Source organism: Macadamia integrifolia, chromosome 3 (genome assembly GCF_013358625.1).
Source record: "Macadamia integrifolia cultivar HAES 741 chromosome 3, SCU_Mint_v3, whole genome shotgun sequence".
Taxonomy (NCBI): domain Eukaryota; kingdom Viridiplantae; phylum Streptophyta; class Magnoliopsida; order Proteales; family Proteaceae; genus Macadamia; species Macadamia integrifolia.
In genome coordinates, this window is record NC_056559.1 from 25,742,951 (window position 1) to 25,813,117 (window position 70,167).

The following is a 70,167-nucleotide window of genomic DNA, read 5'->3' on the forward strand; positions in this document are numbered from 1 at the left end:
GTGAAGTACTAACCCCGCTCAATTTTGTTAGGTTCACCAAATCCTACCCGATTCGCTCCGGATCTCACCCGTACCGAGCGGGAATCCTTGTACGCTACAGGTAAGTGGAGAGAGGACGTTTGGCCTTGGTTCAAGGCATTTGTTTGGCATTCATATAACTATATCTAATCTAGTCATGTCATCATGAATATGCTATATAGATTAGTCATTCCATTCATTGATGTGCATATATGCTATATTTATTTTCAAATGCTAAATTGAATGAGATGTTATATGTTGAACGTGGACATCATGCTGCATAATGCATTGATAGACTAGATGCCGTGGTCGGCTTGGAAACGAATGCATTGGTGGCCCGTGGTATGGGACACGGTGGCACTATGCAGTCGTACTACATGTAGGAGCATGCGGTATTAGGATTTTCACCATCCCGTGCTACGACCCTTCCCAACAGGGGTTAAGGTGTTGGGTTGCCATTTGGGGGGAAGCAGGGGTCGCGGTTGTCGGACACTGTGGCGGTTAGGCATTACGCCCGGTGAGTCATATAGGACAGTCGGCAACCCCGGTGGTATTTCAAGAGGGCCAATCGTACTGCTTTTAAATTGCTGGAGTCAGCACTGTCATTTAATTTATTTACATTTCTGTTGAGAGCCGGTGGACGGCATTGTCTTTATTTTTCGAGTACTCACGGTGGGCCTTCTCCAACAGCCCTATGGGCGTATCGCGGGAGGGAGTTCGCGGCTCGTACCCGGAGTATACGCGCACTGTGGTTGTAGTAGCATAAAACCAAAGACTTAGTAATGTTGATTAGGTGTATGTGATTTAAAATGAATTGCATGGCATGTAGTGCATATGATGTGTTGTGATGTGTGGACTGTTGTGTGTGGTCCACCTCTCTACTTACTGAGCTAGTGAGCTCATTCCACGTGTGCACCCCTTTTTAGATGATTTTGCAGGTCATTCATCTGAGGAGCATGGGGTGGGTCCCACAGTCGAGTTTCCTGGAGAGGACTGGTGGACCCCTGAGGAGTTTGAGCACGGCGTAGACTGCGCGTGTGAGAGCTGTGCTGCGGGACAGCAGTTTTGAGGTCGTGTTGAGCTCCACTACCGAGCCGAGCTGTGTACTCTGATGATTTTGATGATTTCCTGTATATACTTGATATTTGAACTTTATTCTTTTTGTGTATATATCATGCCTTCGGGCCCAAATGTATATAATTATGGTATTATCATTTGGGTATCAAGTATATGGGAATTATTTACAGGTAAAACTTAGTCTTCCGCTGATCTTATGAATTGATGTTAGTGTGTGTATGCTGTGGTGGAATACAGTATCTGATGATCCTGGCAGGTTTGGGTTAACCGGTGTTAACTCGGTCACTGGCCCGGTTCTATGTGAACAGGGTGTGACACAAACTCTGTCAAAATCCCACTTGTTGGCCAAGTTTTGGCCCTCAGGTGGGCGGTCACAGGTGGGTGCATCCACCCACCTGAGTGACCCACCTATGTGATTACTTAGTATTTTAGGAAGTATAAATATCATTTATGAGTTTCTTTATTTCCCATTTATGACACTCGGACGTTTGGTGAGAAGAGTAAAGAGGAGAGAGAAAAGAAGGGAAAGAAGAGGAAAGGAGAAGGAAGAGGAAGGAGAGATGGATTTCAGCGGTGCCGAGGCTTGATCTTCACATTCCGACGCCGGAAGAGTGATCTCCAACACAAGATCTACGTTTAGAGGTGAGCAAAGGCTGGGTTCCTTAAACTTTCACCATACCCAAATAAAACCCTTGATTTGGGTAGGGTTTCTTGAGACCTTATAAATCCCCCTTGAGATGATGAATCTAAGGTTTAATAGATGGTTTATGTGTTGATTTTGAAGGATTTGAAGAAGGGTTTCCACGGTTGCAAGAGCATTGGTGATTGAAAGTGATTTTGGGGTTTTGAAGGAGTTCTCGAGCAAAGAAGGTAAGATGGCTTTCCATTCCTTAAATCTAACCTAAATCTAGGTTAGAACATCTTATGAGACCTTGAATGTGTGAAGAATGGGTTTGGAAAAGCTCCATTTGAATCCCCAAAGGTTGGAAGAAGTTTGGGAAGAAATAGCATTTTCCCGCCAAGACCGGTGGGCCAAACCGGTGGGCCATTTGGCCCGCCTGGGGGCACCCACCTGAGAGGGCAGAACCCTCGGGGCCAACCAGTGGGCCCAACCGGCAGGCCGACCAGTGGGCCACCCTGCCTGTCGATCTTAGCAAGACCCTCGGGCCCAACCGGTGGGCCAGACCGGTGGGCCGACTTACCCGCCGGTCAAGACCGGTGGGTCTAATTGGTGGGTTAGACAGGTGGGCTGTCCGACCCACCCGAGAGGCTCCCAACGTGATTTTTACTTCCAATTGGACCCAAAACGGACGTGTGACCTTCTTTTAGGATTCTAAACATGATTTTGTCATTGGATCGTGTTAATTTTGATCCCAAAATGGTGAAATGCTAACCCCATTCACTTATGTTAGGTTCACCAAAGCATACGCTTCTCGCACCGGATCTCACCCGTACCGAGCGTGAGTCCTTGTACACTACAAGTAAGTGGGGAAAGGACGTTTGGCCTTGTTTCAAGGCATTGTTTGGCATTCATTTAATTGTATCTAGACTAGCCATGTCATCATGAAAATGCTATGTAGATTAGTCATCCTCACATTGTTATGCCATGGGTGTTGTGTTTATTTCCTAATTTCCAAGTGATGATATGCTTATGTGGTGAATCTTGACATCATTGTGCATGATGCATTAATAGACTAGATGCCATAGTTGGCTTGGAAACGAGTGCATTGGTGGCCCATGGTATAGGACGCGGTGGCACTATGCGGACGTACTATTATCATATAGGAGCATGCGGCTTAGGATTATCATCTTCCTGTGCTACAATCCTTCCCAACAGGGGTTAAGGTGTTGGGTTACCATTTGGGAGGAAGCAGTGGTCGCGGTTGTCGGGTCACTGTGACGGTTAGACATTACGCCCGACTGGTCATTAGGACAGTCGGCAACCCCGGTGGTATATTCAAGAGGGCCAATCGTACTGCTTTTAAATTACTAGAGTCAGCACCTTTAATTTCTGTCATTTATTTTATGTTGAGATTCGGTGGTCGGCATGTTTTACTTTTTCGAGTACTCACGGTGGGCCTTCTCCGACAGCCCTATGGGCGTATCGCGGGATGAAATTCGCGGCTCGTACCCGGAGTGTACGCGCACTGTGGTTGTCGTAGCACTAAACCAAAGACTTAGTAATGTTACTTAAGTGGATGTGATTAAAAATGTATTGTATAGCACATAGTGCATATGGCTGTGATTTGTTGTGTGGATTGCTATGTGGTCCATCTTTCCACTTACTGAGCTAATGAGCTCATCCCACGTGTGTACCTCTTTTAGATGATTTTGTAGGTCATCCATCTGAAGAGCACGGGTCGGGTCCCACAGTTGAGTTCCCTGAAGAGGATTGGTGGGCCCCAGAGGAGTTAGAGCACGGTACTGATTGCTCGTGCTAGAGTTGTGCTGCGGGACCGCAGTTTTGATGCCGAGCTGAGCTCTACCTCCTGATACCGAGCTTAGCCTGGTTTTAATACCGAGCTGAGCTCTACCTTCTGATACCGGGCTGTGCTCTACCTTTTGATACCGAGCTAAGCTGACTCTCTGATTTTTTTATGATTCCTTTTGTGTACTTGATATGTGAATTGTACTCTTATTGTGTAAATATCATGTCTTCGGGCCCACATGTACTTAACTATTGTATTACAATTCGGGTATCAAGCATTATGGGAATATTCACAGGTAAATCAAGTCTTCTGCTGAACTGATGAGTACTTTCTTAGTTGTGTGTATGCTGTGGTGGAATACTGTATCAGATGATCCTGACAGGTTTGGGTTAACCGGTGTTAACCCAAACCTGTCAGGATCATCTGATACAGTATTCCACCACAGCGGTCACTGGCCCAGTTCTGTGTGAACGGGGTGTGACATATACCTCCATAGTTTTGTCGATCATCCCCTTGAAGATTTTATTCACCAACCTTTGATAGGTGGCCCCTGTGTTTTTTAGCCCGAAGGGCATGACTTCATAGCAGTATAATCCCCCCTCGGTCACGAAGGATGTCTTTGGGACATCACCCTCAGACATCTTGATCTGATTGTACCCGAGTACGCATCCATAAAGCTCAGCGCCTCGTATCCTACTGTGGCATCAATGAAGAGGTCTATTTTCAACAGGGGGTATCCGTCCTTTGGACAGGCCTTGTTCAGATCGGTGAAGTCAATGCAGATCCTCCACTTTCCATTTGCCTTCGAGACCATCACCACATTGGATATCCACTCCAGGTATTGGATCTCGCGGATGAACTGGGCCTTCAGCAACTTCTCTACTTCTTCATCTATTTTCTACTGCCTTTTGGGGGTGAAGGTCCTCTTCTTCTGTTGCACTGGCTTCTTTGTCGGGTTGACACTCAGATGATGCTCTATTACACCTCGGTCTATTCTAGGCATGTCTTAGGCCGACCAGCCTAAGACGTCAGAGTTGTTTCAGAGGAATGAGATGAGTTTTTCTCGTTGTTGCCTTGGCATTGTAGCCCCGACCTGAAATTGGCAAGTGTTATCCCCCTCTTCGGCCTCAACTTGTATCAGATCCTCAGTCGATTCCCCCCTTTGATAACTGGTGTCATCGCACAGATCTTCTATCAGGAGCGCCTCGCCCACCTTTTCTCTTCCCCATAAGGTAGTGGCGTAGCACCTCGGGGATGCCTCCTGATCGCCTCGATATTCACCGACGCCGTTTTTGGTTAGGAATTTCATCTTGAGATGTGGTGTGGAGACAAAAGCCTTTAGCAGGTTCAAATCAACTCTCCCTAGTATGGTGTTGTATGTCAAAGTAATGCCTACTACCAGGAAGTTGATCATGACTATTACTTGGCGATCTCCAATGTCGGCTCTTACCGACAAGTCAATCGATCCCTCCACTTTTACTGGGACATCGGAGAATCCCTGCAATGGGTGTTTGACTTTCTTCAGCTTTCCCTCGTCCAGGCCCATCTTCTAGAAAACTTCAAGGAACAAGATATCAGCTGAACTGGCGTTATCCACCAAGATCCTCTTCACTCTGTAATCAACTATGGTCATGGTGATTACCAGGGCATCGTTGTGCGGAGTGTGCACCCCTTCCAGATCGTCGTCTAAGAAGGAAATAACTGTCCCCGTCCTCACCTTCTTATTCGACCATTCAGCCATATGTACGCTTCTTGCATAGGCTTTTGCTATCTTGGCCGAGACTGAACTTTCTCCAGCAGCTAGGCCTCCACAGATTATCCTTATAACCCTAGTTAGGCTTTTATTCTCGTCCCGAAGGCAATGGTCAGCTTCCTCAGGTGTTCGGTCCCTTTACCATTCCTGATTGCCTCTGCGGGCTGGCCCCCTTCTTTCATAGCGGCCTCTGGCATCTCTACGACTGTTGTCCCTACGGTCATTACGATCTTGGGCATCCTCCTTTTCGCTGTCCACGAATCGGCCTAGATATCCTCTTCGGATCATTCCTTCTATTTCCCCCTTGAGGTGCCAATAATCTTCGATGTCGTGGCCGTGGTCCCTATGGAAGTGGCAATATTTGTCCATATTGCGTCTCTCGGGGTGTCGTTCCATCTTCCCTGGCCACTTCATGGCTCTGGCATCCTGGGAGTCCTTTATCTACATCAGCACATCCGTTTGTTTTCGGTTCAAGGGTGCGTATTTCTCAAACTTCCTTGGTGGACTGGGTGCCCGACCATGCTCGGACTTTCATCTTTTGCTTTCTGCGAAAGGTTTGTCGTCGCCTCTTGAGATCCTTTTCCTTCCCATCTTCCCTTTAGCTTCTTCATCGGCTTGAAGGGTTTCTTCCATCTGGATGTACTTATCGCACCGAGCTCTCAACTTAGCCAGGTTCCTCGGTGTATGCTTCGCCAAAGACCTTTTCAGCTCCTTATCCTTGATGCCTCCCAGCAGGGCTGTGAACTCTTCTTTCGGGTCCAGACCTCTGATCGTGATCTTCTCTTGTTAGAAGCGCTTCATATAGTTTCGCAATGATTCTCCTTCATGTTGCTTGACGTTGGTCAAGTTCAACACGGTCTTCTGAAGGGGTTGGCTACTGGAGAACCCCTTCACAAAGAAGTAACTTAAATCACTGAAGCTATGGATCGACTTCGTCGGCAAACGGTTGTATCATAGCCTTGCCGCTCCTCTGAACGTCAATGGCAGGGCGCGACACATGATGTTTTTCGAGACTCGATGGAACTGCATAGCAACCTTGAAGCCTTCCAGATGAATCGACGGGGTCTCCAGACCCGTCGTAGGTGTCATACTTTGGCAAGCGAAAGCTGACCCGGAGCGGGTCCCTCATGACCTCATCAGCTAGAGCCATGTCATTAGTGAGGTCTGGCTCGCGAGCTCCCATCTAGTTTTTTGTCACCTTCTTGATCTCATCTTTCAGGTCCAGGATCATTTGCTTCAACCCCGAGTCCTCGTGTCTCTGTTCGTCTCCTTGGCTTGGTTCCCCATGTCTAGCCCCGGTGGCACGCTGCTTCCTTCCCCTGGGTGCGGGACTTTCCCTCATTGCTCAATTTCGAGGATTATGACTAGGGGTGTCAACGGTCCGGGTTGGTGCGGTTTCGGTCCGGTTCCACCGGTTTCGGTGTGACTTTGGAACTAACCGAAACCGCCCCATTAAGGAATTATCGGTTTCGGTCCGGTGTCGGCTTCGGTGCGGTTTGGGTTCGGGTTGTACCGGTTTGGATTTATCAGGTTCATTTCGGTTTGGATCGGTTTTTTAAACCGGTATGGACCATTAGCTTGGGCACTTGGGCTTGGGCGCTTGGGCACTTGGGCTTGGGCTTGGGCTTGGGCTTGGGCACTTGGGTTTTGACAGGTTGAACTTGAATAGTTGATAAATGTTGGGCTTGGGCACTTGGGCTACTGTTGGTCCAGTTGGACACTTGGGGCCTTGGGCTTCTCCCACTTGAGAGTTGGCCCAGTTAGATTAATGAGTTTTAACTTTTAAGTCCGGTTTTATATCGGGCCGGTTTGGATCGGTTCTGGTTTCGGTGCACATTTCCGGTGTTTCCGGTGGCCCAATGGTCTAACCCGAACCGAACCGAGACCGGATTCAATTTTAAATACAAACCAAAACCGGCCCGATAAGCCACCGGTTCGGTTTGGATCGGGCTTAATCGGTTCGGTTCGGTCCGGTTTAACCGGTCCGATTTAGATATTGACACCCCTAATTATGACCGGACCTTATCGATCCTGTATTGCTCCGGTCCTCATCTCGAGCTCGCTCGGGCCAGATATGGGGACCTCGTGGTGCTCCGCCAGTCTTCTGAGAGACAGCTTTAGAGACCTCCTTCATTTCCTCGGCCATTCGGTCATATTTCTCCTGGAGGGCTTCGAACTACTCCCTTGTCACATATTCTTGCGCTCCAGGAGGGGGTGGAGGATTACTATCTCCACGCACTAAATATCCGACATTACGTTGGTCCCTCGCGGAACCTTCCCGATCATCATTTCTCCTTTCTTCTCCGATTTCCGTCGAGGGAGGGAGCCCTCCTGAAGGTTCCTCCTCCCCCATGTTTATATTCGACCCTGCTCTAGTCTTCTTACGATTGTAGGTTCTCCCCACCATTACTGTCATTCCCACAGACGGCGCCAATATGTTGCTGCCAAAAATCCGTATGGGCTGATCCTGCACAAACACAGAAGGCAGAGGCCTGGAGATTTATCCGGGGTTGGTCCTCCGAAGCCCAAATTAGAGATCGACCACATAGATTTTCACAAGGGTAATGGTGTGGGTCTTTTTTTGCTTACCTTTTTTCCTCCGCTCGGGCTCTCTCTTATAGTCCTTAGGATTTAGGGTTTCTCTTTTCATTGGAAGAGGCCTCCACGGGTCCGTCTCCTTTCCTTTTCGAGTCCTGCCCGGATACGTCTTATCCCCTTCGTGGGGAATATTCTCTTCACACGGTTGACGCGGTCAAAATCCTTGCAACCTCTATCAAGTAAGCAGCACATGTCCTTTCCTTAGATACCACGTGTTCTTACCCTACTGGGCAATTAATTTGGCCGTATCACCACCACTGCTGAAATTTCGATTGTTTAGTCCCATTCATAATCAAATTAACAACTGCACATGAGTCGCTCTAAATCCATAGTCTCTTGGAATCTTTTTATTTAGCATACTCTAATCCTAAAAAGAAGGACGAGAACTCAGCAAAGTAGTTTATTTAGATTCTGAGGAATTTTGAAAAAGAACAAATCAAATTACCAATTGACTTTATGAAAGTACCTGCTGCACTTGTAAAACCCAGATTGCCGAAAGAGCACCAATCAATATGAGATGCCAAAAAAAAAAAAAAAAAAATTAAAATCAAAACGAATAAGAATTCCCTATCATATTTGATCTTCTAATAAGAATTTATACGGTATGAACCATTAAGGCTATGTTTTGTAGCCAAGAGAAAAAAAGAAAAGAAATGAACTTAAAAAGAATTTAGAAAAGAGAAGAAAAGAAATGAAATGAAATGATAAGAAAAAAAAAATGTATATTTGGCTACATAAAAGAAAAAAAAAAGCTTTGTATATTCTTATAAAAATTTTGCATATTCTTATATTTCTTGTATTTTTGGTAAGATTTTTTTATTTTTGACAGTAAATGAAAACTTCACCAATCTTAAGGTGAATTTTGAAATTCAAAAAATAATCCCAAGAGCAAAGAGAATTTTTAAACAATAAATAAAGAAATAAAATCTTTACTGACAAAGCTATAATGTCATTGACTTAATGGAAAGAAACCAAGACTTCCTAACAACCCTTTATATAGGAATACAAATAGTTACAATACCCCTCACCCACATACTACATATGGAAAATAACAACAAACCCTAAGCCATCAGTGTCACTCATCCTCCAAACTCCAAAAACGAAAGTTTCAAAGCTTGAAATGTGGCAAAGGAGAGGTGCCATCAAGTCCCTTGGATGAGAAGTGTGTGATATAATCTTTAACAGTGGTTTCCCTGTAGATGGGTGGTTTATCAATTGACAACAACTCCTTGATTGGCCCAAAAACCCTTGTGGATGGTTGGACACCTGTGGTAAAGAAACACCCAGCTGAAACCCTTGTGACTCCTTTGTGAGCTATTACTCGATGTTCAATACTCTTAAACCTGTCATTAGATACAAGCTGCCCAAAAAACCAAAATTAAGAATCAATTAATCTTACAATCAGATCAAAAATGAGGGAAGAAGCAGACAATTCTTACTTGCAGAAGATCACCAATGTTAATGATTAAAGCTCCAGGAATTGGGGAAACGTCAACCCATTGGTTCTGAAGAAGAACTTGAAGGCCACCAACATTGTCTTGCAGAAGGATCGTGAAGAAGTCAATGTCTGCATGCTTGCTAGTGCCAATGGTCAGTTCTGGTTCAGGGCAGGCTGGATAGTAATTACAGACAAGAGAAGAACCCTCAGCACAACCCATGTCTACCAAGTGTTTGGGATTTAGCCCCAAAGCCTCTGATAACAACTCAAACAAAGTAATCCCCAAGCTCCGTGCTTGCTTCGAGTATTCAAACATTATATCTCTACAAACCAATCAATCAATCAATCACCATAAGTTACTGATTAACATGCTTGAAATTATAGACTTTGATGATTTATGGTTACCTGCAAACCAGAGGAAGTTCTTGCGGATCGAGAGGCTGAGGGGCCATTGGGAAAAAGAAGGTGTCTCTCCAATCAGCAGCGGGAGACTTGAACAGATGCAAATTGGAGATATAGACGACCTTCTTGCCGATGATCTCGCGAGTATAGAACTGTTTCTTGACCTCCGTGTCTTGCTCGTTAAATCTTCGAACACCTTCTAGCATCTCTTCCAATAGTTTTACAGGGATACCATGATTCACTACCTGGAAGAAACCATATGTTTCCGATGCTCGCCGGATCTGGTCAACGATTTCCTTGCTTCGAGTCAGAGACTCAGTTGGGTTTCCATTAAATTTGAAATCGAAGGTGCCCTCCTCCAGGTTTAAGTCTATGACTGGAATTGTCATTTGGGTCTGATGGTGGCTCTGAATGGAACCCAGATGATAGGGTAGATCATGGAGAATTTCGGGTGGGTGGATAAAGATACGAGGGACCTTATCCAGGCCGGCATCGATGAGACCCTTCACACCTGCTTTAGTTTCATCGAATTCCCTTTGCTGTTTTACTCGGTCATAAATAGGAGTAAGAAAGGTACCACCTGAAACTTCGTCGGCGACGGAGACGGCAGCCATTTAGATTCAGAAAGGCAGGTAGAACAGAGAATTTCTTCGACTCTGTGACCTGAGGTTAGTGGCTAACATGCATATTTATCAGTGGCTTACCATTGTTGGAACCTGGAGGGAAGCTACCACCACAAAGTCAGATCTTTTTCCCAAGAAATTAAAAACGTGCTCGAATTCCCCTTTTTTGTTAGACTCGGAAATGACTAGGCTGCTTCCCTTTTTATTTTTTGTTGAACAGGGGTTAGGCAGTTAGGTTGAATAAAAAAAAATATAATTTTTTTAAGGAAAAATTACTTCACTCCTCTACCCTTAGTTTATATTTATTAAAATTTTATTATGTTCCATTCGCTTCATCATCACTCTCACTTTCTTATCTTTATTATTTTTTATAATATTTTCTCTTTCCTTTTCCTTTGAACAAAATAAAAGGCATTGGATCATAGTTAATAAATATGTGTATTTCTATCGTATCCAAATATTTAATTGTCAAATCTGTATTTTTACGTATAAAACGTCAACTATAATAAAATACATATTTTTTAAGGGATGCTGAATTAAACATATATTTTTTTCATATTTTCCCGTATCATTTGTTTTAATAGTCTTTCTTATTTACAAAAAATAAAAAACCCCACACCCTTCCCAATTGAAATTTCAAACCTAGAGAAAAATGTAGGAATACTCCTTGTATGCTTCCTTAACCTAATATTCATTTCAACCAATCATGAAGAGGGTCTTTTAAATTTTTTTTTTGGTTTAAAATCCTAATTACATATATGTTTCATGGTATTTATATATATATATATATATATTCATATTTTTACTTATAGAACGGCGATATTAAACACGTATCGTATTATTGTTGCATGTGTTTTACTACGTTAGATTTTTTTAAAGTATTATTGTCAATATAACCTGTTCAACTGCCGTATATATCTGTTCTCATATCATTGTCATTCCCAAACTTAATAACTATGCATTAGAGTGACGTTCGAGTTGGGAGAAAGAAAAAAAAAATCCAAAATCATGTTTCGTTCAGTCAAAAACCGAACTAGACCCATTTCTATTTCAATCTCCAATCTAATTCAGTCTAATTCTAACTTCTAAGAATTAGCTAAGAGCAAAATATCGAAGGGATGCTCTATCCACCGGATGCTTTCAGCCTTTACTGAATAGACTTCAAAGATAGATCAATAACCACCCTCGTCCCTTGGTGATCATTCCCTTTGCTTGAAAATTTTAAGAAGATAGAGAACACAGGGAGAGCAATGATAAGGGGAATAAAATAGCAGAGCAAGGGAAGGTGAAGGAATTGGAAGGATAGGAGTTATCTTTTTTCCTTTCCCTTCTCTTATTTCATTCATCACCGATGCTCACCCTTTTAAATCTAATTTAACACTGATCTGAATGCCACAAACTCAGTGTTGCCATTAACAGAAAGGAAAGAAGTAGAAGATGAAAGGCGGAGGAAGAGTGAGAAAATGTTAAGAAAATTAATTAAAAAATAACAATAATACGAAAGATAAGTAAGGAGATATAACGAATGGGATGAAAAAGGGATAATCCATGCATGTGAAAAAGATGTAAAAATTAAAAAACAGAGGAATATCCCCAAAAAAAATTAAAAATGGGAGAATATTAGCAATTATAGGCTAGGTGTAGAGGAGCGATAATAATTATCCATTTTTTCAATATTATATGAGGATCTATTTTAATCACAAGGACCAATATTTTTTTTTTCCTAGTGCAAAGTCAAATAATATCCCTATTTAACAATTGGCAGAGATGACAGGATCTAAATTAATCACGTGCCAAATCAATCTTTGTTTTTTGTATTTGGACATATCTCATGTGTCTTGTTGCAATTGTGACCCTCTCACGTCATTGAGAGGGCCCACACCCACAAGCACAAAGCTTAGGCGGTGAAATGAGAAGAAAATCTTCCACCGCCTCATAGAAAAGTCAAACTTCGATCTCTTCCCAAAAAATAAAAAACGTGCTCAAATTTTGTATTGGCAAGGAATGACAAAATAAGATTAAAAACGTGCTCAAATTTTGCATTGGCAAGGAATGACAAAATAAGATTAGGGTGTAAGGATCAACCAAAAAATTATGATTTCTTAAATGTCATATGACAATCTATTCTACCATATGGTCAAATGATATGTCTATTTTAATTGTTGGTAGAGATGACAGGGTCTAGATTAGTCACATATCAAATTTATCTCATTTTTTATATCTTATTAGGATCATGATCCTTTGAAGTAATTGAGGGGTTCCACATCTACATGCCCCATAGCCTTGGCATGAAAGCATTTGGTGGTGTGAAGGAAATCTTCCATTACCTCAAAATAAAGTCAAACTTTGATTACCCCTTCCCCCAAAAAAAAAATTAAATAGAAGGAAAAAAAAGGTACTTAAATTTTCCATTGTTGGATAAATGAGCAAAAAATTTCTTCCTGTAAGTGTTGAGCTAGTAATAAGCATCCAACGGCTGAGGCCATTGGGGTCAATCAAAATATTATGATTTTTTAAATGTCACAACATGAAATGATATATGTCTATTCTAACTATTGAAAGAGATGACAAGGTCTAGATTAAGCATGTGTCAAATTCAATCAAATATCTTTTTCTATATTTGCACACATCCATGTATATCTATATATTTGTACTAATACTTTAGACATTGTTGTATATTCTCCCAACTCTGAGCTAAAAAAGACAATTTAAACTGGAAAAAAAAAAAAAAAAAAAAGTGAAAATAGATGACTTAGATTGTTATTTTCATAAACATCATACCAATAAGGGCACGAGAATGGTTTCATCATAGGCCCCAGATGGTTAGAAAACGGGGATAATTGTGTGAAAAAGCATGGGAAATCAATAGTGTAGGGATCTTCTCTTTTTTTTTTAAATGCGAGATCAATATCAATTTTGTTTTGGGCTACAAATCAATATCTATTAGGTCTGCTTTTTGTGCATGATCATCATGCATGTACACAACACTTTGACCCTTCGTGCAGTAGAGGGAATAAACAGTATTGCACACACTCCCTCTTTCTTCCAATCTGACGATTGAAGCAATGTGCACATATGTGCATGGTTGTGCATAAAACCTTATCGTCATATGAACTTAATAATCTATCATGAACAAGCACCACCACTTCATGCCCCAAAGAGTGTTTCCCTAAAAGCCCACAAATTTCAATCACTGTGGCGGCACAAGCTATCAAGATAGGTTAATTATTGGATTAGCCCTTTGTCAAATTTTAGACTCAAATTCAGTTAAATACAATTTTTTTACAATAAAATTCTGTCAAAAACACCCTCATGAATATCTCTAACTCCATGTAGCGTATTTATTTTCTAGCCATCCATTCATTATCATACCCTCCTCATTATTTTGCTACTTTATCAATTCTATTTAGGTTAAAAATTGACATGTGACTAAGGACCTTGGGGTTTACTAGTTAGCAATATTTAGGTCCCATCAACATGCCACATGTCAAATATTTTGAATCATAACGAGGACATTCCCTTGGGATGTTGTCAGATATCTTAAATTTGAAAACTAAGTGTTTGGGACTAGAGAAAAGGAAAAAAAAGAAAAAATTGGCAATCCTTGACATCGAGAAGGATCAAAACTCAAAAAGGGTTTACATTGATTTAAAAACAGAATTTGTTCAATCACAAAAGAAAAGAAATATCAACAATTTGAAAAAAAGGGAAGAACTCATTTGTGCAGCTCAGGTTTAATAAGTTTATCAAAGTTTTTATAGGTAAAGTTGTGTCAGATTATTGAGAGAACAAACCTCACTGTCGCCTTCTTGATAAGAAAACTTTCAATCTATCACCTGTATGAAATATTCCTAATACTTGAAACAAAGAATGTTAGAAAAATTGATTGGTTGAGTCGTGTCACTTGACATTGTCCTTAAGACCGTAGATGTCCCCTATGGTGCAATCGGAAATATTACAAATCGGCCTCCAAGATAAAACAGCCCGATGGCTCCCCCAGTAATCGTGCACTCGACTACTGGACCCCTTCGAATGCTATAGGATTGTGCTCAAACTAGAAAACAAAACACCAAAAAAGGGGCATGTGAAATCTAATGAAACTCAAGAAAATCAAAGCTTGACAACACACTTGAATGCTTCAAATGACTTGTTTGTGTTTAACAAATGCTAAAGCTCCCCCTATTTATAAGACAATTTGGATGAAGAGTAAAAGAAAGGAATTAAAGAACTTTAAAATCAAAGTGAATAAATTGATACTTAAAGATATGAGATTAAAGATCTCTAAAAAACTAAAGAATTGTTTCCTCAAGAAACTTCTGTGTAGAGACATAAAGTGTCTCAAAAACTTTAAAGAGAAATTGCCTTAAGGAGCTTCAAAGGATAAATTACGTACTAGCAATTATAGTATTTAATAACCATTTTATGGAGAGACTTAAAGAATCTCCAAAACTGAAAGAAATACATAATCCCTCTAACTTCAACAATAGGCTACATAAACATACTAGCCAATTAAGAAGCAATTAAGGGGAGATGTAAATAAACTTAAAGAAAAACTAAAGGGGCAAGTGTTTTGAATCTTAATTTGTTTTTTAAAACTTGCATTAAAAATCAACAGTTTTCATCTTTCATTTTTCCACTTGGAATGAAGATCAGTTGCATACATAAAATTCATAGTTTAATTTAATCGAACAATCTCCCATGTATTGGTGTATGCATTCCCTATATATTCATATATACCTATGGTACTCTGACCACTACTATGCATACTCCCAGAGTCCTAATTTTTCAAACACCTCTGTTTATAGCCACTTGGCCAACTCTATTTTCTTTGAGATTATAGATTTGATTTAGGGGACCTCTGGGAATACCTATAACCAAAATTTATGCCCTTATTTAAGCCATTTTGAATGTTTTATCTTCTAGCTCAATTTCAGAAGTTATTTATTTTCAAGGAAAAATGATGGCATGCACCTTCTCATAGTGTCTCTCTCTCTTGTTTGACATGTGTGCAGACAAACCATTTTGTCGCCTTGGGGATGCGTAAAAACATGATGATAAAAAATTTTAGAATGGTTTGTGGGGCCTAATTTTAAGTGGAGAGTCTTCTAATCTTGAATCTAACAATCTATAAAATGATTAAATTGACCCTTGTAAGGTTTGATCGGCTAAACAACCTTGGGATTAACCCAAACTGTGCAATTATGTGTTTTTTATTATTAAAACCCTCAATACTAATACAAGATGAAAATGAGCGTGTTTTATTCATTATTTTATATGGGAGGAGGTTAAGTATACCACTGGCTTTTCTGAAATTACTGGCTCAACCAATGGGTGGGTTGGAATAGAAGGGGCATATAGGACTTTTACAATGAAAGAGGAAAGGAGATAGACACAAATGTTATTTCCATTTTATATAAATTACTTTGAAAAGGCTCAACTCCCAAAAACACATTTCAGAAATTTTTGCCAACCAAACTAGTGTCAGATAAGATATGTACCCAATGGAACCGGCTCCTCTCCAATGACTTGGGCGTCCAATCATCTACCTTCCACCTATCCAATGGCTGGAGTGACTTGGACATGCATCCTAACACCTAGAGATACGTGTCCAAATCGTTCCAGCCATTGGCAAGGACATCTGATTCATAATTTTTTGACATATAGTTCGAAAAATATAAATTTCCAAATTTATAGGTTTCATTTTAAAAAAAATTGAAAAATCAATTGAACCACAAGCTAACCTGGATGAACCATGGGAGCTGGACCCAAGGACCAGCCCTTGAACCACCTTAGGAGGAGCCTAGGCCACTCAATGTAGATCTTCCAAATTGGTCGCTCAAGCCACTCCAAGGGGAGCCCAAGCCACCATACCAATAACCCATTCAAAGGCTGGGAGGATTTGGAGACGCATCAATGTGTTGAAAGGTATTGAGATGCATGTCCCAACCCTTCTAGCCCTTGGAGGGTTCCCCCCCCCGGTTTAGATCAACATTCCCTAAGGGGAGTTACCATCCTTGGGATGGGCCAATCGTCCCTTGATCCCGGAACTGAAAAATTCCTAGGGTTATAGTGAATTACTATCAAAATCCTACCATTCTTAGTGAAGGGAGTCCTTAATACTATGAATAGGGTACTACCCTACATTCTAAAACACTGAGAGAGAACCTAAGAAAATCCAAAGCAAGCAACACAAGAGAGTGAAGAGGGAGACCAGAGAGTAGCATGATGGGAGAAGTCCCTGTACACTTAACTACTCTCCTTCTTCTAGTCCTACTTCAAGTGTTCACAGCCTGATTTCTGGGCATCCCCCGATCCCAAGGGCGGTTGTCTACGAAGGTATCAAATCCTCTTCCTCCCTTTCAATTTCAGCAACTTTATTTGTGCTTTGGTTAGGGGTTGTAATGTAATTTTATAGGCATTATGCCGCAATTCAGGAGTAGTGGAATCATGTTTCTTTCGTTTTAATTGCATTTCTATGCACTCTCAAAGTGATACATGTTCAGTTGAAATTGGCAATCATCACTTTTTATCAAATACATTAGTTAGTAGCTCAATTCTAAGGTCCGCAGATTAAACTTGAGTTGAATGTGATATTATGAGAAATTTAGCCCTTCAAGTTAGGTTCATGTTGGCAAAAGGATCAAATTGTTCAAAATGAAGTTACATTCACATTGACAAAAGGATCAGATTGTTCAGAATGAGAGAAAGAGAGATATGACCAGTTAAGTAGTCATTGTGTTCAATAACTATAATGTCTCAAAAAAAAAAAAAGGTAATTGGAACATGTTTAGTAAACAAAATAGGAAAACTACATGATTACCCACTTTTGGGTTTTCATTTACCAAATTAACCACTCTAGGTTTGCTTTACAAAATTATCCACCAGTTTGGGTTTACAAAATTACCCAAAACATTATCCCACCCTCACACTCTTTTTTTTTTTTTTACATTTTTACCCCTGCTCCACCTTTCCTTCCTTCTTCCCCACTCCGCCCTGCAACGCCCCCTGCTTCCCTTTCCTCATTTTCCTCTTCCTTCTCTCTCCCCTTCACAACCTGTGCAACTTTCCCTTCCCTATACACCCTCATCATGTCCTTCGCTGCCATTGACAGTGCCGCTTCTATTTGTCTCTGCCACGCCAACTCTTCTCTGGCGCCCAAAACTGTCATTGTCGAAGTACATCTTCTTATAGCTTTACCATTAGAAAGAGATTTTCTTAACGTCCTGCAAACAAGAAAAATCTTAAGAACCAATCTACCCAAATACCTGCATTGATGGAGATGGTTACATCTTCTTATTTGTTTTTTATTGCTTGCAGCTTCTCATATAATAGAGTTTGCATTGAAGCAGAACAGAACGGGCAAGATTTGATTCCTTGCTATATAGTGTTTGTTTTGTCCCTTACCCGCCATCTCTTCCCTCTTGGCAGAATCGTCTCCTCTTTCCCCTCCTCGGGTTCTTGAGATGGTCTTCTTCCCTGTTTCTGTTTTTAATTATGATTCATTGTTGCAAATCCAGAAAAATTAGGCTAAGGAAAATCGATTTCTACCAATTCTGGATCCGAATTGGATTCCTGGTTCTTAAACCCTGGTATGAGCTGCTTTTGAGGCATGTTGTATCATTTGATACTAACACTAGGTTCACTAAGGCTATGTTTGGTAGCCAAGAGAAAAAAAGAAAAGGAAAAAGAATCTAGAAAAGAAAATAAAATAAAATAAAATAAAATAAAAGAGAAGAAAAAAAGAAGAAATGTTGAGAAAATAAAAAGAGTATATATGTTTGGTTACCAAGAGAAGAAAATAAAAGAAAAGTAAAAAATTCAAAAAAAATTGAATTTTAAGAGAGATAGACACATAGGAAATCGTTATGTAATCATTCATTTTTTGTCTTATTATGATTTCATATTTTCTCCTGTGTTTCTTGTGTTTTTGGCAAGAAAATTTTGTGGGGAGCAAAAGAAAATTTCACAATTCCCAAGGGGAATTTTGAATTTAAAAAGGGAAATCTTCTCATGAGTGAAGACATACCAAGTGCAAAGAAAAATTCTTAACTCAAGGAAAAAAGTACAAAAATTGTACTTTTTTTTCTTTTCTTTTCTTCTCTTGGCTACCAAACAGAGCCTAAACGTTACATCGATCATTAAGTCGTATCTTGGTCGTGAGGATTGTGACAGATGCTGGTCGTGACATGGGTGGGATGAGGCGCAGTTTTCAGTGTGTGCCGATCCACTGAATCCTTTGCCTATTGGCAGTGCCTTTTCGATTTCCACCCCGTGAACATTTCATTCCTATCATGTAAGTTGTAGGGACAGTATGACCCTTATGCTTAGACAAACTTGAGGCTAAAATGATTGTCCCACCCCTCATAAAAGGTAGAATTCCTACCTCTGTTGATGTTTTTATTAGAACTTTTATTGGCCCATGTGCTGGTGTAGAAGCCATGCTGTATTTTAGGAACGTCTCCCATTTTGAAAATATGAAATCCACTTATAGAGTTGTAGTGATACCTTTTTAAGACCACTAAGGCTGTGTTTGGTAGCCAAGAGAATAAAAAGAAAAGACAAGAAAAAAAAATACACTTAATTTCTCCACTTGGTATTCAGCTTTTGAAGTTCAAAATTCCTTTTGACTGTGTTTGGTATCTAAGAGAAGAAAATAAAAGCCACGAGAAAATATGAAAACATAATAAGACAAAAAATGAATAATTATACAATGATATCTATGTGTCTATCTCTTTCTTAAAATTCAAATTTTTTTGAATTTTTTTATTTTCTTTTCTTTTCTTCTCTTGGTTACCAAACATACATATTCATTTTATTTTCTCATCATTTCATTTCTTTTCTTCTCTTTTCTTTTATTTTCTAGATTCTTTTTTCTTTTCTCTCTTCTCTTGGCTACCAAACATAGCCTAATTGATGGTGATATATAATTTTTCTTTCCACGCTAACAGCATTGGAAACCTTTTTCCGTATACGTATATTCCAATCACATGGAGGGCAAGAGGGTATTTTCTGAAGAGGGAGGAGAGTGGGGTGAGGATGACAGCGTGCCCAACCTTTGGCCAGGCTTGTACCCATACTACGGCTGAACACTGTTGCTGAGGATAACTGCAGAAATAAAGAAGATAAGCTTTCTCTCTCTCTCTCTCTCTCTCTCTCTCTCTCTCTCTTGCGTTCCATCATTCCATGATTCTTTGCATAGTTTCACAGTCCAGCACTTCCACAACCATGCTCTCTCTGAATACCAACAAGCCACTCTCCCTCTTCCACTCACAACTCCAGTCTGGTTCTCCATTCCTTTACCAGAACCAACAACAGCCACCACCTCGCCTGCTTCACTTACGCAACCTTAAACCCACCTCCACCTCCACCTCCACCTCCACCACGCTCTCTGTTGCAGCAGCTGCTGCAGGCACTGGCAGCGCCGCCTCATCAAAATCACCATCTTCCCCATCTACCAACCAACTCTACCAACCCTTCCGCCCACCTCCCCCCTCTATTCCTTCCCAATTCCGCTCTCTTGGAACCGATGGCCGTCTCGAAGTCCTCCAGAACCGTCTGGGACTCTGGTTCGAGTACGCCCTTCTAATCCCCTCCCTTTATAAGGAAGGCTTCACTCCTTCCTCTCTCGAAGAAGCCACTGGCATCTCAGGGGTCGAACAGAACAGCATCGTCGTCGCTGCCCAAGTACGTGACTCCCTTGTTCAATCCAACTTCGACCCTGAAATTATCTCCTTCTTCGACAACGGTGGCGCCGAGCTCCTCTACGAGATCCGCCTCCTCAGCGCTGCTCAGCGCGCCTTCGCCGCTGCTTACATCGTCCAGAATCGCCTAGACGCACGCGGAGCCCAAGAGCTTGCTCGAGCTATGAAGGATTTCCCTCGCCGACGCGGCGAACAAGGGTGGGAGAGCTTCACCTACGCCTCCCCGGCGGATTGCCTCTCTTTCATGTATTTTAGGCAAAGCAGGGAGCACCGGGAACTGTCGGAGCAGCGGAAGTCGACGCTTGAACGAGCATTGGAGGTGGCTGAGACGGAGAATGCGAAACGGAGGATTTTGGATGAATTGGAATTGAAATCTGATGGGGGAGAAGAAAGAGAAGGGGAACTTGCGGTTACGACTAGGGTTCCCGTAGTGAGATTGAAAATTGGAGAGGTTGCAGAGGCCACTTCGGTGGTGGTATTACCCGTCTGTGAAGCAGGTGAAGGAGAGAGAGGGGTATTGGAAGCTCCTGAGGAGTGTAGAAGCGAAGGTGAGTTTGGGGTAGTGGTGGCCGAGAAAGGGTGGAAGAGGTGGGTTGTTCTGCCGGGGTGGGAGCCCGTGGTGAGACTAGGGAAAGGAGGGGTGGTGGTGGCGTTTGCAGACGCGAGGGTTTTGCCGTGGAAGGCGAATCGATGGTACAAGGAGGAATCAATTCTAGTGTTAGCTAATAGAGAGAAGAAAGATGTGGGAGCTGAAGATGGGTTTTATCTTGTTTCATCTGTAGCAGCAGATGATCATGGTGCTCTAAAGGTGGAAAGAGGATCAGAACTGAAGGAATTAGGAGTGAAGCAGTGTTTGGGAAGTGTAGTTTTGGTTGTTAGGCCTCCTAAGGAAGAAAATGATGATCAGTTGCAGGATGATGATTGGGAGTGAAAGTGACCAATAGCCCAATACATAGAAGGGTCTTTCTTTTCCCCTTCTCCTTGTTTACAAATGGAATAAGTTGAAATTTAGTACCTTTGTTCAATACATGTCACATTGCAGTGCCACACTTTTGAAGGGGATGATTAGATAGAGTTGATTGGGAATCCATGTTTTGATCTCACTGTGAATGTAAGCTAGATTGGATTGAATTATTTGCCCTTTTTGTTTCTAATGTTTGTAACTTCTTGTGATTACTTTGATATTAAATATGATGAAATTATTTTGCAAATTTATCTTGTTTTTATCTTAGGCATAACTGTTTCATGGTTGTAATTTTTGTGCAGAGCAGCTCTAATTTTACATTGTTTCAGGCAAATGAGTTGTACAGTATATTGGTGTGTATTCCTCTACTGATTGAATGAACTACCAGTAACCAGTTTTTCAGTCGCAGCATGCTCCTCATACCACAGCTGTTCTTGTATAACCTTGAACATTAACTATGAAAGAGTTAAAGATTGATAGAGATACTTAAAAGGAAGTGTGTTGCTGCACCTTAATGAAGATCCTCCATTTCATCAAGATGGTTGCTCTATGACTGCTATTGCCATGCGAAATTTCTCTTACTCATTTAGTAGCTGGTTCACAAATTGCAGTTAAGGGCCGGTTGTGATGTTAAACCCTGCCTCTTTTGCAGAGTTAGATCCTGCCTCCATTGTTAAAGGCATAATTTGTTCCCAATTCCAAACTTCAGGGTCATAGACTTCTTTTGGTAGTCCAAGAACGCCAGTAATGCAGCTGCTTTCGGGCATTTGGCATCGCTATATGGCCAACCCCAAGGTAGCAGCACCTTAATTGTTCCAAATTCTGCACTACCTTTAAGTGTTCATGGTAACTTGCATGTTTATCTTTTGGTTACATACTTTGTTCAAATTGAAACTCTATTTTTAATCAGGACAAGAAAGAAGAAAAGAAAGACAAAAAGAAATACATGTTTATCTTTGAATTGTTCTCTCTAGCACCTATTTGAGGTTGAACTAATGCATAAGTTTCATTAGGATTTCCTTGCTCTTTGTTTCCTCGAAGTCCTGAGTTCATTTTCTTCAGAAAGATTAGTCCATGTCAAGCATTTTCTCTGTAATCTTTAACTAGTTTTTATATATGAAGGTTATGGTATTGTACGAATGAATCTTTTCTGCAGAAAGTTTGTTTGATGGATATGATAATTAAAGTAGAAGGATGATACAATGAAAAGGTATCCCAGCTCATTTTTATTGTTGGCAGCTTTGGTACTACTTTTCCAGCCCTTGTCTGCTCCCACATAACTATCCTTGTCTGAGTATATTTTGTTGCAGCTAGCAAAGCCTACCTACTAAATGTTGAGAACTGTTTACCACCCAGCTTTAATCCTTATGTATCACATCATTTTGGTCATTGTAGAACTACGGATTCTAATTCCGTCTCTTGCTAAGCAGAATTGCTTTTATATTTTTCTGTCTTTGTCATTCATCTCCTCTCTCAAGGCTGAGAATTGTAGTTACTTGACTAGTCATAGATGGAGAGAGTTGTTCTTAACTCATTAGGTGCAAATTACTGGTGGGATTATCTGAACTAAAAGCAGAATACACTATTTCATTGTTTCTGTAGCTTACCAAGGATCCTCATCTATTTGCTGTTTACCAAAAAATGTGATTGAAAGAACAAGCATTTGATAATGGAGCAAGACAGTGTTGTATGGCGAAGAAGCTGTCTTCGGAGTGGTGCTTTGTTGATTTATTGGCAATAAGAATTCCTAATGTTGATTCCAAACAAGCTATGTATAAGACAGTCGTGTTGATTTCTAATCTCCAATCTATCCATGGAACAAGGAGAAGAAGATCCAGTCCTTTGGAATTGCAGTGTGCAACATCTTGCTAGAGGATAGTGTAGGACCCTCTGCATAACCCATACTCTCGTCGTGTCAATGCGAGTGGTACTCTTTATTCACCTCGGTGTCGAGTGCCCTGCTAATTAAAGCTGTGTATCCCTTGAAGCATCTCCTCCAGAACAGAAGAGGGAAACATAGCCCGCCTGCCGTTTCTGTTTCATCCCTGACATTCCTACGACCTCTTCAAGCCAAGCTGCATCTTCATAAATGCCTTGGAGATCTATGAACGGAATCTCGAAGCGGGTCTGGTTGGAACCCAGGACTTGCCATGTAGCTCTTCCAAGGGTTGCCTACAAGGCCTTTAACACTAGTTTTTGAATCCTCAAGTTCCTCCAATTCTCTTCTTTGGTCATAATCCGATGAGGTGGTTCCGTGCAACTTCACCCGTGCCAGAGACCACCATTTTCACACCTTTGGTGTAGGGCTGTGAGCTAGGATATCAGCAGAACTTGCATCAACTGTATCAAATTCCCTAACTTTGTTTCTATAACCATGCCCTGTATGCAATGACTGATGAGAAGCAACACCAACCATACCCCCACCCTCCCCAGAAAAAAAAAAAAAAAGGGATTTACTTGTTGGAGAGCTGTGTCACGTTTTAAGTTCCCCGTATCAGGTACCAATCCGATACTAATCCTAGGACGGCATGTATCAGTGGATCGAGCAGTCGCAAAGCAGCACAAATACTTAGAAGACAACAGCATAGACCAATGTACCCCAAAAAATAACTTGATAACAACCTAGTAATGTACCAAAGTAGAAGAAACTTTTACTACATAAGAAAACTCAGTCTAAACCTCAATTTGAAAGGGAGGTCATAAAGTGCCCATAAGCAGCAAAATTACCTCCCCTCCACTGAAAAAAAAGATCAAAAAATAATATAAAAAAATGGTCCGATACAAGAATACAGAAGCAGAGATCCCCAGAAATACCACCAGTTAGATCCTTGCTTATAAATATAATCGTGTGCCAAAAGACCAAGAACTGAAGCCCAACAAATTTCTTGCATCAATATGCACTTCCTAATTCCCTCCACCAGATATTCCGTTCCTCCCCTGTCTGCTGTTCCTCTCCTGTTTTTAACCCGTTTTTGTTTTTGGAGCCTTCTTCTTGGGCTGCCTCTTTGGGACAGAGTTCTTCATACCCAGGAAAAAGAGTATTGCCCCAAGAAGAGCCAAACTCTGCAAAGGGAAGGAAATTACAAAGATCAATATGAAGCCCGCTCAGGCAGTAATACAGTTATGACCAACTTTGACTGAGTGAATAAAAGCAAGAAGGCAAAACAGAAAGGCTAACCTGTGTAAACTTGACAAAAAGTACACCAAATTCTTTCTTGTCAGTATCATAGTTGTAGAAGTCATACAAAATAGGAGTTGCAAGCAACTGATGAAGAAGCTGCACCAGGATACAAACAGGGTCATTACTGTCGAATGAACATAAAACTGGTTTACAAAATAATAGTATATACCACACTATAGGATATTATGAGATAAAACTACGGACCAGAAGATAAGCTCCAAAAGAACTGCCAAAGATGAATAGAATGCCTCCAATCCCCTTCAGAGCAATAGTCGCAGCTACTATATGTTTAAGCTGCAAATAACCTATCTCTCAGTTACAAATCAAAAAATGTGGCTACAGCCCAATATAAAATGCTTCATTAAAATAAATAAATAAATAAATTTATAGGAAGAAAATATCTCACTTCAACTTGCGGAACTTGCACCCCAAGATGGGAGGAAACATGACCAGTAAAAACATTGTACTTTGGTCTAAGAGCCTTTGCTGCAGGCCCTCCATCAACGCCAAATTCATTAAACCTAAAACCAGTAGCAGCTCAAATTTAGATCAAAATCAAAGCATCTAGAGATATTATTTACGTAAAAAATAAACTTATAGCCATGCTCACAAATATTGCATAGGCAAAATTAAAAAAATCCAGTAGCGACGGCTAAAGAAGCTAAGTGACATTATTTTGTTAAGTGATCACAAGGCGTGAAACTTTTCCTTCATCAGCACCTCATTGAAATACCACTTCAATAGCAGAGGCTCATGATGCCCCATATGATGGTCAATAGTCCCCAGTAAAGAGAAGCAACATCGAATAATGTGACCGCACTACAAGACTGAAAAGGCAAGGATATGTCTGGAACCCCCAAAACTGTGTCTGAATAAGGGGTCTTACTGGTGTATCGTAAACTCCTCTAACATAAATGTGATAGAAAGCAGACGAGAAGGTAAACTTGGTTGGCATTTCTATGGTTGAGCTTTTCCTCATCCCAAACAACAAATCCAGGAAATTATTTTCTCTCTTAATTTACTTTGTCCTTAGCCAAGGCAACAGTCAGACAGCCCCTATCCACAAGAGCAGTGCGACCACTTGTAGTCAAAACTTAATGGACACAAATATACCCCATGCAAGCAGTAGGCTTTATTCATGGGGAAAAGTGATGGATGAGATCTTGCAAATAGAATCAATCAACAATCAATGCACTTTACTCACAAACTTGTATAAAATTAAGGCTTAGTAAATAACTTTCTCAAGCAATTGATAAAACAACTGATATCTGGCTCAACAACATTAATGATTTCACAATGAGAAGTATTAGTGGAGCCCATGGATATGCAGAACTGGTGAGCTAAAAGCACAGAATGTTGGATATTGATCACAAGGTGATTTGAAATAAGACTTTCATCCAGACTTTTGCAGGAGGGAAAAAAATTTATACAACAACCTTAGTATTTGACTTGGTACACGTATATTGTAGCTAATCCATCAAAGCATCAATCATGCAGTGGGCTCATGTTTATAGAATCTATGACATCCAAACCATTTTCTGTTGATGCAAATACAACATCAGATATGAAAAGTCTAAGGGAAAAAATGCCTCACACCAATATGCCAATCCTTCCAACATTTATGTAAATTAACCTTTAGAGATCTCTAATTCTAAATACTCAATCCATTGGTTTGCCAACCAAAATAACCCACCCATTGTACCTCTCTCACTCCCTCCTCTTATTTCTATGACAATATTTCCTTGTCAATCCATAGAGAAAATAAATCTCAACTTGAGAGAGAACAACAAATAAGAAGTTTAATGATTCTTCCAATTACACATGAATGATATTATTAAAAGCATACCAAAATAAAATTTGGATCATCCACCATAACGAGGATTCAGGTTCAAACATCAACAGTTAGGTCAGAGGTACAAATGCCATAGTCACTCAGACAGGCAACACAATTGGACTATTTGGACGATGTAGTAAAGACATCAAACTGCTTCATCTCCAGCTTAGAAATCATGCTTCACGTAAAACGACCATAAAGCTTCAAAAGGTAAATGGTGGTTGAGTACTTTCCCATGGCATGGTTTTTGGCCAAGCAACAACCACCTTTTCATTTATGACATTAATAATAATACTATTAGATCAAACACCAAGAAACATGAATAATAAAGAGACAATAGATCCGTACGACACAGAGATTTAACGAGGTTCACACACCAGGGTGGTGTGCTACGTCCTCGGGCAAAGAAGAAGATGATTCACTATGCAGAAGAGAGATTTACACCCTAGCAACAGCGAGGAAAAACTCGCCCTGAAACCCTAGCTGCGTGAAAACCCTAGAATACAATGACTTTCTCAACAAGCAACAGTACATTATATATACTCTAAAATCGTGGGTCGACCCATCGGGTCGCGGTCGATCCGATCGAACCATACCCCGCACCCCCATAAGAGATCAATGATGGGCTCCGGGCTTGGGCCTATCGGCCCAACCCCTCTACTTCCATCACAGATCTCAGAAAAATTCCCATTCGGGTCGCCACCAAAATATGTCGGATCGGGTCAATCTTCAAAACGGGTCAAGAATTCGAGACAAACTTAACAAATACAAAATCACTTTCCACTTTATTAAAACTATGCGTGATTAAAGAATCTTCATGATGATCTTTTACATTCAATCTTTGGTCCCTCCAAAGTTAAAGCAATTTAGAGGGAAACATCCAGCAGGAGGTGGTGAATACACATTGCATGCTTCAGAAAAAAAGTTAAAATCATATCCTCATCTATCACATGCACAATGGAAATGGGGAATCAGTAAACAATTGCCCCGTTCACTGCAAGTATACTGGGGAAATCTAGTGAAACCACTTCGATTTCTTAAGTCTGCTGCAAATTCTCAAAGAAGTACCATAGACCTCCAGGAGAGTAATTTCTGGTCCTCTTCACCGGTAGATAAACACCAGAAAGAACCAAATGGCCTAATTTGGAGAAAGAAAGTATACGACTTTTCAATATTAAAAGTTGAGCAATTGTTAGCAGCACATGATTTAGTAATAAGGGATGTGGCACTGAACCCAATCCCCAGTAAAGAGGTAGTCAAATTATAAATCACCCACTCATATACAACTCACTGAGTTACTGAACTAGATCATCACAATACATCTCAGTCGATAAAGAAAAACCACTAACAACAAGCATGCACCCAACTCCGACTCAATAGAAAGACAAACCAAGAGGCAATTCTCAGCAACAATTGTTTGGTATAACCAACTCCGATCCCTTCAGCCTCGTCAATCAACACTACAAAAAGTATAAACTAAATTCGCGGGGATGATGCGAATAAGCAAGAATTGTAAACTTGCTGCATTAGTATGAAAAAAAAAAAAAGTAAACAGAGAATAAAAAAAGTCAACTTCAGTATCATACTGGTCCAAACATATCAAGCACTAAATTCGCCGATCAATCAAGTCAGATCCATAAGATTGATTGTGCTATGAACTTAGATCACGCAGCAAGACAGTGAAGAACAAAGTCCATCCCTTTGAAAAAAAAAACAGCTTAACTTAAGCAAAGTATTTAGTAAGGCTATGCTTTGAATCTACCAGATCCGACCACCAGCAAAAAGGAATTCTAAAAATCTACCAATACGGAATAAAAACCCTAACTATTCCACCGACAACCACATACAAATGACAGAATCAATGAAAAATTCTAAACGTAAACAGAGCTTTCACGAGCAGAATCCATGAAATAGCAGGTTAAGATTGATTTTGAAACAGATCCGTTGACGAAGAGACGCGAAGGGAGAAAAGCTTACTCTTGCCACGCAGAGAGGATGAAGACGGACGCGAAGACAACTCTTCCCAAGAACGAAGTGAACCCCATTGCCGTATGGTCGAGTGGTGTAGAGAAAAAATCGCTCACCCCAAAATCTCTCTCCCGAGTCCTGAAGCCTTAAATTGGAAGCAAGACACGAAGGAGAGAAAAAGGGCAAAAACAGAGGAGGGGATATAGACAGACAAAGGTCCAAGATGTCTTTCGAAAAGCGATCGTTCTACTTAAAAAACGGGGCGCGTAAAAGACCCTCCGTCTTTGAAATAAGAAAACCCTTGAATCTCTGGTAATTTTCGATAATGCCACTAACGCTTTGGGTCGTTAATGGCAGTTCACGTGGAATCATGGTTGTATCACCTACTTTTTCCTCTCCAGTGACTTTAAGGCTGTGTTTGGATGCCCAAGAAAAGGAAAGCAAAGAAAAGAAAAGAAAATAAAATAAAGAAAAATAAAAGAGTAAAAAAGAAGAGAAAACTATTCTCCCTTTATGTTTGGTAAGGAAGTATAGAAAAAAAAAGAAAAGAAAAATTAAATAAATTTTTATGTCGAATCCTCAATGCGTAACACATTTATTGTATTAGGTAAAACGATGCATAGATTTCCCAATGCACAAGCATGTGGTTTTTGTTAAAAGTGATTTTTTTTATTCGTAATCGATAAATTATTATAGAATAGAGGAGAGAGGAGTCTGAGGGTTCTATCATCTGTGAGGGTCGGGTCTATGGCTGAAGAGTGCAGAATGATCTGAAAGTGGGTTTCTACTTTTTCTAATAATCACTTCTCCCTCAAGCTCAACCAAAAGCCCTTCAGACTTGATGGTGGTAATGTTGTAGACAGTGTGATTGTAATGTCAATAATTTTTTTTTTTTCGCTCTACCTTGCAAACACCGGAATAAGGGTGTCATTCTAGCCGCTGACAACAGGAGAGTCTCCTTCTTTCTCTCTCTCTACTGTTTCTTTATCCTCCCCCTCTTTTCTCCAGAAATTCACAATTGCCCCATGAAACCCCACTCCTAGCACAGCATCTTCCCCTCTCTTTCTTTCTCACTAAAATTCTCATTCCTCCCGCACACAAAACTTGCAAGTTGTTTCTTTGGTGCCAAAAGAAAAGAAATAGGGTTCGTTAATTTTGATCGGTTCTTCAGTTTGTAAAGGATTGATAAGAAAGTGGTGACCACTGCTATTTCTGAGATCCGTATAGTGTGAAGTACATACTCCGTCGGCAATATCAGGGGTGACCGTTGCTATTTCCGGCGAAATTACCTGGTTCAATCTCCCCACCATTCTCTCTCTCCACCCACCTTTTTTCTCGACCATACCAAGTTATCTCATCATGGAGACTAGATAAATTTGCTGTCCGTGATAGAAAATAGCAACAATTCCAAGGCAATTTCATCATAATCAAGGCAATTTTCAAATTAAAGTCAAATAATCTTCTATGGCTTTATTAAGCAACAAACAGCAAGAGATTTTGAAAGGTCGAGCAAACCGTACAATTTTTGTACAATTTTTTTTTTCCTTTTCTTTTCTATGCTACCAAACACAGCCTAAAGTACTTGTGAAGCAAAGCTGGCACTCTCATCTGATTTGTTTAACCGGTACTTCCAAGGGACTGGAGACAAATAGTGCTGTTTATTTTATTCGCTTCAACGAACCCGTATCCCCGCAGACTATAAAAAATGGGGAAAAACGATCGAGATCGCGATCTATGTAAGTTTATTTATTGGTTTAACCCGATAACTAGGGGCTTATGTGCAGACTCGTTATGAGGCATCAAATTGGAATCATATTCAATATTCAATTGTCAAAGTATCCTTGGATTCCGATCACATGACATATAATTTGGGCTGCAGCGACTGGGTTTGAACCTTCTGTTGGTCTGTCCCACCCACGGTTTTAAAAATCTGATCAGATCGATCAGATCATTTGGATGGGATAAGATTGGTATCAGCGAAGACCAATCTTGATCTTGAAAAATACTGATCCACTGATAAGGATTTAAGGGTAAATGATTCAAAATTCTAATTAACAAAAAAATAAAAATAAACAAAGATAAATATTCTAATGTGTACCTTGCACTTAGACATAGTGGGTGTGAAAGGACCACACTGAAGATGCTTGCTTGCATCCTTCCATTGGTTGCCTACGTTGACATGTACTTGCATTAGGAGATAATGTTCTATTAGCTAAACAAAAAAAAAAAAAAAGAGAGGAACTGAGAACTATGATGGATATCAGAGGAAAAAGAATATCAGCGGATGCTTATAAGTAGTGTTGAATTGTTGTTTGTAGGGGTGTCAATCAATTGGGACCTTGGTCAAGCTTATACTCTTGGATCTTGATCTTCTTATTTAAGGAATGAATCGATCTCAATTGAATTTTGGGGTATTTAATTATCTTAAATTTAAAATACTTTAATATATTTCCTTAAAATCATCAACAATTTAGAAAAAAATATTACACTTAAACTGGTAAATAGATCAAGTGTCGTTGGATTTACCCACTTATACCGTGTGTTATGTGTTTATAAACAGGTCGAACTCGATAAATCAAATGACTACGAGCTTGAGATTGACACCCTTATTTTTACCACTTGTGCGTCACTAGATGACATTTCTATATCCTTTGAAATTTGACTATTTAAGAATTGAAATGAACACTATTATAATTAATAGTATTTAATCCGGTATTAGTTAGATTAGTTCGGTAGCCAATCACATCACTGCATCACAAATTAGCCGTTGTCGCAGGAAACAGGAAACTTGAGGAAGAAAGCACCACAGGTGTAAACCTTTAATACTGAAAGTGAAGACCAAAGGCAATTCTTACACGATACTCAATCAATTCCTCTGAGAACTCATAATACAAAAGTATATGTTTATTCTTACACGGTAACTAACCACTCCTTTTCTCACATCAGTAGGGTTTTTTTTTTTTTTTAACCCTAGATTAGGATCTCTCCAGTGCTGGGTTCTGGAGAGCAGAAGAGACACCAGTGACGGGGGAGAGATAGAGAGAGAGAGTCGGAGAGAGAACTCTCTAGTACTTCTCTAGCAGTAGATTTAAATCTTCTACAGTGAATGATGAGCAGTGAGTGGTAGTGAGGATCCAACAATTGAGAGGATCTCAGTATGCACACAATCGTTGGATCCTCACTATTTCCTCGCAGAGGATTTTTATTCACCCTTGTTTTGGAGAGAATTCAAACCCTTTAAATGCCTAGTATTTGTAGCAATTTATGTCCTGTATAATCTTGAGTTAAATGGCAAGTGGAAAGCTTTTTTTTTTTTTTTTTTTTTGTTCTATGAGATTTCATAGCTTTGCCTAACTGCCAACCAAACGAAAACCAAAGTGTTCCCCAGCAACAAGGCCTTCTTATGCACATTTGAATCCAAGAAGGTTACTTCCTACTAAAGAGCAAGTTACACAGTACTCCCTTACCAAAAACAAAATTACACATGTACCCCTTTGTTTTTCTAAATTTTATGTTTAATTCTCAAATTTATATGATAGCCAATAAACTAATAAATATAGAGTAGAAGGTTATGCGCATAATCATGCACACGACCATCAGATGGGTTTGGGGGGGTGCATCATAGACCCTCATTCTCATTCAATGGCCTTTTGTGGTCATGTACGGCACATCCATGATTGTACACAAAACCATTATGAACATAAATTGATCAAGATACTATTAAAAATATATTACAATAGAAGTACACCTTCAACCAACATCATGATGAGACTTTTTGTAGGATTGATGTATACAGTAGCAGTAAAGACTCTTCCGACTCTACTTAAATCTATAATCTTTTCTTCTTCTTTTTTTCCTTTTTTCATGCATGGCTTGGCAATTTCTTCAAGATATTCTGTTTTTGTTAGAGGTGAAGTGAAACAATTCAAAATTTCCAATTTTAAATCCAAATAAAAATAAATAATAAAAGTAACTTTCAAATGTGATGTTTGAATGTGAGTTGAACTGGTATACTAATCTAAGAACAGGTGAAAATCAAAACATAAGAAAATTGGGGGGGGAATCAAAAAAATGATATTTTATTTGATAAGTAAAGTAAAACTTGTTTACCATATATGATATGTTTTGTAATGAGATACAAAGATTATTGTTAATTACAAGAAGAATTTGTTAGTTTGTGTTTGTTTTTATTTTACTTCAAATTGGAAACCATTATCAAATAATGGTCAAATTAGATTCAAATACGGAAACCAATGTAGCTGTTGAGGTCACGAAAGTCTATAATCATTTTTCCTCCCATAAAAAAGTCTATGGTCATAGAAGAAAATAAAAGAAAAAATAATCTAGAAAAAAAAATAAGGGAAAAAAAAGAAGAAAATAAATGAAATAATGAGAAAAAAAAATGTATGTATGTCTGGTTACCATTAGAAGAGAAGAAAAGAGATTTTTTTTTGTATTTTTCTAATGTTTTATTGTGTTTTTGACTCTTTTTTTTTTTTTTTGTTGGCAAAAGAAAACTTCACAATTCCCCAAGAGAAATTTTAAAATTCAAAAACTGAATATTTTCTTAGATCAAGACATACCAAGCACAAAGAGAAATTCTTAAACCAAGGAAAAAATACAAAAATTGTATTATACTTTTTTCTTTTATTTTCTTCTCTTGGCTACCAAACACAACATTGTGAATATATATATATATATATACTAGTAAAAATACACGTGTAAATGCACATGGGGGTAGTCTCCTACTTGAGATAACTTTTTTTTTTACTAAGATATAGACGATATTGGATGTTGCTTTGTATTTCATATGAGTAAGGTAGGTTATAATGACACATTTGCATTTCCTAATCGATCCCTGAACATCGACTCCTGCTATGTTCACCATCAAAGACACCGTTCTTTACTGTTACTATAGTAATATGCCAATTAATATTTCAGCGATATTCTCAAACATATTTTGGATATGGAGAGTATTATAGATAGTATTGTCATTTGCCCCATATTGTTCTAAATAATAAACATAGGTCTATGAAATGATGAGACAAATTATTAGAAAATAAAGGTTAATTACCCATTTAAGACATAACTTCGTATTTTTTGTAATTTATTGTATTTAGCATCACCTAACCCTCCATTTGCATATTTTGTTTCTTTTTATCTTATTGTGCCTCCTGTTTATTTTAATGAACATACCACAAAGCTTTTTCCAAATTTTGAGGTTTAGTGATCATCTATGTTATTTTTGCCGTTATATTTAGTTTTGTAATAGATTATATGTAAAATGGTTTTTGAGTATATCATCTGTGAAATGGAATTAGGAATTTCCCTAAAAGTGTTTGGAATGGATTTGGTCTTGTTCACTTTATTTAAAAAAAATAAAAATAAATAAAATAAATAAAATAAAAAATAAGAAGAAGAGATAGTAAGAAACCCTATTTATTATCTCAGTCCTCACCCCTTCCTTGCTTATCATCTATCCCCACTCCTTTCCTTCAAACCCCACCCTCTCCCTGCCACCGGGCCCCCTTTCCCACACCTCACTCTCACTCTTCCTCTCCATTTACAATCCCTCCCCAGCGACATTACTCCATACTCCCTATATGAGAGCTCGTGTTTCTGCATCATGGGCATTTCCACACATAACAATTACCCATTCAAAATCAAAATGGGGCCCAACCAACCAAATGCCTAAGGCTGTCAAAGCTTCCATCAGATAAGATCAGAAGATAATTATACCAAGGAAGGTTATAGAAATAGCAACTCTTAGATCAAAAGGTCGATGGCTCAAAATCACGGTGAACCCGAGATTCTGCAAATCAGAATGTGGACTTAAAAAGATTTAATTCGTGGACCCATCGAGCAATGTAATTATTCATGATCATCAAAGGGTTGGAAAAAGAGAAGAATTGCAAATCAAGTGAGACATTGAAAAGCAAAAATTGAATTACATAGAAAAAAAAAATACAAAAAGAGATTCAGGAAAAAATAAACAGGTAAGGAGAAAAATATGACCTTGCATGAAGATTCTCTTTGATGTGAAGTATTTGAAATTTGAGAAGAGTTTTGTTAGTGAATCGAGAGCACAAAAGGGGAGAGAAGGAATATGTTGTCACTGTAATTGCTCTTTTGTCATCTCATTGGTATATATAGTCAACGGCTGCAAGGAAGAGAGAGAGCTCTGGTATCTACAGAACCTTTTGTTTTCTCCATTTAAGATTCCCTCTTCTGCATTTAATATTTAAAATTTTTTGGTAATTACAATTAAGGAAAGCAAAAATAGATAGGAATAGATGAGATTGGTTTTTGGTTATAATAATAACAAATTAAGGGACAAATTAAAGTCAAATATTTGCACTTTTTATACTATCATTAACATGGAAATTAAATATTTAGTTTCCATATAAAAAAGTAATAATAAAATATTTTTGAAAATAAAGCACACAACGGAACGCCATCGATATAACGGGTAACTATGAGGTGACATGGCAAGAGGGATTAAGGCTTTTATTACCGTAAAAAAAATGGCTAATGGAATAAGATAAAGTCACATGGACATGGGCATGTTGGTGGGACCCATTACTCTCATTAATTTAAGATGATAATCTTCACTAAAAGAAATGCACTAAGTGATTTAGCTTTCATAACCGTGGAAAAAATGGTTAATGGAATAAGATACAAGTCACATGGACATGGGCATGGTGGTGGGACCCATTACTCTCATTAATTTAAGATGATAATTTTCACTAAAAGAAAGGCATTAAGAGATTTATTTATTTCCTTTTAAACATCCCTATTATTTCTCCATCTCCAAATAATACTCTCACGATCTGATTCCTAATTATTAGGGATTTTTTTTAACCTCCACCTTTTTTGTGTGTTATTATGTGCCCAAAATTTAATTCCTGATTATTGGGGATTTATTTGAAATAAATCACCAATTATATCCACCTTCCCCTTTTTGTGCCCACGATTCCTAATTATTAAGAATTGTTTCTCCTCTTTTAATATTTAATAATTACTTCCCCCTTTCTGCTCCACTATTTTTTTTATTATATTTTTTCTCTTTCATTTCGAGGGGTCTCTTGATCCATTGGAAATTTTTTTAGGTATAGGTTGATGGTCCTTTTTGTCTTTTTGAAAAAATATACCTAAGTCAGGGAGTACATACTTTTTAATAGTGGTAAGATTTAATTCATAATTATTGGGGATTTATTTAAAATAAAATACCCAATTACATCCACCTTCCCCTTTTTGTGCCCACAATTCCTAATTATTAAGAATTTTTTCTCCTCTTTTAATATTTAATAATTACTTCCCCCTTTCTGCTCCACGTTATTTTTTCTCTTCCATTTCGAGGGGTCTTTTGGTCCATTGGAAATTTTTTTAGGTAGAGGTAGATGGTCATTTTTGTCTTTTTGAAAAAGTATACCAAAATCAGGGAGTACGTACTTTTTAATAGTAGTATGATATATATATATATATATATATTTTGGCAGAACCTGGTGAAGTTTGCAATCCATCTTAAAGAGGGAATAATTTATGGGTAATTTACAGTGCCACCCCTGGAGAATGCCACAATTATAAAAACACTCAATCTATTTCACCAAATTAGACTCAGACCTTCTACCGTCAGTCACTGTAAAGGAATATACCTTATTTGCTGATGTCAACAATTATATTTTATTTTAAATACCAAAATGCCCTTATGAAATACGAAGTACCAAAAATACCATTGCAATAAGTTAATATTATTTCACACAAATCATAATTGTTGGACCATTGACAATCGTTTAGAGCAGCGGCAGCGGCAGCGGCATCTGACGGATGCATCTCGATTGAACTTGGGAACTGTGAGTTGTAGATCCAATGAGTCACTTCCATCTCCAGCAACTTTTCCATCATCGTAAGAAAGGGGAAAGGAAAGGGGAAGACGAAGCAACTACTTCTATGTTGGATCCAAAGTAGTGGAAGTCACCGAATCTTGAATGACGCGACGCCCTCAAGAACATGATCCCTTTGGTTTGTCTTCTTACTCATTTGCTTCATCTTCCTCTAATTCTCTCCGAACTCGATCTCTTGATGTCATCCCCTTAAAAACTAGCTTCCGAATTGAAAGTGTCGAGTGTGCTGAACGGCTCTATCAGACTTTAGGAATTTTTGGCCCTGAAGATTTGGGTATTCTGGCAGATGCTTGGGAGGTGAGTAAATCTCGACATTCCTCTGTTGTACTCCCTGCGTCTCGATTATGGGAAATTGATAGTCTAACTAATCGAGAGGAGGCACACGAAACTGGGGTTAGGGTTGACGATGAGGCAGCAGTGTTAGTTGAGCTTGCTCCATCAAATGAGTTGGAGAATTGCTACTATTTACCAGATGTTAGGTCTTCTGGAGTTGGTGGGGCTGACACCATAGGTGGTGGAGGAATTAAGGGAGCTCGGCCGCCAATGCTTGCTCCACTACCTTTACCACTGAGGCTCGAAGATGCAGGGCTAGAGGACTGCACTCTTTCCCCTGAAGCCATCAAAGAAGCATTCCTCAATGTCGCAAGCTCTATCAGCTCTCGGGCTTCCTCTATCATCACCATCATTGAAGATGAAGAAGACGATGCCAATCGCTGTATCCAAGATCCTGGCCCAAGCGATGGCAAGTTGTTGGAAGCATTTTTAGGGATATCACCGGCACCGACAATAGTGCAACCGGGACCCTTTGGCAATGAGAAAGGCGGTGGCTTGCCACAAACCTTCGGGGATGATGTCATCATCGCTGGCATTGGCGATTCGTTGAGTGATGAGGAAGGTCGCTACAGTGACATAAGAGTATTGGGAACGGAGATATCTGAGGGAGAGAAGGCATGTGTGGACGGGTTACAAGGTCTCAAGATCAAGCAAGAGGTCGATCACAAGGATAACGATTAGCAAGACAACATCGTAAGATAGGTAAGAAGGGAAGAAGGGAAAAATCATCATTTTAAAGCCTCATTTAACAGTGACCAAAGGTAAGGGGTCTGAGTCTAATTTGGTGAAACAGATGTGATGATCTTATAATCGTGGCATTCTCCAGGAGGTGGCGTTGTAAATTATCCATAATTTATTTACCATGGTAAAGTGATATCATACTTAATCATCTAAAAAAAAAAAAAAAAAGATATCACAATTGATTTTAACTCTGGGATCATCATTATAGTCTCACTTTTATTAACGAAGTCGAAATTACCCTCTGTTACAACCATTTCACGGTACCAATGCTTATGGTGATGAAATTCTTCTTTCACCTAAGGAGAAGGGAAACCCTATCCTCTGGCCTTATAGACACTTGAATCATGACAGAATAATAACAACATAGAACCCTTTATTTGGATTCTAAAAACCCAACACCGATGTGATTATACGTGGTTATGTTTAGTTTTCACTTTTGCCCTTGAGCTTGGAAGTAAATCCTACGGACACCAACTTGTTTCGGTGGTTTGTGCCCTTGCTTGTCACTGTAGGCTTAGGGCTTTGGGCTGGTTTCATGTACACGTCATACTGCATCATGTTGGCAGGCGGCCAATATCCCCTCGGCTGATTGGAAGCCTTTAAGGATGCGTGCCCGTGTCTTGGGGTGTGTGCTTGGATGGTGCTCCTAGTCGCCGGAACACTACAATACGCATCGGGCTGTAGAAAAGCTCGATCCCCCATCTGGCCACCATTGTTGTGTGGTGGGCCCACCTTAGCATTGAAAAAAAAAAAAAAAATGGCGGTCCACATAGACAAAGGATTTGCTCATTTATGTTTGGTAGCATAGAAAAGAAAAGAAAAGAAAAGAAAACCGTATAGATTCTTGTACGGTTTTCTCCCCCATTTTAAATATCGTTGTGCTTGGTTAGCATACAAGCATTAGAAGATTCTTAAATTTGAATTTCAAATTTCTCTTGATTTCTGTGAAATTTTCACTCGCCGCCATTTTTTTTTTCTTCCCGCGAGGACGAGATAAGTTGTATAGAGAAGAGAAAACTTTATATTTTGCTCTTTCTCCAACTCAGTCTCCCTCTCCAGGTGAAGAAACTGATCTCCATCGATCAAAAAAAGACATCACAGGTACCTCTCTCACCTCCAACCCTCTCTCTCTCTCTCTCTCTCTCTCTCTCTCACACACACACACACAGAGTCTGCGTTCATTACGATAGGTTTAATCTTCTCCTGCAAAATTTGTAATCCCTTTTGAATTAGGAATTCTATACATTTTTTTTCCCCAAAAGTACTGCTGATTCTTGTTAATTCCATGGCCTGAAAATAAGAAACCATTTTTGCAGGAGATGGTACAGAGGGTTTTTTTTTTTTTTTTTTTAATTCCATGGTCTGAAAAAATGGTTTCTTGTTAATATTGCTATGAAGTAGGACTACAGATTTGTCATCCCTTTGCTTATTTTAGGTTTAATATTTTCTTAAATGTTTAAATTCTGTACCATCCTTTTCATTTTTTAGTGCAAAACTGTGCAAGATTCTTCTCTTTTAGTTTGTATAACATTCAAAAGCCAATTTACCAAAATGTTTGCATTGATGTACTATCCTCTGTCGGTCATAAAAGTATATTTAAAAATGGAGAATTGGGATAGATGTCGTGGGTTTGGTATTCATGTTTAGATTCTCAAAATATTTGAATAACTATCTAGGGTAAGTATCCTAAGGCTATGATTGGTTTTCAGAAGGTGGAAGATACAACAAATAAGAAAATATAGGAATAATACAACAAAATTGATTTCCCCTATAATGTGTTTGTTTGCGAAAAAATCTGGAAAATAGAGAGATTAAATATGAAGATATACTTTTTTTTTTTTTTTTAATAATTTGTGGGGTAGAGAGAGAACAAGCCGAAGTGGTCTTTTTAGATCTCTCAACCTTGCTATGGCTCCTTAAAGTGGTCATCACAAGCTGGTATTAATTGTGTTCAGAACTGGTGTTTTCATGTTAGTTACCGTAGAGAGAATAAAGAAGGGGGTGGCAAAGCGATGCTATCGAGAGAGAGAGAGAGAGAGAGAGAGAGAGATGTCTTAGATGGAGCTTTGTTGTTGAAGGGTAGACAAAGGGGAGGAAAATCTAGACAATGAAGCAACAAAGCTTGTTGTGAAAAGCTCTTTTATAGATCCTCATGTCTTTTTATTATTTTATTTATTTATTTTTTGTTTAGGGGTTTCTTTTGACTGCTAAGTTCATCCTTGGGTTAGAGTTGGTTATTTTCATTTATTTTTCATGATTGTATAGACACATGCATAATGTATTGGCTGTAGTATGCAGGGTTGGTATTCATTTAGAAGATACAAAATCTGTTTGGTTGATCGTTTGAGTTGGTTGTCACCCAGTGGCCCTTTTCATTAGAGAATGACAATTAAAATTTTGTACTTGTCCAAAATTTCATCACAATATTCAGGCCTATATCCATTCCTCACAATTAAAGCAAAACCCCAGTACAATTGATATTTCCCTTCAAAAGTACCCATTGATGATGGAAATCTAACAAAATGAAAATGATCCGTTTTGAACACGCACTTGAATCGTTGCTTCTGAAAGATCATTTGCCTCAAGAAAGTGGAATAACGATGGTCTTTATTTTCCTTTTTAGAATTGTTTAGACTATTTTTAATGCATTATCTAAATCATGATCTTACTTTAATAATTATTGTAGGTTGCACCTTACGAAAGACTTGTGTGAAGCAAAGGCATTTTACTTCTTGAAGGTAAGTAAACGAACTCTCGTCATAGTTGATGATTTGATTCTTTCACTTCTATTATTGGCATCTCGTGTTTCATTTCGAAATGATAAAACCTAATAGAATTCTGTTTATATGAATAAGAATTTAAGTTGTGGCCCTTAATAGGACATAAGCTTACGACATTTATATTCCTTGTTCAAGTAATTCTGAATCTAATTATTAAATGATAAATTTGTTTGTAAATTAATTTATTCTTCCTATTATGTCTGCTCACATGTTACTGAAATCAAAATATTATATATAATGTACAGATGAATCATCAACAAAAAACTGTTGAATGGATGATGATCACTCTTGAATGGATGATGGCATATGCATTGGCAGCTACCATGACTATTATTGCTGAACTTGCTACCATGGGTCCCCATTTTGAGAAATACTATGAAAAAGAACCCCCTAGGAATTTGTATTTGAAAGTCAAAAACTTTAAGGATAATGTGATAGTAGGCCAAAGTTGTATAGACATGCTTCGAATGACAGATAATTGCTTTCATCGGTTCGTTCATATTTTTAGAGGAACTGGTAGATTAAATGACACCAAGCATTGCAACGTAGAGGAACAAATAGCTATGTTCTTACACATTTTGGGACACAATGAGAGAAACCGAGCCATTGTGCACACCTATGAGCGATCCAGTGAGACTGTAAGTCGGTATTTTCGATTAGTGCTCGATGAACTTCTTGACATGCAAGATCTTTTTATTCGTCCACCAAAGAATGAAACACCAATCTATATTACAAGCAACAACAAATGGATGCCTTACTTCAAGGTAAATTGTGCTTCCACTGAAATAAGTGAATAGGGTAATATTTCCCACATAATATTTTCGTACAAATAAAAAAAAAATTATTTCCATGTAGGATTGTATTGGAGCTATTGATGGAACTCATATCCCAGTATCAGTTGCCCCTACATATGAGGGTAGGTTTAGGGGACGAAAGCAATGGCCATCGCAAAATGTATTGGCTGCATGTGAATTTGATTTGCGATTTACATTTGTACTACCTGGATGGGAGGGTTTTGCTTCAGATTCTAGAGTATTAGAATCAGCTATTTCTATGGAGCATGGGATTGTTTGCCTTGTAGGTAGATTTCCAAATCTTGTGTAATTACTGTTCAAACATAAAAACCAAAAAAAAAAACTCAATACACTACATATGTCATGAAAATTGCATCCACAACTCTACTTATGCATTTTTTTTTTTTAAATTCTTGTAGGGAGATATTATCTTGCAGATGCTGGTTTTCCTCTTCTTAAGCATTTCATTACTCCACATCGTGGGTTACGATATCATCTAAATGATATTAGAGATCGAGTACCTAATTCACCAAAAGAGTTATTCAATCAAAGGCACTCATCATTACAGAATGTCATTGAACGGACATTTGGTGTTCTAAAGAAGCGTTTTGGCATATTATGCGCAAGACCAACATACTCATATGAGAGGCAGATTGACATTGTTTTGGCTTGTTGTATGGTGCATAATCACATTAGGAGAGTGATGCCAGATGATAATCTATTGGATGAAGTGGATGTTGATTTGAGTAGGGAAACTATTGAAGATGATGATCCTATTGACACACCATCTAGCAGAGCAGAAGAGGGTCGTGAGGGCAAAAGGATAAGAAATGAAATTACATACCTCTTGTGGAATGACTATCAACTTCAACATCGTCGTCAATAGATCTTTATGATGTGATATAATTGTCGTGAAGACGAACTCTGTTTTTGTTATGAATAGTTTTTTTTCTTTTTTTTTATTTTTTATTTTGCTATGATGTAATAGTTGTGAACATGGAATCTATTTGCTTATGATTGTAATTGTAAGGGCTTGATTTAAAAAGTGCGGGAGGTTTTTGTGTTCAAATATTCCATTGCAACTTCTATGATATGAATGATTTATTTAATAATGATTGTTATTTTTGAAATTTTAATGAATAGTATGATATATCAAATTTTGATGTGTAATTATAACTTTTAATGTTTTATACTAGGGATGGCTGATTTTGATGATCCAAAGGAAGGGAAGAATGTGCACTGGTCACCAGCTATGGACCGTTGTTTGATTGAAACATTACTTCAACAAGTTCAAGAGGGGAATAGATGCCCCAATGGATTTAAACCCGTTGCATACACTGCGGTTGTGAATGCATTGAACCAACAGTTTTCTTCCCGTCTTATGCGCCAACATATTATCAATCGCCTCAAAACTCTGAAGACCACGCACAGAAAAGTAATAGAGTTAATTGGTCGAAGTGGAATTGGATGGAATGATCAAGCCAAGATGTTGGATGTCAGTGAAGAGCAGTGGAAAGACTTTATATTGGTAATGGTCAAATTTTTTACACATAATTCGTTTTTATTCCCCACCCACCTATCATTGGTATAATATATTTATTTATGTCATTATAATATTTTAAATAAATATTTTATTGTTTTCCTCATTTCAACGTCATGCATTATTATGGCTAAATGTATTAAAATTTTCATCTTTAGAGAAATCCAGACATGGACAAGAGGCTTAACAAGAAGAGATTTGAGTTGTTTGACGAGATGTGTGAGGTATTTGGATCAGATCATGCAACTGGAGAATGGGCGAGATCAAGGAGACGCTCAAGGGGTACTTCTAAGGAGAGAGTACTTGTGGATGATCTCAATTCACCTCCAAACACTGACTTGTTTGGGGAGGGGGATTATATGATGGAAGACATTCCAAGTAATGGGAGAGGATCACAACCTACATTGAATCACACAGGAAATTCTCAATCAAACAATGGAGGAGCGAGTTCAACTTCAACTTCATCTGATCGACCAACAAATAAGAAGAAAAGGAAGAGGGTTGGAAGCGTATTTGTTCAAGAAATTAGAAATATGGGACAAGATGTTAGAGAGATGGCTCAAGCGTTGAAGTGTGCTGCACTTGCATTCCAGCAAACCGCTGCTAATACAGTTGTGGATCCATCAGTTGTATTAGCTTCTATTCAACAGGTGGAGGGCTTATCTGAAGAAGAAATAGCTATGGCATTTGATTATCTCTCTGAAAACGAGAAGAAAGCTAAGGCATTTCTTGCTCTACCTCCTAGGATGAGATTGGGATATCTAATGCGTCATCTAGGACATATGTAAATAGATGGACAAATCTTTTGGGTGGGAAATATAACTTTTGATATATGGACAGGGTTGTGGTGGAAAATTTACTTTTTGATGTCAAGTTGTGTTAGGACACGATTGACTACAAGTAGTTTGTAAGTATCTTTACTGTTTCTTTCCTTTGTTTCTCTACTTCATCATGTTTTGTTTGTTTTGTAAGGGGAAGAGATTGTGTATTTTGTAAGTATCATGTCCAGTTCATGCATCATTTTGTAAATAGATTTTGGAAGACTTATTTCTACTTGAATGGTATAATCTTCATTTCCCCTGTTTTTCTTACTAGGGATGTGTAAGCCTCTGAGTCATACATTTGTGGTTTCTAACATGTGGACTACTATGGTCTTCCCAAATGATGTCTTTGCCCCGCATTGGGGTCTACTTGCAATTGTTTTGCTTACTACTGGTAGTTCTAAGATTGATGAGATCAGTATAATAGTAAATTTTTTCTATTGTGCTTGTGTATTTCCATTCATTCAATTGATTCTATGTTTCTAGTTGTTGGGTTCTTTCCGGATGTATTTAGATAAAAACTGTTGAGAGTTATGGAATTATAATAAGTTTTATTTCAGTTTGGAAGAGTGGGCAGATTAAATTGGAAGAAATTTAATTGCAACTTGAGTTCATTGCCTGCGCTTGTTGGGCCATGTGCAATGAAGAACAATGCTGTACAAAGTATACTAGCACTTGCAATTGAATTACTTGGACAAAGTATACCCAGAAGATGCTTCTTTTTTCATCTTCTTCCACTCCATGTGCAGTATGGATCCTAACTCTGGAGTATTTGAGCAATAAAATGAGGGTGTTATAGTGTAGTGTGACCAATACATGCCCTAGGACTGTTTGGAATATATCATATGAACCTCTCCCTGATTTTCCCATTTTGGCTGCTGCTGGTCCTTCCTAAACAGTTAGCAGCCACTTCTGATTCCCTTAGTCCTTCACAAGCTCTGTCCAGTTTTTCCCAGTCTCATGCTAGCACCTTTTTTGATAAATTCAATTACACATGCATATCATACTTGAAACTGTTGAGAAGCTTCACAATTGATGCTAACTTGAGGATTGTTTTGGACCTTTCCTCCTTGGGCTCAACCTAGCCCTTTGGACAACATGATAGTCTCACTTCCCTTTGGTGTTCCTGATAAAGATTTCCTGGCTGAATCATCAAGGAAAGCAACAACTTTGAGTCAACAGGGAGATAACATTTCTGATGATATATTTGAGTCAGTTTTAGAAATTCCCTTCCCCAGAGAGTCACACCCACAACATGAGAATAGTGCTCAAAATTTAAACACTTCAGGTGAGGTCATGGGAAACTTCCATATGCATTGAATGAAAGAAAAATGATCAATTTTGTGAAAATCCTAACAGTGAAAAAAGATCTGGCAGTGTTTTTGATGTGGGTCTTGGAGTTAATCAGAAGGACAGAGATCAATGCCCTGCAGATCTGACATTCGGTTAGTCTCAAGTTCTGATATCAGGTTCTCTTCTAAATCTGGTTTTTTTTTTTTTCACATGATTCTAGTTTTCTAATGAGCTTTTGAACCTAAATCCAAAAATATGAATTGAAACTCATCCAGTATCATGCATAGCTATTTATTTGGCTTTATTTTTTTAACTTAATCTTCTGTTCTTATTTCCTTTTTTGGGTGGGTTTCTAGTTTTGTTGATGGGTGTTCCTTTCCTGTCTATTGGTTCTCTGCCAAAAAAAAAATTTGAGTAGGATTTCACTTTTGTTCTTCATTATTTTCCATTTTCTTTGTTGAAATTTCATCCTTTATCATGTAAATAACCACATATTGTCTCAAATGGACCATAAGAAGTAAGGGTTCTCTTCAAAAATTTGAAAGTAGAATTTTTTTGGGGGGTTGGTGTTTCTTCAATTAACCAGGAAAAGGAATTCATTATTTCTGCCAAGTTGGTCAGGAAGAAGCTTAAATTTTCCTCTCTCTAACATTTGTGTTTGTGGGCAGGATTACGTACCTACTGTTTTTGACAATTTCAGTGCTAACGTGGTTGTGGATGGGAACATTGTCAACTTGGGATTGTGGGATACAGCTGGTATTAATTTTTTGCTATCTGTTTCTTTCTAGTTTGCAGGCTACATCCTTTGCTGTTTCTCAAAGAGTTTGGTTTTTGGCAATGTTTTCTTATTTATAGGTCAAGAAGATTATAGCAGATTAAGGCCACTAAGTTACAGAGGAGCAGACATTTTTGTTTTGGCTTTCTCCTTGCTCAGCAGGGCAAGCTATGAAAATGTTCTCAAGAAGGTAGACAAACTTCACTACTATTTCCTTTCCCCTTTTCAGCTTTCTTGCCTGTTCTTGTTTTAGCTTTGTCTTCTTTTCCTCTCTTTGGTTGTCTCTAAATATGGATTCCATTGGAAAAAAGTGTGCAACTGAATAAATTCCACAAAGTATAGCAGGGTTTGAACTCCCCCACCCCCACCCCTTTTTTTTTACTAAAACAAAAATAATTTGATATTGATTCTGTGCCTGTGAACAAGTGGGTCCGCCATCCTTGTCCGAGTGCTTAGAGAATCATGGTAACCCTAGAAAGGCTATAGATTTGCACAGATATTGCATGGTCAAGTTGGCCAAGTGATAAGGACTGTCTTCTTAGCATTTCTCTCAAAGTTGAGCATTGATGACAGAAATTTCTATGCATCAATCTTTGTTAGACGATGACCTCAAGTGGAAGGTTTTGGTATTGGCAATTAGTTGCAATTTCATATACTATTTAATGACTGGGATAATTAGTTGCAATTTCATATACTATTTAATGACTGGGATTTTCTATGTAAAATTTTCACCAGTGGATGCCTGAACTTCGTCGATTTGCACCAAATGTTCCTATTATTCTTGTGGGGACAAAATTAGGTATGCATTGATCTGGTAACTATGCAATTAAATTAGAATTTTGTTTGTAATCAAAATTTATCTGTAATTATCAGAATTATTAACTTCTGTTTTTTCTTTAGATCTTCGCGATGACAGAGGATATCTGGCTGATCATATGGGCTCCGGTGCAATAACATCTGCTCAAGTATATTTATTGCCTTCAATCCTTTTACCATATGGGATTTTCCGTCTTATTTATCTTTCTGTCAACTTAAAATAATCATTTTTTCTTTACTGTGTAATGTTTAGGGAGAGGAGCTAAGGAAACAAATTGGAGCTGCAGCTTATATCGAGTGTAGCTCTAAAACTCAACAGGTAGATAGATGATTTGGGAATATTGGAAATGTTTCTAATCTTACTCATTCTTTTTTACTTTTACTTCGTTTATTCCATTTCTAATTGAATTTGTTCTTGTATACAATTTTATTGCCTTGTAATGCTCTTTCGCTTTGGTTTGGACAGAATATCAAAGCTGTTTTTGATACTGCAATCAAAGTTGTGCTTCAGCCTCCAAGGAGGAAGGAGATAGCAAAGAAGAGGAAGCGTAGAAGTTATGGTTGCTCAATTGTGTAAGTTAATTTTGTTGAATTTTGTGATCCAACTAAAAGAAAGCATTTAATGCTATTAGCTGGTGGCTTATTTTATCTCATTAAATATTATGAATCCCATCAAAAACTACAAACGAATGGTCATGAATTTGTTGGTAGAGCTTAGTTGTTACTTTAAGGTAAATGAAGTACCTGTGGATGTGCACCAAACCAATCTGTGAAGCAGTAGATTTTAATGTATGTGATCCTGAGAGAGCATGCATGAACCAAGTGAGCTAAAGAACGAAGTCTGGTGCAAGCATAGTTGTCGCAGAATTTAGGTGACCCAAGGCGTTGAAGGGCCTGGATGTCAAGCTGACACCAACAAAAGGCGCCTAGATTACCAAGGTCACCCTTCCTGCAAAGGAGATGGCCTTGACAACTATGGGTGCTAGGGACTTCTGTGGATATAGAGGAAGGAAGGGAATACATGATATGGATAACTATGGTTTCTTAAGGGACATGGAGGAGATGGACCTCTCTCTATTGGTTGTGTGTGTATTGATGAATTTGGGTGAGGAGCTTGTTATGTTAGGGTTGCCTTGCTGGCTCCATTTTTAAATATATATATAACAGAAGCTCTGGATAATCAATTCAACACAACCTTCACTCTTATATACTCCATCTATCCCCCTTTGCATATTGTGACTGTGGAGGGGATTCATTCATTTCAATTATCTCTTTGCATATTGTGACCACCGGGTATTGATTGCATTCTTTCTTTTATTGTCAATCTTTTGCAGGAGCTGCATCACTTGTGGAGGTTGTGCTGCGTAGGACACATGCAACAGGGGTTGTATTTGTAATGTGTAGTGCCAACCACTTTTTGGGATGTACTTATTGCATGTGTCTGTGAATTACGATTACCAACTTATGGGACAGAGGGAATTTTTTCGTTCTCTCAGGCCCCTTGGTATTGGTGGGAAACTCTTTTGATTTGTTATAGCTGTGAATTATGATTAGATTGCAAACTGAATGTGTGTGTTCCACAATTTCTTCTGTCAACATGAGATTTTGTGTGCAGAGATGAGATGGTGAAAAGTAAGCAAACTGAGTGTTCTTATCACAAATCACTAAATCATGGATATTCCTTTTTCATTAAGCCCTAGAATTCTAGCGTGTAATTTTAAATTTTTCTTCATAAATATTTCATTCCTTCAATGAAGATATTGCAGCTACACCTGTGATTATGGTACAGTATATGATAGTCCTTTAACATAGCCTTTCAGAGGTTTGGAGAGGGACAATTTTTATCATCTAAAAACATGGCATTTAACTACCACCATTTCCAACAGACCTGTAAATAGCTATTGTTGAAAACATAAGTAATCGCTGAAAATAATTCTCTTTTCCCTCTGAAATACATGAAACATGAATTATCAAGAAATGAGAAAAAGAACAATTAAATTATCAAAGAAAGGAAATAGCAAGAAAAATGCCTGAATTATTTGACATTTACCCAACATAGTAGTTGTGGGGAGGAGTTTCGAATTGGGCTAGGGGGATTCCTTTCCACCATACAAAGACATCCACAAAAGCATTGTGAGTTAGAATGACAAATTGAACAGCATGGACAAAAGATTAAGAGACATTTTTGAAAAACATTTGAACCATTTAAAATATGAAGAAAAAAGTTCCATTACTTGGGAAAGAGGTTGAGAAATGAAATGGAACTCAAATATTGACAAAATTGCCAGTTTAGTCCATAAGCTTTTATACAATGGGCATGCTGCAGGTAAGGACCATGGTACGTCGTCAGCAGGTCTTGGGGTTGATTCCCACCTTCACATTGGGGGATTGGGTTGAGAGGGGGTGTATGAGGGGAGAGGCCGCAAACGTTGTAAGCAACAAAGAATAGCAAAATCAGCTGTCCGCGAGATGGAAAACCATGGTCTGTTGATAGAAGCCATCATATATACAGCTTGTAGGGAGATGTTTTTCCTAAAATGAACAGAAAATGCAAAAAGAATCACTTCTGCTTCACTCGTTTCTCTATTGTCCATATCTCTTCTATCTGCCCAAATGTGATGAAAGGTAGAAATGGCATCATAATAGCTGCAAGAACATATAAATAGATATGGAATATCAATTTCTACCTAAATGGAATATCATCAATTACACGTTTCCCCGCTAATTGAGTAGTATTATGAGCAATATGACCATATATCCATGAGGCTACGATATGTATTGATTAAGTACTAGTATGGTGTGAGCTGTTGCAGGAAGTTACTTCAAATGATTTGGTATTCCATGTTCAATCCAATTCAAACTATTGAGTTCAGAGAAGATAAAGCTACATAATCTATCTTGTAATGATTTGGAATTTAGGTTTTGGCTCTTAGAAATCAGAACCACGCCGAAATGGACTACTGGAGAATGAAATTAAATGCCAAGTTCACTAGGAGGTTCCAATGTTAATACACAGAATATTCAAGAATGAGAAGAAGAAGAAGAAGAAGAAGAATGAGAGTGACAACATAAATAGACCAATTCTCAACATCTTTTACCATTTATATGGTACTCATGACAATCAAATAATCCTGTAGTCCAAGGATATGACTCAGATTCATTTAAGTAGGGTGACTTGATGGCCACTTGGGTCTCTGGGTCCTAACCCCTTTCTTACTCTGCTCTCATCCAATTCATCTTCTAACAAGACTTTGAAAATTCAGACTACTGAGGCATGCTGAATGAAAGAACTACAGTTTCAGACAAAACTGAGATAACATTTCTTATGATATATTTGAGTCAGTTTTAGAAATTCCCTTCCCTAGAGAGTCACACCCACAACATGAGAATAGTGCTCAAAATTTAAACACTTCAGGTGAGGTCATGGGAAACTTCCATATGCATTGAATGAAAGAAAAATGATCAATTTTGTGAAAATCCTAACAGTGAAAAAAGATCTGGTAGTGTTTTTGATGTGGGTCTTGGAGTTAATCAGAAGGACAGAGATCAATGCCCTGCAGATCTGACATTCGGTTAGTCTCAAGTTCTGATATCAGGTTCTCTTCTAAATCTTTTTTTTTTTTTTCACATGATTCTAGTTTTCTAATGAGGTTTTGAACCTAAATCCAAAATTATGAATTGAAACTCATCCAGTATCATGCATAGCTATTTAAATTTTATTTTATTTTCTTGTTATGTCAACCAATCACCAAGATTTCTTTTCTTTTCTTTTCTTGTCAATCAAACACCTGTGAAATCTTTATTTTTTCTTTTCTTCTCTTTTCTTCTCTTTTCTTTTATTTTCTAGATTCTTTTTTCTTTTCTTTTCTTTTCTATGCTACCAAACATAGCCTTAATGGGAAGTCTTGTTGGAGTTACAAATTACAGTAGAATGTCAAATAGATTTCATTCTACAGTGGATTTTTTATTTATTTCAAAAGCACCCATTTCGGAAAAGAACTCCATGACTTCACTACCCGAGTCGAAACGAGAAGTTCACAATATAGCTCCATGATTCAGTAGAGCATAAGGCGCTTCTCTCTCCAGTCTCCCGCCATGGTAAAGTGTTGAAGCCTATGCTTCGTTCTACCTACTCTGCATTCTTACTCTCTCTAATCCTGAGTTTTTTAGGGTTTCGCAATTTGTGTGTTCTAAAACTCTTGTTCTTGTTTTTGCAGGACTATCTGAAATCAGCGGTTCCTTCTCAGGTCATCGCCGATCGAGGCGCCAACATAGTAGTGATTAACCCAGGTCTTCAACCCTCAGATTTATTCCCTACACCTCCTTTGAATTTTCCGTTTTCAACTGTTCTATATTATTAATTGTTGCTTAAATTTTTTATTTGTGACAAATCCTTGAGTATAAGTTTTCCCTCGTACATGAGAACTATGTTATAAAGATCGTTTGGGCCATGCTTCAATTCAGATGTTTTACGGTCGTTTGTCAAAAGCATTCGGAGTGATTTTGTCGAGTGAACACAAAGCATATGGATATATTAACACTCACTCAAAAAAAAAATTGTTATCCTAAGATGCAATTAAATTGTTATTGTCCGTAAAAGCAAATTCATATTAAGCCCTAGAAGATGAAAGTTTGTTTGTGTTGGTCCTGTTTCTTTTGTAAACAATAGTAGAGTTCATGGAGTCATAATTGACATTCAAGAGGGTGATTTTCTGGTCACATAATGATAGTTGAGAGTTATGACAATCACTCTTTATGAACAATTCTAAATTATTGCTAGCATCAAATCATTTTGTATTGAGCATTTTGTTTTTATCATCTGAAGTAGCAAGTGGAATAATTTCTCTGGCAAATTTATGTATTGAGCATTTTGTTTTATGTGGTTAGAGGTAAATAAAAATCAGTATCACCATGTGGTGAACATCGCTGCATGGATTGAAGGGAGGAGACCCCGCGTGCGCCCCCTACCGGTGGGTGGGCCACGGTGAACGAATTAGGGAAACTCGGTCCCTCTTTTATTTATTTTTTATGTTCTTTTATATTTTCTTTTTGAGAAGGACATGTGTTATTATAGCATTCTAAGGTCTCTTATGGGGATTTAGATGCAGTTGATCTTTGTTTAGTTTTTACATGTTATTTTTGGTGTTCAGGTTCTGCAAATTTGCGGATAGGTCTTGCTCAACAGCAGTACCCTTTTATTATTCCACACTGTATTGCTAAGTACACGAGAGGAGACAATCAGGACCCCAAGAAAAATGTGCAAGATCAGGTAAAGGAAGCGTAATTTTAGGTTTCTGAGTAGTCCTATGATCCTATCCTTTCATTGATTAAGTGAATAATGCATCCCATGGGGGAAAATAGAGAGAGGAAAAAAGGTTTTATTGTTGATGTTTCTGCATCATTCTTTGTTTTTGGTTTCCAGATGCTTAATTCAGGAATTACTCCGGCTCAGCAACAGGAGCGTGAGAAGGCTTATGATATTGTAAAAATAGATGACATTTTGTTTTACATATTTCTCTCACTCTCTTCTCTCCCGTCATGCTTTATTTAAGTGCATGCTTCTGATGAATTGCTTTTATCTGTTTATGTCAGATAGCATCTTTGCTGAAGATTCCATTTTTGGATGAGGAAGTCGCAAACAACTCTTTCCCGCGCAAGGTACAGATTGCCATGAATGATGTACTTCATTTTGAATCTTAATTCCTATCTCAGGTCTTTGTGTTGTGTTCATGGTAGCTGTTGAATGTTGCCATTTATTGCCTTTTTTTTACTCATTGGATAGTGATTAATGACTAAGTGTGACTGTTGTCCACAATGAGGAAATTGTATTGGAGGTAGCTAATGGAAAGCATGGATGCTTTTCATATTTTACTGTATATTGAAAATCCACCTTGAAGGCACCCACAGACTAGTTGAGAGTGATAGCTCAGCTTTGTAGGCCATGGCTCAAATGGTGGCAGTAGGGGACAAAGTAAAACTAAGCAACATCAGTGCCTGTGATTTGTGGTGGTTGTGCAGAACATGAACAATCCTGTCGAAGCACCTAGAATGATGATTTATTACATTTTAAAAATGTTTTAAAAGGGGTGAAGGATTACTTGATGCTTATGATTTAAAGTTAAGTTGCTTAGGAGGTACAAACCCATTATTGCAAGATTGATCTTGAATGAGTAAAATAAACCAGCGGGAGATCATTTTCAATCAATGATATGGGGACAACAAATTAAAGAAAAAGGGGGGAAAAAAAAGAGAATAAAATTCATAACAAAAATCAAAACAGAATTTGTTTTCTTCATTTGATGTTATATAAGAAAGCAAATAAAAGGATTGAATTGGGTATCACCTTGGTCAACATCTCACCAGCCACGCAAAGCATCACACCTTGCAACTGCCTCTCAGGGAGAGCCATAGAATGCCAAATCCCATGTTTCATCTATTCATTCTTTCTCCTTCTCTCTTGTCTTGAAGGAATTACATATTTATAGGCTAACACATTAAAAATTACAATCAACTAACAAATCCACCATACATTGACCATTAACTAACTTCCACCAAACAAAATGACTCCAACATTGACCATCAAACCTCCTTCATTGACAATGGAGAGTCCACTAATGACCGTTAACTACTAACATGCTTATAGAAATTCCACTAACACATGGACTAAATATTGGCCTTAGGCCTGGCCCGTGAAGACCACAAATTTGGGCCTATGTTGGTTGGTCCTTCTTTCTGGAGCTTCTTTTTCACATCAATTCTCCCTGGCTTATTTCATTCGGCTTCGATGAATGTATAAACCAGTGAGATCAATTGCAACATGATCGAATGATATATGGACATCAAAAATAAAAATAAAAACAAAATCTATTTCATAACAGAAATCAAAACAAAATTTGTTTCTTTCTTTTGATGTTACATAGGAAAGCAAATAAAGGACATGACTTGGGCATTTGTAACTGCCTTTCACAGCAAGCCATGGAATGTCAAAGCCCATCTCTTCATTCATTTTCATCTCCCTTTGTCTTGAAAGAATTACATGCATTTACAGGCTAACCCAACATTAAAAAATACAATCCACTAACAAATCCGCCAAACATTTACCTAGCTTTCATAAAAAAAAATAACTCCACCATTGACAATGGACCTCCGTTTCGACAATGTAACCTCCACTATTGACAATAGAACCTCCTTTATTGACAATGGATACTCCACTAATGGCCATAGACTACTAACATGTTTCTAGAAATTTCTTCACATATCGACTAAATATTAGTCTTAGACTTGGGCCTAGGCCTGGCCCATGAAGATCAACAAATCTAGGCCTATGTTCGCTCGTCCTTCTTGCTGGAACTTTTGATCTACATCAATTCTCCGCAACTTGATTTCATTTGTCTCCTACGAGTGCATAAGTATGATAGCTGTCGCCGATTTTCATTTCTCATCGCTCCATAGCTCTGATACTAAATAATGCAATATTAATCTTGAACCTTGTAAAATAAACCAGCGGGTGATCAATTGCAATAGGATTGATGATATAAAGACCAAAAAAAAAAAAAAAAGCCTTCGTTAGCATCTCACCGACCATGCAAAGCATCACACCTTGCAACTATCTCTCACAACAAGCAATGGAATGCCAAAGACCCATCTTTCATCTTGTCATTCTTTCTCCTTCTCTTGTCTTGAAGGAATTACATGTATTTATAGGCTAATCCAACATTAAAAAATACATTCCACTAACAAATCCACCAGACATTTACGTAATTTCCATCAAACAAAATATTTTTGCCGTTGACAATTGAACCTCCTTTATTGACAATGGAGACTCCACCAATGACCATTGACTACTAACATGCTTCTAGAAATTCCTCATTCTCATGGACTAAATATTGGCCTTAGGCCTAGCCCATGATGACCAAGAAAGCCCTTACATAAAAAACATGTGTGTTAATAATGAATAGTGTTCCTCTCAAAAGACTTACTGAAACATGAGTTAAGTTTTTGTGACAGGAAAGTCTTAAACTTTTCGTTCTTTTTTGCTATAACGGATGCCTCTTGTCACTTGTCAGGAGCATTCACGCTTCTCAAACATGGATAGTATTCCTGTAATAACATTACCAAGTATATAGTCTTTCATCAGATAGAGTTTTGGTCACAAGATTAATGCCTCAAATATAAAAAAGATTAATGCTTAAAATAGTAATTATAGATCTAAATTGCACATAAAATCAATGATCATCTTATGCAGACTGTACGTGTTGATGGTTATAATCTGCAAAGTGGCAAGAAGGACTCAACTTTCAGTTGGACAGATGTGATGGAGAGGAACCCCACTTCATCTTCAGCAGTAGGTAACTATAAGGCTGCCTTTTCGGAATTGGTCCACTGCAGCTAGCTTTCTCATCCTTTTGACTGTATTGTAAGCACTTAACTGGCTAGTGATTATATGTTGGAGTTCTGTTTTTTATAGTTTCAGTAATTTAATTTTTCTTCTGAGGCTTTCTACCTTGCCGGTAGATGTATTCACTTTTGTCTAAACCTCGCTCCCATTTGATAGTATGGCTTCACAGCTGCTCCATCATGTGTTGATGTGATGTTCCTGTCTTTTTGGTATTTGTGGCTGCCCATCCTTTTTTTAGGCTGATATAACATTGCTTTAGTCTGGATGGCACCCTAAGTTGACAAAGTGTAGTTGCATGTTTAATGAGTTATGATGCAAATAAAAAGGATACACTTTCTCCTTTTGTTTATTTTTCCATTTCTTTTTGATATATGCATAGTGACGACTATTGCTTTCATTTTCATGAATGATTATGCTAGTGAAGTACCGGACGTAGAAATGCTTTCAGCAGCTTTTTCTCTCGTCACTTCAGTATTAACATACCCAGAAAAAAAGAAAAAAAAAAAGAAGGAGAAGAAGAAGGAAGAAAGAAAGAAAGAAAGAAAGAAAGAAAGAAAGAAAGAATATCCATGATCCCACAGTTATCCACTAATGACTGAAGAGTCAGTTGTAAATTACAAGCATTTGACAATGTACTAATGGGGTGAAACTACTCCTTCATGTGGCTGACAAACAGGGACAAAATGCAATTTTGCCTGATTCTTTGACTGTTGAAGAGGACCTTATGCTGGTTGCTTCCAAATTGTGCAACTTACACATGAGCTTGTATGTCAGTTTTTGGCACATATAGAGCCCCTGTTGGCCGAAGCAATTGGGACAAATCAACTTGTCCAGTTGATTTATTCCATTGAATAAAAAGGTAGACGCTAAATAGTTTACTGAGTATAATAATTAAGTTATGAGTATACGAATGAAGATAATATTGTTTTTATATCTATAGACACAAAATTGCACAAAGCAATGTGAAATGAAAATAAGAGATGAAATACAAGAACTTGTGACATTAAGATGTGGGGGTCTTCCACTGGAGAAACACAGGTATTTGAGAAGGCCAAGCATTTGAAGATGCATTGGTATGTAACATAAAAAGAGTTGATCCTCATTTAGTTGACTTGCAAGATGACAGTGGTGCCCGAGACCTGATATGCCCCGTTCCTATTGAGAAGGGTGGGGTTTGGTATGGGAAAACATGGAGCTCACTGTGTTTGCCTTATTAAGCGTGGAACCCTCTTGCAAGCTTGAAGGGGCAGGTGACGTCAGGGGTGGTCAATATGTAATAGGTTAGATTTGGTTTCAGCACGTGTCTGACCTGAATTGAGATCTAATGCATTTCCATCCCTCGTAAATTATTTGTTTTTTTTTAAGGCATTGGTAGGGACTGAATTATTTTTACCCTTCTTCCCCCCCGCCCCCCCGGAAGAGAATTTCATGCTACATAAAGATGTGATCAAATTATTCACCTATCCTAGTGAACTATTGGATGTCACACTGGCACTTCCTGGAATGTGAGAAGATGGTACCGCACATCCTGAAACATTTGATATAGAATGTAGGCAAATTTCAACAACTACCATTTGCTTCAGGATGCAATGAGTGATGCTTTCGAGACCACATGGCATTATTGTTCTTGATGTTTTGGCATATGAGCCTGAACTTATGCTTGGGGGCTGATACTGTAAGGATGCAAGGCTGAGTCATGATTTGCTAGTTTCTGCTGGTAGATGCATTGCAATGAGGAGGCCTAGAGTCAACAAGGATGTAATAACGGTCTCATGACCTGTTGTATTTTATTGTTTGTATTGCATAGTGGTGAGTGGCAGGTTGACTGTCCTGACCTCAGAAAGTGTTGTGTCACCATCACATGGAAGTCCGTAATCCTAGATGCTTTACTGATGGTGAAATAGTTTTTTTTTTTTTTTGGGGGTGGGGTGGATGGAGAGGGAAGTGAAGGGAGTTATGACTGCCTCCAGGAGATTTATGGCATAATGAATGTGGGTTAACCCCTCCCCCCTTCTTGATAATCGAATTATTGACAAAGAATTTTAGTGCGATGGGGAGAAGAAGTACAAACAAATTGCGCAAGCTAATAGTACAAGAACAAGAAGCCGTCAAGGCTAGAAATTGACAGGGGAACTAATCAGATAGGGACCCAAGGAAATAGAATAATTTGATTAGGCATTTGTTTGCTCCTTTTGGTTACTCTGTTCTATTGTATTTATGATACCATCTGTAATTCTTGGTCCATCAAGATTGGGAACAAAGCATGTGAAAATTTGCTATGGTTTGTAGAGATGCTTTCTTGACATGAATTTTTTGTTTTCATGCTTGTGTTTCATATTTGGAGCAACTGATGGGTGGTTTTCTCCAGAAAAATTGGAGGATGAGGGTGTTAAAGATGAACCCTTGGACAATCCTGAAGATACTGATGGTATAGAGCCTGAATCAAGTGATTTTAAGTTTAGAGAGTTCATTTGTGGTGAGGAAGCCCTAAAAATTTCTCCAACTGAGCCATATTGCTTGTGCCGTCCCATTCGTAGAGGTCACTTCAATGTTTCTCAATATTATCCTATGCAGCAGGTATGTTCCTCCACATCCTTCCTTAGCTGTTTCATTCAGGTTTAGGATGCAATTGGTTGTCACCTGGAATGCACTGGTTTGTTTTTAGTTGCCTTAGCATCAGAGTTCTTATGGTCTGCACTGAAATGAACGCATTTCCATTCATCAATTATTTCTGGGTGAGTAATAGAATTCGTTTCGTTTCCTTAAAAATGTAGAATGAACTACTTTCTACTGAACTACCAGCATGTCTGAGATGATTCCGTTCGGAATCTTAGCCTTATGTTTTCAAATGCTATTGAAATACGAAATGAAATGGTTTTGTTTCAGTTGGGAACAAGATACAGCCTTAACAATTGCATATTCTGTTATATGTAATGTCAAATTGCATTAAATCTTTGTTATTGTGTTTTGCAGCTTGGGTTGGTAATGGTATCTGATATTGGCATACATAAACGTAATAAATACATCGTAACCCCCCCTCCCCAACCAAAGAAAAGAAAGAAAACTTGTAGATGTCTGCTTCATGTTGGGATGATTATCTGATGAAGAAAAGGTTAAGAACATTTTGCTTTTTTATCTTCCCCCTATTTTGTAAGAATGCCTAGTTTCCCTTAGACTGAGATTGATCCTCTCTCTTTTCCTTTTTAAAAGAGGTTGGGAGGGTGGGTTGTTCGTTCTCTTTCCATTTCCATTTTAAGTATTTGGAAGGGCAAAATAGTGATGTTGAAACCCTGTAATTGCAGGCTTAGGACAGCCTTGGATTTTGTATTTCCTATTCAATAGGTTTTCTTCCTGTTTAACTATTTGATAGAATGAGTGAACAAGGCTGAAGCCCTAAAATGTTGGGCTTACACATGACTATCCTGTCTTGCAAACCAGACTCTGACTCGCAATCCCTCTCATGAGATATGGTCCCTTCCGGAGAATAGTGATGTTATTGGATGTTTCTTTTTGTCTTCTTTCTCTAAATAGTGAGTAAACAACTAATCGACAATAGTGTCATTACCCTGTGCTATTTTGCCTGGAGTATCTACTTGACTCCACCTGCATTGTCTATGATGGTACGCATTTGAGTCCTCAGTCAGGTGTAGGTGCTTGGGCATTGCCAAGCTACCATTTCAGTTATGGTGCCTGCAGTTTATCACTCTTGAAACTTGATTCTGTTGATTTTGCAATAGTTACTTTTTTCCAGACATAACTGTTAGCAGGCTTCTCTACCTCCTTTTAACAATTATTTTCTCCTGTCTGTCAACAGGTGTTTGAAGACTTGACTACCATTTGGGACTGGATTTTGACTGAAAAACTGCATATTCCACAGCCTCATAGAAGAATGTATTCTGCTGTTCTTATCGTGCCAGAAACTTTTGATAGTCGTGGTAAGTTTATGACGACAACTCCTTTTTCCTTCTCCTTGGTATCTTATCATTTTCCCTTTCTTTGTTTCATAAGGGAAAAACTAAACATCACACTGTTTTTTTGAACTTTGTCATCATCACAATGTAACATGGTTGGATGTGGGTAGGTCTATGTGATTCATCATGCCGACGTCAAACTCCCCTTATGAGTGACAAACATGGATGGATTAGGGAGGGTCCATGTGGTAGAGTATACCACACCCATCTAACTTGTGAAATTTCAGCCTGAAACAAGCATATGAAGCTGTTAAAAGTAAGTTTGAAGTTTCATAAAATTACAAGATGCTAAATGCTATCTCGTAATAGTAGAAGTTAGTGGTATTCTTGTATTTTTCTGTCACTTTGGATGCTTTATACACTTCATTTGTTGCTGAAATTTGACTAGTGAGATGGGTGTAATTTCCTCTATCACATGGGCTCACCCATGTTTGCCACATGGCTACTTGTGGCAGAGATGAATGTCCCTAGCCTTTGTGAGTTGTGACACCTAACATTGCCAATGATAATATAAATTATGTTCAGAAGCAAGGTTTGGTTGGGTATGGGACTTTGGGTTTACTAATTTTGTTGTGACAACTATTTGTGGTGATTGGTATTTGTCACACCTTGCCACATGGCAAACATGAGTGGGCCCGTGCGTGATAGAGGACACTTTACCCATGTAACTGCTATTGTTTCAGCGCCAAAGCAATTAAAGGAAGTTTCCTAAAAGTGGTCTGAATTACAAGAATGGCACTAATTCTGTTATGGTTGCCATTCTTGTAATTTTATGAAGCTTTAAACTCACTTCTTACCACTTCCTACGCTTGTTTTGTGCAAATTTCACTGGGGGATGAGTATAAGGTCCTATATCAAATAGGGATGCTTCTGTCCATGGCTGCAACGTGTCAAGTGAGCATTGCTTTGGATGTTTTTAAATGTAACTGAGTGGTGATGAGTTTTTCCCAGTAATTAATGCTCTCAATCTGAATCAGGTTGTTATCTCAGTTGAATAATGAAAGTAGCAGATTGGATCAAGTGTAGCCAACCCTTTTTGTTGAGTTACTGCAAAACATCAGGGAATATGACAATGATGACAAATACAATAGCAGCTGCAACTACAGTAATAGTAGCTTATGAAATGAAAAGACATAATAATAGTGAAAAATGTAACTTTACAGCCTTGTCAAGATAAGCTTCCCTTGATGGTCCACAAAACTTTGCCATTTAGCAGAATGTGGTAATTCCGACCATTGAAATGACAGTGAACAGTATAGATAGGCCACTTGTCAAGTTGCAAACTCAAATTCAACCATATACTTCCCTGTGTGTTGGCATGCATCTCTATGCATACCCATGCAAGCTTATAGTAATCCGGCCACTACTGTGCACTTCTCCCATATGCCTCGATTTTCGAAGCTTTATTTTGCCATTTGCCAAACTCTCTCTGGTCTGAAACTTGTCATGTGAGGAGGGGACATAGGGGTCTATCTGTCCTTAAAATTTTGGCCTCATCCGACATTCCACGTGCCAGATTTTTGGGCTGACCAGATTTGCTTGGCCCATAATAATAATGCTATTTTTTATGATAATATATTATTCTTGTGTTCATCAATCATCACTCTAGTAGTCCTTGTAGGCATAATGAAACATGCTTTCTTCTCAGAGAAAATTTCAACCACACTGCCTCAGAATTTTGGAGATGTTACCCATCCATTTTATTTCTGACACGAAGATAGTATGAAATTAGCAATAGAAATTGACATAGTATGATATTATATATTTTTTTTGGGTAGAAACATCGCATGATAATATCACATACTATACAATGTTTTTTTGGTAAATACATACTATACAATGTTTGATGCAGTAAAATTACAATACCCTGTGGATGATAACAAAGCCTAATATGCTGTGTATGATAACAAAGCCTATGTTCTATACGAAATGTGCATGATAACTAAGTATTAAACTCTCTACCCTAATAGGTATATAAATTACAGATGGGTTCTGTTTAGTGTACTACATCAAACATTAGGGAGCTATGGTTCAACGAATAGAGCTCATTCTTTGTTTGCTGGAAGATAGCATCCCAACTGTGCACAAGTATCTGTCTAGTTGAAGTAGTGCTAGGTGTAGGGTGATAAGGTGCATGGGGTGCACATTGAACCACCTTTCAACTTGATGACATTGGGTAAGATTTCAGAACATGACTGTTCTTGAACGTTGCTGCAGTTGTTTAAGAAGTTCAATGCTTGAATCTTTTTGTTCTACACAGAAATAAAGGAGATGCTATCAATTATGTTGCGGGATTTGCAGTTTGGCTCAGCTGTGGTGCACCAGGTATTAAAATATTTTACTCAGCAAGACATATTTTCCTTCATTTCATCTTGATGTACTTGCATCGAATATTTTAACTTAGTGAAATCCATCTCTACTTAGTCACTTACCCAATTGTTGATGCTTGGTAATAATCTGAAAATTGGATGTTAATAGCTTGCCTAGAAACATTGAATTTTTGCTGGATAACTGTATTTTTTGGCTCGTGAGACTTGTTGCTCTACTTCTGCTTATCAAGGTTTTACCTGCCAGATTACAGTTTTTGTAAACTGAGATACAATATCTCATACATGATTTACATTCTTTTATGAAACATTCCCTGCATAGTTGTCAATGTGTCGCCTAGGCAACTGTCTTGGCGTCTAGGCACCTTGACAACGAGGGTCATCTTGGTTGCCTAGGCAGGTGCCTTGGTCGGTTGGTCATTCAAGCTAACTGTGTTGAATTTTGTATCTCTCTGCACGATTCCCATCTTTTTCGGGGTCATATCATTCATTCATGCTTAGCATGATCCACTTCCTTTTGGGACACTACCTTTTATTCCTTCCATTTTTGTGCTGGAGCAGTCAATGAACATGGACTTTCTGGTTGGCCAGCATGCCGGGTTTGGAAACCCAAGCCCAGATGGAACCGGCCTAACCCGGGTTTTTGGTCTAATAAGGGCTGGTAGTAGTTTAGTTAGTCTTTATGTCTTTTATTTTATCTTGCTTTACTTTGGGAAGGCTACTGGTGGTAGAGTTCCATTTTATTTCAGTGTTAGGATATAAATATAATTAGGAGTCTTTGTTTTTTCTCTTTATATAATTTCTTGTACCCAACGAAAGAAACAGATTTGATGAAAAAGAAAGTTGATATTGGGTTTTTGCTCAAGTTGAGTGTGTCATGACTCTCTTTTCTCCCTGCAACTTTAGTTCCACTTTCTTTATACAGTATTTTTTTAAATAGGAACTTTCTGCTGAAAAGTGTTGTGGTCTCATTAGTTATATTTGATGATCCATGAGTCATTGTCAATTTTCAAGTCTCGATGGACAGTATGCCTTATGAACACTAGAACAACACCTTCCAGATTGCTCCCTATAAAACTTTCTGGAAAAGATCCCTCTATCCTTTGAAGCACACAATAAATCAAACTGGAAATATATTGAAAACCCATTCCTGGGGGATATTAGATTGAGTGATGAGGAATATTTGTACTCCCATAACCAAGCAAGCATTTAGTTTGGCATTCTGATAATTTTCGTTGCTATCCTGATTGATGGTTCCAGTTTTTCAGACTGGATTATCTTTGCATCCTCAACATATGTGATACTTTTTTCTTATATTCAGCGATGACATGTTTAGTTCAATATGGTTAATGTGTTGGCATAGGTCATTGTCATCCAACCAACCAAAAAAAATTCATTGTCACGCAAACCCTTTTTATGCATATGATGCAATTGGACTGACCTCTATAGGCTTTTGTTTTATCAATATATTGCGAAAGATACAATGTCTTGGTAGTGGCAATGTGCAACATATTTATGAAGTCATCGCCTTTTTTTTTCACTTGAAAAATGTACTATTCCCCTTGGGCAGCAACTCTGCTAGCTTTTTTGGTTCAAAGATCCTTTTATTTATTATTCTTAACATGGTTGAGCAGGAAGGTCTTGCTGCTGCTTTTGGTAATGGCCTATCAACTGCATGTGTTGTGAATATTGGTGCTCAGATGTCGTCAATCATCTGCATTGAGGTAGAGGCAGTTTGTCTGGATTACTGATTTCTTACTTATTTATTTATAATGTTGGACTTTAATATTTGACAATCGTTAAACAATTGCGTGTCAAAAATTTCATATTAATTGAATCAGAATCTGCTGCTTCTATGTTGCTCAAGTCTGTGAGTTTAGATTCCAAAGACTTGGATCAAAATGTGTCCTCCTCTGCTAATCCTAACCTCTTGCTTCGCCACCCAAAAATTTTATACTAGGGTAGTTATAAGAATGAAACGTTCACATTTATACAGCAGTGAGGGAAATGATGGAATCTTTTATTTTAACAGTTAATTGTTGCCTCTGCTAATTTTCAGGATGGAGTAGCTCTGCCTACCACTGGAGTGACTTTGCCATTTGGTGGAGAGGTGAGTATCCTGATTTTACAGCCATGTCCTATCATGTGCGTTTTAATTTCAGCAGTTAAATGTAGCCTCTCCCATACATACCTTTTGAAGTTTAGCTTTCTCAACCTTAATTTATGAATATAAGGAGATACTTTGGGATACATCCTTCGGGACCTTTGTAATTGGCACTATTATGTGTTGTCATAATCCAACCAGCTGAGATCTTTTTTATTAGCATTAGATCTCCTATTCCCTTCCTAACTTAGCTACTCCTTTATTTGTAAGCTCATTTTCTAAGTGGCCATGTATTGGCCAAGCTCTAAATGAGTATTCTCCCTTTCAGGATATATCAAGAGGCCTTCTATGGATTCAGCAACACCATCAGACGTGGCCAACAATTTCTACTAACCCTCTGGCAAAGCCTATAGACATGTTGATGCTCAACAAATTGAAAGAGTCTTATTGCCAGATTAGAGTGAGTTTCTTACTTGTTCGCCTTGATATCCTTAGACCTTAGGGGCTGTTTGCTAAAGAACTAAGGATCTCTTGTTGGGAGCAAGTTGTTTCTAACTTTTCAATCACTGGATCTTTGTATCTTTTTTACTTTGTATTTATAACCCTAGCTTTCTTATGTCCATCTTCATTGTGGTGGTATGCCACATTTATTGAATTGATGCTGGCTCGCTGTATGATTTTTACAAATGATAACTAGGCACTTAGTAAGAAAGGCCTTTTATGATATGTGCAATATGATTATGACTTGAATCATTCCTTTTTCAGTTGTAATTTTTTTTTCAAGAGACTTGGAGCTTCTTCCTCCTCTTTGGCCCGGAGTTGGTATTAATGGAGCCAAGAAACAATTTTGGTCACTGGTTGAATGGAACAATTGAAGGAAAAGATGGCCTCGTCAGAGTCACTAACTGTTTGCGTAGTGAAATCTTGGTGGTCGAAGTCCATTGAATTGCTTCCGTTGTTAGTAGTTATCAAGTTCAAAAACTGTAACAGAGATTTCAGCACTTGGATGGAGCTCTTATAAGGAAAAGATGGTCTTCTTAGAGTCTCAGGCCATATACTTGATGTGGTTTATGGCGGGGAAGGAATCACTGTCGTTTCTTGGCACAATGAGTTGATTCAGCTATTAATACTTGCCACTCTCATAACTGTAAATGTGGATTTTTATGTGAAAGGGGTTTCCTGGCTTTAAAATGATGAATTTGAGTTGGGTGGGACTTAAAAGGTGTGATCTTGGAGAGTGGAAGTAGTGCAAAAGGCATTTTTTCCTCGTTCGAAGAAGCTCATACCGGTGCAACATAATATTAACCTCTTTTTTTTTTCTGGTAGAAAGATCAACTTCGACAGATGGTTATTCATAAACTCCACCGCCGGAATCTTGGAACCAAATTCAGTAGTCGGAAATGGTTATATTCTTAGAGTTCATTCCAGGGATGCTTAACATTACATATTCTTGTGATGTGAACTTTATATTCTGTTGGAAGGTTTTTGGTTCGACTTTTTCTACATGTTTTCATTCTGGGGTTGAAAATAATCTTATGCTGTTCTTGCTTGGGCATTAGTTTGGGCTTAGTGACCATGGAGCTTACTAAAACAGCTGTGACCATATTGTAGATGTTTCTTAGTACTGCTGTGGTATTTTATGGTCTTAATCTTAGGAGCAGAATTGAAAAGCAGATTTTTTTTCATTAAAGGGGACTTTAAAAAACTTCAAGAATTTCTTGTTCAGTGGAATGTTTACAACTAATCTTGTATTCAATAAAATCCGATTGGGTTGACTAAATAGAAAATTTTGTTACGATTTCCAAGTAGACAGTAGTCTATACACCATAAGGCATGTACTTTAATTAGAAGTTCGCTGAAAGTAACATGCATTTGAAAAATTATTATGAAATGGCTTCTAGTTATATTGAATTTCCTTTATTTTGCAGGATGGGGAACTCGATGCTGTTTCAGTAGTTCATTCTTATGAGGATGGAATGCCTGCTGGAATCCATAAGACTAGACTGACTGCTCTTAATGTAGGTTTCTCTTTTTTAAAAACCTTTGTGCATCTGTCTCTCTGTTTACCTAATAGTCAATGGCCGTCAACTTGTTTAGAGATGCTTTCTTATTTTGTTGTTGTTAGAATAGGAGTTAAGTGTGCCGCAGGGGCACATTGGGGCTTTCCGCCCCCTCCACGACCCTATTTAGAGTGGGGTGGCTGGATGGGGGGGTATACTTGTAATTGGGTTATTTCTTTTACTTGTACTCCTATTATGACTCTATTTTGCATATTATAAATAAGGGGCTTGTGTGATCAGTCAGAACACACAAGCATTCTCCCTATTCATACTGTTAACATGGTATCAGAGCCTAATTTCTGATCTAAGTTTCCAGTTTCCAGCCCCTTCTCTCCTTCGAGAATTGCAAGCCTCCATCCCCCTCCCTTCCATCACCTTTGTTAGCCTCCATCTTACTAAAAGCCAAAACCTTTGCAAAAAAAAATAGGGTTCTTTCACTCTCTGTGATTTTTTATTCTTCTACGCTTAGGGAGTGTGGTTCCTCTTTAAAGAACACACCTCTACCTCTTGAAGATTAAGTTCAGCAACCTAGAAGGACTCGACTACTTGCAAGATTGGAGTTCAACACTAATTGATTTTTGCAAATCATGACCCTGGTCAAATCGATTTTTAGGAATCCCTCCTTAGAATTAGCTGATTTTTTGAGATCATCCTCACCCTTGAAGAGGAGGTCGACCAGACTTGTGGCCCTATTTGCCAAGTCTTTGGAGCAATCTCCCCTCTTTTTTGATATTTAGGGTTTTCTCCCAAAACCCTAATTTGCCTATCTGAACAGTTCATCAGAATCAGATATAATTTGGAGGAGTGCCTCACTACCCTTACTGGGCAATTCGATCCAAGTATAGACATTTTCTGACAGCTGGTTTTGAAGATCTAGTATTTCTCTCACTCATGGTTGATTTTTTGCTGGTTCAATCATGTTTGTAGTAACTACTGTAACCTCTGGATCTGATAGACAAAGTCGCAATGATTGCATGCTTTTTGAGGCTAGCTCTGTGAAATTGGAGGGAACTAATTATCTCATGTATTCCAGATCTACCTGTCTTTCCATTACTAGTAGAGGTCTCATTGGACACATTATTAGGAAAATTAAAGAAACCCTCTATTGAGGGTACTTCTTAGGATAAATGGGTCACTAATGACTCTTTGGTAATGGCTTATTTGATTTGTTCTATTCATCATTCTATATCTAGAGGATTTTTGCTGTTAGATATTGCTTCTTAGATTTGGGTTGCTGCCAAGGAAACCTATGGGCAGTTAGGGAATGATGCTCAAGTATTTGATTTTCGTAAGAAGGTTCAAATCTTCTCTGGTCTCGGCTTCTCTAGATCATTCTCAACGCAACCCCTAGCGTAGCTAGATCTCAAGAGTATTTTAGTCGGCCCGTCAATCTTCAAAACTTTTCCAATAGCTCCTGCGATAGATCTGAGGCATTATTCATTAAAGAAATTCAAAGAAGACGAGGGACAGAGATCCACACCGATGCCAATGCAGATTGGTCCAAAGGTTAGTCTGCAAGTCCGAAAGGGCTACGAACGGATAGGGTGGGGTGTTCTCCTGTCTTGTCTTTTGTCAATCATTTCTACTTTGGCTAGTTGGTTTCTTAAGTTTGTTTACTCCTTCACCTTATATTTTTTATATGTTAGAACTAGAGGCCGATCTATGGCCTCACAGAGTCGAAATTTTTTTTTGCTTCATAATTTTTTTTTTTCTAGTTTATACATTTTCCATCAACATAAAATGTATTTTTTTATGGATAATATAGTTAATCATGTACTCTAAATGTTAGCTAATTAATGTTGACGTATGTTTTGATCATGGCTTAAATGCATTATTTACTTGTTTTACTATCATATTATATCTTGTTCTAGCAATATTTCATAAAATCTCCTGAATAGTTCGACGATTGCTGCCAAACAAGGGTGTAACTCTAAAACACTGCCATGTTCTAATATTTTTTTTGTAAATTTAAGTTATAAGCATTTTTATTAACCTTAAAACAAGCTCCCCACCAAGTTTCAAGTTATAATATGACTGTTTGACCACCGAAATTGTCAACCGAGTCAACATAAAAAAAATACCCAACTCGTCGAGATTTCGGTATTTTGGTGGTTCTGAAACCACCGAAAAAGCGAAACGAAATGAGATTTCGAACCTTGGATGCAACACAAAAGTGAAGTGTTCAGTTGTTTTCAGCGGTTCATAAAATGATTTAGACTTAGTTCAATACCACTCTGAAAATTCTCTGTAGTGATAGTGGAACAGAGCATATGGAGGGTTAGTTTCAAAAATACCTAGATGATCATGTGATTCTTCATCAGACAACCTGTGTCGGCACTCCTGCTCAAAATGGGGTGGCTGAATGCAAGAATAGACACTGGATATTGCTCGAGCTATGATGTTTGCTAGACAGGTTCCACCTCAATATTGGAGTGATGCTGTTCTCATAGCAGCTTACCTAATAAATCACATGCCAACTTGTGTCCTCAATTCTCGAACTCTTGTTGAGGTTCTTCATGGGATTACATCCTTCCTGGTTCCTCCAAAGACTTTTGGGTGTGCCTGCTATGCTAGGGATCATCATTCACCAGGAAAATTGGAACCTCGAAGTACTAAGTGTATCTTTCTGAGTTACTCTCCTACACAGAAAGGATACAAGTGCCCATCCTCCTTCCGGCATACTATAGTAACAATGGACGTTGTGTTTCGTGAATCTGTTGGTTACTACTCATCTCACCTCTTTAAGGGGTGTTTGGTATTATAGTAGTGAAGAAGAGATGACTCTGAATCTGCTTGCTCCACTAGGGTACCCATCATCTTCCCGTGAGGATCCTCATGTTCCACAAGACAGTGAGAGGATAGAACCTATGACAGAGACTCTTGTTCCTATTGTTCCAACTCAGGGGGAGATGACTCCAGTAGAGAACCATTGGTGAATTCTAGAGACAAATTGATGACTCTACTCTTCAAGTTTATCGTAGGGGGACATACCAAAAATAAGCAACTTCAAACCATCACCACTATTGCAACACCTTCACACATCCCTTCGCCAGCCTTGGATCCAGAATCGGTTGAGCTTCATACTTGAGGTATAATCTCTCCTTCTGACCAACCTATTGCTCTTAGAAAAGGCATTAGGACCTGTACTCAACACCCTATATCTCATGTTGTTTCATAGGATTCCCTTTCTCCATCCTATCGTGCTTTTGTGTCTTCTCTTTCCTCTACTTGTGCTCCCAATAATTGGCAAGAAGCTCTTGTAGATAAAAAATGGAAGGCCGCAATGGAGGAAGAAATTGATGCCTTAAAAAAGAATGCTACATGGGAACTTATGACTTTTCCACTTGGGAAGAGACCTATTGGTTGTAAGTGGGTGTTGGTGGTAAAACAGAAGATTGACAGTTACAAGGCAAGGCTTGTGGCCATAGTTGTCACGGTGCCAAGGCGAACCAAGGCGGTGGAGGGTTGTTTAAGCACTTAGGCGAGAAGGCCCCCGCCTTAAGGCGACCAAGTGTTATTTTTTTATTTTTTCAATTTTCTAACGTTATTGAGTAAGCTATATATACCTTGTATCATAAAAAATCAGATTAAGTCACATCAAGTCATTAAAAATCAACATTTACCACATCAAATCATAAAAAATTAACATTAAGTCGTATTAAGTTATAAAAAATCAACATTTAGAGAAATGCTCTTGTTTTATAATAAGTTTGATTGGTCAAATGATTTTATTCTTGCATGAGACTTTTGTATTAGTTATAAAATAAAACCAGTTTTTCAACAAGTCTGAGATTACTTAAATCAGAGTTGTAATGACAAAGTTATGTTCTGGTCAAACTTATTTTTAAGTGCGTGAATGTTGTTAAAATTGCCTAAATGAAAATAATTTTATGAATATCAAAACAAAAGATTATTTTACCAGACTTTTGGTTTTTAGCAATGTTTTAACATGATAGAATTTATAAAATTTTCATAATTGAGAAAAACCCCAGCATTTAAAAGTTGAAAATCGTCCTTATAACCAAAATCTAGATTTTGTTCTTGGACTGAGGGGTTGACTTTTTTTATCCTTTTGGAATTTGATTTTTAAACTATTTTTATTGGATTCAAATATGGGGTATTTTCTTATTTATGAATAATATCTTAAGTAAATGATTTAAATGATATTTTGCATAAATAAGTGCTAAAACATATGGCGACATGCAGTGCAACAAGGTGACTGCCGCCTAGGCCCCAGGAAAACCACATGGACGCCTAGTTGTCGCTTAGGCGACGCCTTGACAACTATACTTGTGGCTATCAGGAGACGTTTGCCCTAGTTTCCAAGTTGACTTCTGTGCGAGTGCTACTCTCATGTGCTGTGAACCTAGGGTGGGAACTCTAACAACTTGATGTAAAGAATGCTTTCCTCCATGGAGAGCTCGATGAGGAAGTGTATATGGATATTCCACCAGGTTTCTCTAGTACAAGAACTCAAGGCAAGGTCTGTGATTTGAAGCGTGCTATCTATGATTTAAGTCACTAACCTAGAGCGTGGTTTGGAAGATTTCATAAGGCTATGACATTTGTGGGTTATAAGCAGAGTAATGTTGACCACACATTGTTCATGAAGAGGTCTGGTGAGGAAGTTACTATGCTCATAGTCTGTGTAGATGACATCTTGGTAATAGGAAATGATAGTACTTAGATTGTCATCTCAAGGGTTTTCTGGACAACTAATTTGAGATAAAGGATCTTGGAAAATTAAGGTACTTTCTTGGGATTGAAGTTGTCAGGCCTTCAAAAGGCATCTTTCTCTCTCAAAGGAAGTACATCCTTGATCTACTAGTCGAGACAGGTATGGTGGGTGAACCAGCTGATGGAGGCTGCTACCAACGGTTGGTAGGAAAACTGATATCTCTCTCACACATGACCTGATATTGTTGTGGCTGTGAGTTTGGTTAGTCAGTTTATGCATGATCCCTATTCCTCTCATATGGAAGCAATTATGTATCTTGCGATACTTGAAGTCAGCTCCAGGGAAATGGATCATTTTATCTCCTCATATCATCTCTAAGTTGAAGCTTATATAGATGCTGATTGGGTTGGTTCACCTGACAGAAAGTTCATCTCTGGTTATTGTACCTTTTTAAGTGGGAACCTTGTTACTTGACGCAGTAAGAAGCAGAATGTGGTGGCTAGATCTAGTGATGAAGCAGATTTTTGTGCCATGGCATAGGGGATTTGTGAGTTATTGTGGTTGTATACACTTTTGGATGATATTGGTGTACCTTTTCATCTTCCTATGATGCTTTGCTATGATAACAAGGCTGCTATCAGTAGTGCTTATAATCCAGTACAACATGACCGAACCAAACACATGGAGATCGACAGACACTTCATCAAAGAGAAGTTGGATGCTGGATTGATATGTGTTTCTTTTGTGAAGTTTGATGATCAACTAGCTGATGTGTTCACTAAGGGGCTGGTTGGAAAGATGTTTCATTGTAGTTTAGTAAGTTAGGCATGTGTGACATATATGCAC

General features: G+C 38.4%; 7 protein-coding genes across 8 annotated transcripts in view; 5 read left to right on the forward strand and 2 right to left on the reverse strand.

Moving 5' to 3' along the window:
* Window positions 1-8,773: 8,773 nt before the first annotated feature.
* Window positions 8,774-10,430, reverse strand: LOC122073464 (1-aminocyclopropane-1-carboxylate oxidase homolog 3-like). The gene is made up of 3 exons (XM_042638056.1): window positions 9,719-10,430; window positions 9,315-9,636; window positions 8,774-9,235 (listed from the first exon to the last, which is right to left on the reverse strand). The coding sequence occupies exons 1-3, from the start codon at window positions 10,327-10,329 to the stop codon at window positions 8,984-8,986; spliced, it is 1,185 nt and encodes a 394-aa protein (XP_042493990.1). The 5' UTR covers window positions 10,330-10,430; the 3' UTR covers window positions 8,774-8,983.
* An 8,992-nt stretch (window positions 10,431-19,422) lies between these two features.
* LOC122072923 (rubisco accumulation factor 1.1, chloroplastic-like) lies at window positions 19,423-21,250 on the forward strand. Its single transcript, XM_042637362.1, has one exon. The coding sequence runs from the start codon at window positions 19,522-19,524 to the stop codon at window positions 20,968-20,970; it is 1,449 nt and encodes a 482-aa protein (XP_042493296.1). The 5' UTR covers window positions 19,423-19,521; the 3' UTR covers window positions 20,971-21,250.
* A 2,348-nt stretch (window positions 21,251-23,598) lies between these two features.
* Window positions 23,599-28,221, reverse strand: LOC122073121. Its single transcript, XM_042637650.1, has 5 exons — window positions 27,996-28,221; window positions 24,591-24,705; window positions 24,389-24,478; window positions 24,182-24,280; window positions 23,599-24,066 (listed from the first exon to the last, which is right to left on the reverse strand). The coding sequence occupies exons 1-5, from the start codon at window positions 28,061-28,063 to the stop codon at window positions 23,965-23,967; spliced, it is 474 nt and encodes a 157-aa protein (XP_042493584.1). The 5' UTR covers window positions 28,064-28,221; the 3' UTR covers window positions 23,599-23,964.
* A 9,562-nt stretch (window positions 28,222-37,783) lies between these two features.
* LOC122073169 lies at window positions 37,784-43,169 on the forward strand. 2 transcript variants are annotated; one of them, XM_042637707.1, is made up of 4 exons: window positions 37,784-38,065; window positions 39,651-39,702; window positions 41,735-42,066; window positions 42,237-43,169. In XM_042637707.1, the coding sequence occupies exons 3-4, from the start codon at window positions 41,737-41,739 to the stop codon at window positions 42,864-42,866; spliced, it is 960 nt and encodes a 319-aa protein (XP_042493641.1). In that variant the 5' UTR covers window positions 37,784-38,065; window positions 39,651-39,702; window positions 41,735-41,736; the 3' UTR covers window positions 42,867-43,169. The 2 variants fall into 2 exon arrangements, with proteins under 2 accessions (XP_042493641.1, XP_042493642.1); XM_042637708.1 differs by lacking the exon at window positions 37,784-38,065 and having other exon boundaries at window positions 38,229-39,702.
* LOC122074276 (protein ALP1-like) lies at window positions 39,990-41,424 on the forward strand. The gene is made up of 3 exons (XM_042639112.1): window positions 39,990-40,508; window positions 40,600-40,825; window positions 40,958-41,424. The coding sequence occupies exons 1-3, from the start codon at window positions 39,990-39,992 to the stop codon at window positions 41,422-41,424; spliced, it is 1,212 nt and encodes a 403-aa protein (XP_042495046.1).
* Window positions 43,170-43,997: 828 nt separating the features above from the next.
* Window positions 43,998-47,345, forward strand: LOC122074277 (rac-like GTP-binding protein ARAC7). Its single transcript, XM_042639113.1, has 8 exons — window positions 43,998-44,192; window positions 44,741-44,948; window positions 45,048-45,157; window positions 45,703-45,766; window positions 45,868-45,932; window positions 46,037-46,102; window positions 46,250-46,356; window positions 47,118-47,345. The coding sequence occupies exons 1-8, from the start codon at window positions 43,998-44,000 to the stop codon at window positions 47,149-47,151; spliced, it is 849 nt and encodes a 282-aa protein (XP_042495047.1). The 3' UTR covers window positions 47,152-47,345.
* Window positions 47,346-49,724: 2,379 nt separating this feature from the next.
* Window positions 49,725-70,167, forward strand: part of LOC122073574 (actin-related protein 9) — a 34,704-nt gene continuing 14,261 nt past the window's right edge. The window contains exons 1-13 of the mRNA XM_042638167.1: window positions 49,725-49,881; window positions 50,001-50,073; window positions 50,934-51,052; window positions 51,206-51,265; window positions 51,376-51,441; window positions 54,029-54,131; window positions 56,550-56,758; window positions 57,996-58,116; window positions 60,413-60,477; window positions 62,114-62,203; window positions 62,539-62,589; window positions 62,912-63,043; window positions 64,512-64,601. Coding sequence (XP_042494101.1) covers window positions 49,879-49,881; window positions 50,001-50,073; window positions 50,934-51,052; window positions 51,206-51,265; window positions 51,376-51,441; window positions 54,029-54,131; window positions 56,550-56,758; window positions 57,996-58,116; window positions 60,413-60,477; window positions 62,114-62,203; window positions 62,539-62,589; window positions 62,912-63,043; window positions 64,512-64,601 — 1,182 coding nt within the window. The 5' untranslated portion in view covers window positions 49,725-49,878. The remainder of the gene's footprint in view (window positions 49,882-50,000; window positions 50,074-50,933; window positions 51,053-51,205; window positions 51,266-51,375; window positions 51,442-54,028; window positions 54,132-56,549; window positions 56,759-57,995; window positions 58,117-60,412; window positions 60,478-62,113; window positions 62,204-62,538; window positions 62,590-62,911; window positions 63,044-64,511; window positions 64,602-70,167) is intronic.

What these genes read in the sequence shown, in the direction of transcription:
- LOC122073464 (XM_042638056.1), bottom strand. Translation starts at nt 10,329, where the DNA reads ATGGCTGCCGTCTCCGTCGCCGACGAAGTTTCAGGTGGTACCTTTCTT. An exon ending in GAACTTCCTCTGGTTTGCAG is followed by an intron (nt 9,637 to 9,718) that starts GTAACCATAAAT and finishes ATTGGTTTGTAG; the next exon opens with AGATATAATGTTTGAATACT. An exon ending in ACATTGGTGATCTTCTGCAA is followed by an intron (nt 9,236 to 9,314) that starts GTAAGAATTGTC and finishes TTTTTTGGGCAG; the next exon opens with CTTGTATCTAATGACAGGTT.
- LOC122072923 (XM_042637362.1), top strand. Translation starts at nt 19,522, where the DNA reads ATGATTCTTTGCATAGTTTCACAGTCCAGCACTTCCACAACCATGCTC.
- LOC122073121 (XM_042637650.1), bottom strand. Translation starts at nt 28,063, where the DNA reads ATGGGGTTCACTTCGTTCTTGGGAAGAGTTGTCTTCGCGTCCGTCTTC. An exon ending in TGCAAGTTCCGCAAGTTGAA is followed by an intron (nt 24,479 to 24,590) that starts GTGAGATATTTT and finishes GGTTATTTGCAG; the next exon opens with CTTAAACATATAGTAGCTGC. An exon ending in CTTTTGGAGCTTATCTTCTG is followed by an intron (nt 24,281 to 24,388) that starts GTCCGTAGTTTT and finishes ATCCTGGTGCAG; the next exon opens with CTTCTTCATCAGTTGCTTGC.
- LOC122074276 (XM_042639112.1), top strand. Translation starts at nt 39,990, where the DNA reads ATGAATCATCAACAAAAAACTGTTGAATGGATGATGATCACTCTTGAA. An exon ending in AATGGATGCCTTACTTCAAG is followed by an intron (nt 40,509 to 40,599) that starts GTAAATTGTGCT and finishes ATTTCCATGTAG; the next exon opens with GATTGTATTGGAGCTATTGA. An exon ending in TGGGATTGTTTGCCTTGTAG is followed by an intron (nt 40,826 to 40,957) that starts GTAGATTTCCAA and finishes AAATTCTTGTAG; the next exon opens with GGAGATATTATCTTGCAGAT.
- LOC122073169 (XM_042637707.1), top strand. Translation starts at nt 41,737, where the DNA reads ATGGCTGATTTTGATGATCCAAAGGAAGGGAAGAATGTGCACTGGTCA. An exon ending in AGTGGAAAGACTTTATATTG is followed by an intron (nt 42,067 to 42,236) that starts GTAATGGTCAAA and finishes TTTCATCTTTAG; the next exon opens with AGAAATCCAGACATGGACAA.
- LOC122074277 (XM_042639113.1), top strand. Translation starts at nt 43,998, where the DNA reads ATGATAGTCTCACTTCCCTTTGGTGTTCCTGATAAAGATTTCCTGGCT. An exon ending in ATTTAAACACTTCAGGTGAG is followed by an intron (nt 44,193 to 44,740) that starts GTCATGGGAAAC and finishes ATTTGAAAGTAG; the next exon opens with AATTTTTTTGGGGGGTTGGT. An exon ending in AGTTATGGTTGCTCAATTGT is followed by an intron (nt 46,357 to 47,117) that starts GTAAGTTAATTT and finishes AATCTTTTGCAG; the next exon opens with GAGCTGCATCACTTGTGGAG.